Source organism: Dromiciops gliroides, chromosome 2 (assembly GCF_019393635.1).
Source record: "Dromiciops gliroides isolate mDroGli1 chromosome 2, mDroGli1.pri, whole genome shotgun sequence".
Taxonomy (NCBI): domain Eukaryota; kingdom Metazoa; phylum Chordata; class Mammalia; order Microbiotheria; family Microbiotheriidae; genus Dromiciops; species Dromiciops gliroides.
The window spans coordinates 640,165,469-640,237,557 of record NC_057862.1 but is presented as its reverse complement, the minus strand read 5'-3'; the positions used below and the strand labels follow the sequence as shown (position 1 = coordinate 640,237,557).

Sequence of the window (72,089 nt, the reverse complement as noted above, 5' to 3'; positions counted from 1 at the left end):
AAAGAAAGAAAGAAAGAAAGAAAGAAAGAAAGAAAGAAAGAAAGAAAGAAAGAAAGAAAGAAAGAAAGAAAGAAAGAAAGAAAGAAAGAAAGAAAGAAAGAAAGAAAGAAAGAAAGAAAGAAAGAAAGAAAGAAAGAAAGAAAGAAAGAAAGGAAGAAAGAAAGAAAGGAAGAAAGAAAGAAAGGAAGGAAGGAAGGAAGGAAGGAAGAAAAAGGAAGGGAAAGAAAAGGAAGGGAAGGGAAGGGAAGGGAAGGGAAGGGAAGGGAAGGGAAGGGAAGGGAAGGGAAGGGAAGGGAAGGGAAGGGAAGGGAAGGGAAGGGAAGGGAAGGGAAGGGAAGGGAAGGGAAGGGAAGGGAAGGGAAGGGAAGGGAAGGGAAGGGAAGGGAAGGGAAGGGAAGGGAAGGGAAGGGAAGGGAAGGGAAGGGAAGGGAAGGGAAGGGAAGGGAAGGGAAGGGAAGGGAAGGGAAGGGAAGGGAAGGGAAGGGAAGGGAAGGGAAGGGAAGGGAAGGGAAGGGAAGGGAAGGGAAGGGAAGGGAAGGGAAGGGAAGGGAAAAGAAACCACAGACTAGCATCCAGGAATCCTGGCCTCCATGCTGGGTTGAATGCAACATCCAGTCTGGAACCCTAATGCTCCCAGATCTCCATGACTTGAGCTCCACATCTAGAATTGAAAAGGACAAAGGAAGGAGACTAACACTCCAAGCCTGTGTTTCAGGGCCATGTGGACTAAAACGGAAGGGAGTTTTCAGGCCCTCCCCCTTTATAATGTGGTATCACCTACTATGAGGGAATGACCAAGTTCTTCCCCCCAGATGTAACTGCAAGGGGGGAAAACAATAATGTTTAGTCAGATAGATTTAAAGATGCAGGTAGTGGTGGTGGGGGGCGCAGCTAGGAGGTGCAGTGGATAAAGCAACAGCCCTGGAGTCAGGAGGACCTGAGTTCAAGTTCAGCCTCAGATACTTGATACATACTAGCTGTGTGACCCTGAGCAAGTCACTTAACCCTCATTGCTCCGCAAAAAAACCAAAAACAAATAAAGATGCAGGTAGTTCTGGCTATGTAAACAATTTAAAAATCCTGCTCCCAACCCCATGGTAGGCCAAAGCAGAATGTCCATGCATACAAGAGTTCTCTTATCACCCAGGAACAGGTCCCAAGTGTTTTCTGCATAAGTGATGCCATTTCAGGTAATTTGAGCATGCACCAAACCCCCATTACATAGATGAGGAAACTGAGGTCCAGAAAAATTATATAACTAGCCCAGGTTGTAAGTGCTTAATAAATGTTTGCTGAAAGCCTCTTACCTCCTAGTGACTCTTGGATTCCATTCAAACTAATCTCCTCAGTGCAGTATTATTTTCCCAAATAGAAACAATCTTTCCTTTTTTTTTGCAGGGCAATGAGGGTTAAGTGACTTGCCCAGGGTCACACAGCAAGTAAGTGTCAAGTGTGTGAGGTCAGATTTGAACTCAGGTCCTCCTGAATCCAGGGCTGGTGCTTTATCCACTGCGCCACCTAGCTGCCCCCCTAGAAACCATCTTTTTTTTGCTTGGACCTCTCTTCTCTTCACTTGAACTACAGTCGGCATTATGGTTAATGTAGGGAATGCATGAGAGCAAGGATGGTGTCTTAGTTATCTTCCTACGGTATGTCCCCAAGATTTTCATGTTGTACTTTGTACATAATGGGCTCTTTGGGGAAACCAAAAACAACAGCAATAAATACATTCAACACCTGGGGAAAAGATGAATGAACTACACTATATAAGTATGACAGAATATTATTGTGATATATAAAAGAGAGATGCATAGAATACAAATGCAGCCCAAGTTTTCCCCAAATGTGTTGCCCCTGAAAGCTGACCCAAGTGGAAGATATGGTTGGGATAAGTCTCTACTAATGAGAGAAATTATTGTTTTGTATTTAATAACTGGTTATTGAATTAGGAAGAAGGTTTTTCCTCTTTTTTACTTCTTCATCCAGAACTCAACCAGGGCAAAGACTTAGCCAGGCTAAGATCTAATCAAAGACAGCAAAGAAATTCTAAGTTTAGGCAAATGGGTGCGTTCCTGCTCATTGTGTTTCCTCAAACAGGTCTGGGGAAATGTGGATTCTCCCGTTTGTCCCATGGGTGATACAGAAATTGATGTCTCTTTGACTGAGATTTGGGTGCTCAGTGTTGAGTACCTCAAGACCCTGATTGGAATAAGTCCACCTCTCATTTATAATATTCGTTTTCTCATTACTTGGGGGTTTTTTTGTTTTTGTTTTCTTGATGAGGCAATTGGGGTCAAGTGACTTGCCCAGGGTCACATGGCTAGTAAATGTCAAGTGTCTGAGGCCAAATTTGAACTCAAGTCCTCCTGAATCCAGGGCCGGTGCTTTATCCACTGCACCACCTACCTACCCCGCTCTCATTACTTGTTAACCAATCAGAGTTGATTTCCACCCTCAGGTGCACCCCCTTTGCCAACGGTATATAAACTGTGAGCCCACCACCATGAGTTGTATTTGGTTCAAGAGAGACAATCAAATGACCATTTTTAAAAATAAAATGCTATCATTATTAATGAAATGATTAATTACCCAGAAACTGTCTCCTGAACTTTTAAAACATCCCGCTAAAAATAATAGTTCATAAACTTTCACTACCAGACCAACCCCAGGGCACATTAACTTAAAATAAAAGGCATTTAATTAAACAGTACAACTAACATAGACATTCTCTCCCTTTCATATGCACATATTCGCACCAATTTCCATGGTGGGAGAGGGAAAATACATAGGAAAAAAATGTGGCCCAAGAACATATGTGCACCCTTGATTCCATCCTTTCCCACCTTTTCCATTAGATTTCCCCCAATTATCACTCTTATTCTTATTCTCTTTTATTTCTCTCTCATTTTCAATCTCTTCCTATATATTAGCTTCTTGCTTTCTAGCTACAATAACACCTCTGTGTCCACTATCTTTAAAAAAAAAAACCAAACCACACATTTGGATCTACCATCTCTATTGTTTTGTATCTGTCTCTTTCATGACTAAATTCCATGAGAAAATAACATGAGGAGCCTTTGCTTTTCTTCTCCCTCTCTTCTAATTCTAAATCCTTTTTAATCTGGCTTCCAGCCTCATCAATCAATTAGAGCTACATTCTCCAAAGTTGACAATGATCTCTGTCGCCAACTCTAATGACCTTTTCTCAGTCCTCACCCTTGTGGACATCTCTGTGGCACTTGACACTGTTAATCACTTTCCTCTCCTGGATACTCTCCTCTCTGAGAGTTTTGTGACACTGCTCTTTCTTAGTTCTTTTCGTACCTGTCAGATCTCTCCTTTTTGGTCTCCTTTGCCACAACTTCTTCCAGGTCGCACCCTCTAAGTGTGGGTGTCCCTCAGTGGTCTGTCCTGGGGCCTCTTCTCATCAGCTCCCATGACTTTGATTATTATATCTGTGCAAGTGATTCCCAGAATTATACATACAAGTCTAGCCTTCTGGGCATCTTAAACTGGGTAACTCCTATCCATCTCAAACTCAGTACGTCCAAAACTGAACTCATTATCTTTCCAAATCCTCTCACCTTCCCAACTTGGCTATTATTGTCAAGGGCACCACCATCCTCTAGTCAACCAGGCTCACAATCTTGGTGTCATTCTAGACTCTTCTCACTCACCTCAGAATTCCAATCCACTGTCAAATCTTGCTATTCCTACCTTCACAGCATCTCTCACAAATTCCACTTTCCAATCCAATAAACATTTATCGTTTTTGTTTTTGTTTTTGTTTTTGGTGGGGCAATGAGGGTTAAGTGACTTTCCTAGGGTCACACAGCTGGTAAGTGTCAAGTGTCTGAGGTGGGATTTGAACTCAGGTCCTCCTGAATCCGGGGTCAATGCTTTATCCACTGCCACACCTAGCTGCCCCACCAATAAACATTTATTAAGCACTTATTATATGTGGGGATACAATTAATAAAAAGAAAGATGATCCCTGCCTTCAAGGAATTTACAATCTAATGAGAGGGGACACCACAGAAAAGTAGAGAGAGCTAAGAGTCCAGTTTCTACCCTCTATAAAGCATTATAGGCAGACATTGAAAGGAGTTTGGCTTGCAGCCTCCAACCCTCTCATAAGAGGAGAGGGAGGCTGAGGGGAGTAGTATCAATCAAGGCTTGAGTTAGCAGGATGAAGGTAAGAATAGAAGTGATGAGTTTCTCCACATCCTCAGTTAAGACCCTCATCACCTTTGGTCTGGGCTCATATTAGCCTGCTAATGGTCTCTCTATTCCAATCCATTCCCTACTCAGCTGCCAAGGTTAGTTTTCTAAAGTGTAAGTCTGACCATGTCAATTCCCCATTCAGTGAGCTCCAGTGGGTTTCTTCGGAATCAAATACAAATACCTCTGTTTAACATTTAGAGCTTTCCATAACCTGGACCCTTCCTGACCTTTTGGCTATACTCCCCCAAGTACACTCTATCATCCAGCTACACTGTCCTGCTCACTATTCCTCACATAGGATTCTCCATCTCCTCTCTCTCTACCTTGCATTGGCTATCCTCCATGCCTGAAATGTTCTGGTCCCTCATTTCCCCCATCTTAGTTTCCATAGCTTCCTTTAAGACTCAGCTCAAATCTCACTTTCCAAAGGGGGTCTTCCTTGGTTCCCCTAGCTGCTAAGACCTTCTCCTTGTGGATCACATTCCATCGACTTTGTTTGTCAAATGAGATATTTGTAAAGTGCTGGTACACAGTAGATGCTTAATAAGTGCTTGTTCCCTCCCCCCCCCATATATTTCATATGTACATAGTAATCTACACATTGTCTCCATTAGAATGTAAAATCCTTCAGGGCAGGGACTGTCTTTGTCTTTCTTTGTATCCCTAATGTTTACCACAATGCCTGACATATAGTAAACCCTTAATAAATCTTTGTTGATTGACTGATTAACTCATTTTTCTAGAGCAGAGATGTCAAACACCTGTAATCCATTTGCATAGTAGAATCAGATTAAAAGTAATTGGGGTGGGGCAGCTAGATGTGCTGTTGTTTTTCTTTTTTGAGGTTTTTTTGAGGGAGGGAGAAAAATTTGAAATTGGAAAACTTACCTAAACAAATGTCGAAAACTAAAATAAATAAATAAAATTTAAAATAATAATAATAATAAAATTTTAAAAACATAAATGATAATGAAACATTGTTCAAAACATTTAATAAATTCTTATCATATTAATGAATACCTGAAATTTTTCTGAGAGGGCTAGGAAGCACTTAAGAACATGACCACCAAGGGTACAGGGCCACCCCAAGTGGAAAAAGGCCATGGTATGGTGATAGAAAGAGGCACTAGTCAATAATCCATGTCCTTGCTTAGGGATTTTTCAGTATGCATATTAGGTGACGTAAAACAAGGATATTGGGGTGGGGAGTGGGAAAAATAGAGATAAAGAAATAAGGATGCTATGGCAGAAATACACAGGGAAGAGAGCTTTCTTAAAATTATGACTCCTAACTTGGTACAATAGCATGACTAGGGTGCTCATGGAAATAGCTCACTTAGACCTGAAGACTGGAAAGAAACCCAGGTGATCCCTTTGTTGTTGTTGTTGTTTTTAAGAAGCAGTTTATGCCGGGCGTCTAGGTGGCGCAGTGGATAACGCACCAGCCCTGGATTCAGGAGTACCTGAGTTCAAATCCAACACTTGACATTTACTAGCTGTGTGACCCTGGGCAAGTCACTTAATCCCCATTGTCCTGCAAAAAAAAAAAAAAAAAAAAAAGGCAGTTTATGTGCTTTGACATCTATCACTTACCCATACCTAGGAAAAGCTTAGCCACTGAAATTGAGTCCCTTAGATGATCTAGTACCAGTTACCAAAATTGCAGCATCTTAAAGAAATCAGCAAGCTGTCTCAGACTTGCCTTGCAAATTCAATTCTGCTCATTCAAGTAAGTTCACTTAATAGCAGCTATAATGATCACTATCATCTTAATTTACATTTATACTTTACACAATTTGATGTATTATATGACTTGCCCAAGATCATACAGCAAGAAAATGAGCCAGGACATAAATCTGGATAGCATCACACAAGGAAAAGAGTACCACATCTGGCATGGAAAGACCTGGGTTCAAATCCCTGTTATATTTGGTGTTCAGTTGTCTCAGTCATGTCTGACCCTTCTTGATCCCATTTGGGGTTTGCTTGGCAGAGATATTGAAGTAGTTTGCCATTTCCTTCTCCAGCTCATTTTATAGTTGATTAAACTGAGGTAAATAGGGTTAATTGACTTGCTCAAGGTCACACAGCTAGGAAGTAGCTGAAGCCAGATTTGAATTCAGGTCTTCCTAATGCCAGACCCAGCATTCTGTCCACTGTGTCACCTAGTAGTCCTATGACTTGACCTTGGACAAATAATTTTCCATCTTTGGGACTGTTTCCTTATCTATAAAACAAGGAGGAAGGGTTAGAATAAATGATCTTTAATGTCCCTTATAAGAATGAGGCATTAAATAAGTCCTAGGAAGTTGCCTGAGACATATAGAAGTTGTGACTTGCCATGTGTCTGAATCAGGATTTGAATTCAGTTCCAAACCCAGCACCACTATACACCATAACATGCTGCCTCCCAAGGTCCCATCCTACTCTAAAAATCCCATGATCAAGATTCTATCCACTCCAATGTTGATGCCTGCTCTTTTACCCCCCAGAAGTGCATAGCCAGCCCTATGTGAATTTCTGCTCCTATAAGAATGAGGCCCAATTTTTAAGATCAAAACAGAAAGCTTACCCTTCCAAATAAGATTAGCATTGGGATGTGACTGTCCATTGAATCAACTCTTAACAATGCTGCCTTCATCCGACTGATTCCACAATTAATAACCAGCCTCCAACACAGCCACAATTCTAAGCCTTCCATGTACTTCCTGATAGCTTAAATGTTCCCATTGATATCATGGGACTTATTAGTCTCCTGAAACACGATTGTAAATGGCCACATTTCTCACTCTCCAATCAATAAGGCCTCAAGAAGCATCAAGGAGAAGCTGCTGAGTCATGACAATCCTATTTAGAAAGTCTCCGATGAGAATGAGTAAATGCTCAAACCCATTGAATCTTCTATACTTCACAAAACACAGAGAAAGGAATGGTGGCCATTTGGGGAGACTTGGGTGGTTATGGAGATTTTTAGTCAAAGTTTATCTTCTCTCCCCATTCAAATGAATTCCCTTAATTTCTCTTCATGCTTTAATAAATTTCAAATCATTAAATATTCCAGCGAATGCAATGGTAATGGCAGAGAAGGTAATTAAGTCCCCATTGAACGGAACTGTGACCAATGACTATGAGCAATGCATTAACAAGGGAATGGCTGAAGTTATAAAAATGTTAACTGCCTGTCTGGGAAGTGCCTCAGGGTGACTAAGGATTCATTTCAACTCAGAGAGCAAATGTTCACCATTTATATGTGTTAGTTAAAAGCATTAGTACTGAGTGGAATGGCACCATGGGCTGAGATGACTGCCCAAATGAAAAGTACACAGTACAATTCCTACAAACCTATTCTAGCAAAGACCTGAAATCCTCAACAGACTGGATAATGACCAAGAAATCCAGTGAGTAGCTCGGGAAGTGACTTCTTCCACCCTAGAACTGCACTAGTGATCAGTTGGAGGGCAATAGGATAGGGGGCTTCCCAATGCAGGTGGTCTCTTAGCCAGAGAAGAAATGGGGTAGGGATACATGTAACCTGCAAGACTGTGTTTCTAGAGGCAGCAAAAGGGGAGGGCTCCCTGAGAATTCCCCATAAAGCCCCAAGGTGGGCACTTTGGAAGCCCTGGAGAGCAGGACAGAGCTGAAGCATTACGAGGAAGATGGGGCTAGGTCCAGGAGATAGGAGGGCCCTAACACTGTTGTGAGACACCAGAAGAGATCTGGAAGATCAGAGTACCTGGGGAAACTGAAAAACAGGAGGCAGAAGTCAGCACAGGAACCCAAGTGACCCAGGGTGGAACCAAACAGTGCTGAGTACCCCACCAAAGAGTGCAGCTGTGGGCAGAGTATGGCCCTGACACTGGCCCTGATTGATGTATCTTCCCCTCCTCTCCCTCCAATTTCAATCAGTTGAAATCCTATCCAACTCTGTCCATGGAGTTGTCACTGATTCCCTCAACCAGAAGTGGCACCTTCCTCCTATGCATTCTTCTTCTTCTTCTTTATCACTGCCATCATCATCTTCAGGATAGCTAACATTTATATGGTGCCTACTATGCGCCAGTTTACAACCCTAGGAGGTAGGTGCTATTATTATCCCCATCTTACAGATGAGCAAACTGAGGCAAACAGAGATTAAATGACTTGCCCAGGGTTCTGCAGCTAGTTAGTGTCTGAGGTCACATCTGAACTCAGGTCTTCCTGACTCCAGGCTCTGTGCACCACCTGGCTGCCTCTTGTATTTAATGCAAGTAGTATGGTGCCCATTTTACATTCAGACAAAAAGAGAAGGATTAGAGGAGTCCCTGAGCAATCTTATGAATTCCTTAATCAACCAGATGAAATTACAGGGCGCAAGCATTATTCAGAGGGGCCTGAGGGGAACCTCATTATGAAATGTCTGAGCATGCCCACTGGCACCTTGCAAAGAGGTTATGAAACTTTACATTGCCTCCCAGTGACAGGGACTACCTCCAAGTTGATTGGCTCCTTAGAACACAGCATGGCAGACTTCGATAAGAGCCAACAGTTCTCTCCATGGTCTTTAAAACCAAACTGACAGACCAGCTTGCTTTGGGGGGCTTCCTTTCTCCCTTAAACACCTAGACCAGGCAGTGGCCACCTCAAGGCAGAGGCACGTGGACATTGTGAGTGCCTGGAGGAGGCAGCCTTAGTGGAAACATCATTACAATGGACTTTCTCCATCCAAGAGACAGCAGAGTGCTTGGGTCTAAGAAATGTTGGTGGACCTTGAACTCTTCCATGGAGGAAGTGGAGCAGGGATCCTGAAGTCTTAAACAACAGAATCCTGGAATTTAGCCTTGGAGTAGAAGAAAAGTGACATCCTCGGCAGTGCCAGCTTGGGAAATGAGGGTAAGCCTAAGTTCAAGAGTGTGATGATTAAACTTCATAAAAGGAAAGGGGAGACTTCTTCATGAAATGTGATCCCGGCAAAAGGAAATCATCTGTATGGTTCCTGAATGGCATCTTGCTTGGAGAGCAAAAGCCAATGAATTATTTAAATAGGATGGGAATAAGCATTTATTAGGCACCTTCTATGTGCCAGGCATTTGATCCTCATAACAACCCTGGGTGCCATTATGAACCCCGTTTTATGGTTGAGGAAATTGAGGCAGATAGAGGTTCAGTTACTTGCACAGGTCACACAGCTAGTAAATGCCTGCATCTGGATTTGAACTCAGGACTTCCTCAGCCCAGGGCCAGAGTTCTATCCATTGTGTGCCTCTAGTGTTTTTAGTTTTTCCTTCTGTGATAGCCTCTTTGGCATGGATTCTCAGGCTGGAAGGGAGCTTTAAAGGTCATCTGTTCTAGATCAGCCTAATTCAAACAAGTCATCAAGCCACCCCCCTCTCCCAAACACCCACATTCAGCAAACACACCCATCCCTCCTTGGCAGTAACATCAGGTGGGAGGGGGTGGAAGCCTTACGGGCAGCTAGGAATTTTTTTCCTTATATGAATGTTCAGCAAACAGCAAAATAGGTCAAAAAGAAAAACCTGTTTTTTCTTTCAAACAGTGTCTACCCAGCCAAAGCAGAGCCCCACACCTAGATAATTTAAGGAGGAGATGCACTTAGCTTTGGCTGAGGAGACTTAGAAACAATTTCTGCCCTCATAACTCTCCTAGAAGCTGATAGGCCAGGCTTTTATCCTTCAGAAAAACATACATAAAGTTGCCTCATTTTTAAAAATCTTATACACACATAGAAAAATCCTATTTATAATAGAGATTATTACTACTTGGATTCAGAATTGTGAATGTTAAATTCTGATAGCAACCAACTTGTACTAAAGTGTATACCCACTGACTAAGGAACCTTTGATCTATCTGAAACACATGAAGGTAATAAAACATCATACTGTAGTAAGAAATGAGAAGTAGGAGCAATGTAGAGAAACAGGAGAAGATTTGCATGAACAGATGCAGAATGAATTAGGCAAAGCCAGAAGAACAATATACGCACAATGCCTACAACAATGTATATGGAAAGAGCCATAAGAGGAAATCAGAGTCAGTGGAAAACCAATAATGGTTCTAGAAAGCCCAGATAACAGGTCATATTTCCTTGCTTTAGGCAAAGAAGCAGAACTACCAGAAGAGAATGTTGGTACATTGTCAGACATTGTCTAAGGATCTGAAGTTTTCATTTAACTGTTTTCCCTGTCATAAAGGACAATTTAATTGCAGAAGGAGGGGTGTGCTGGAGTCAGCTCCAACCAGCTGGAGATTATTAAATTTTCCCTGTAAGCTCTTGTACCTTGGAAATTAACAAAGGCTACAAATCAGGAATTGATTTATTGTTTTGTTGATGGCTGGACTTAAGAAAGGGGTGTTAATAAGGCAGATTAAACTTGAAAATTTGTTATGTGTATACTCCACCCCAACCCAGTTAAATATTTTTATGAGCACACCCCTGGGGAAGGAGCAAATGAGGCTATGTTGGTAAATGTTTAACAACCAGCTGGGGTTGAAGGATGTAAAGAGGGCACACTTTTAAGTGTGTCCAGAAATGAAAGTGATAATAAAGCAAAAATATTAATTTTTTAAAGTTTTAAGTTAAATTCCATTAAATCATAGGAACATTGGTTAGGAAGGAGCTTTGGCAATCACCAAGAAGAAGAATTTGGCATCCAAAGAAAGGAAATTGCTTGCTGGAATTACTTGCCAACCCACTTTCATTTCCTTCCTCTGCCAGTCTGATTTTCCGGGCTTCAATACCATGCCCCTGCATGGGTATCTTCATCCCTGCCCCCTACCTTTTCAGTTCCTTTTGGTTCTAATGAGGGAAGGAATGTAAGCTCTTTGAGAGCAGATATTGCCTTTTTCTTTCTTTTTGTTTTTTGGTGGGGCAATGAGGGTTAAGTAACTTGCCCAGGGTCACACAGCTAGTAAGTGTCGAGTGTCTGAGGGTAGATTTGAACTCAGGTCCTCCTGAATCCAGTGCTGGTGCTCTATCCACTGCACCACCTAGCTGCCCAGAGATACGGCCTTTCTTTTTGCTTGTATTTGTATCCCTGGTACTTAGAGTACCTGGCACATAATAGGTGCTTAATAAATGCTTATTGTTTGTTGATTCTGTGTATTGGAGGAATTTTTCATTATTTATTTTGCTATGTTGCTTAATTAAGCACCTTTTGTTTTGACCTAGGGATTTCCCTGGTTAGTCTGGTAAAAGGACAACATTGATAGGGGCTCATGAGCTGTGGTTTCTAATAAATGCTTACCCAAAGCAGGCATTTACCAAGGGCAGCTTTCAAGGAGCCTCATTCTAAGGAGGCTAATGCTACATACATATAACATGTGGTTTAACCAGATTTTGCCTTTTTTTGTCTCTTAAGTACAAAAATAGCTTGAATCCCTTGTTCTTCCACTTCTGATGTCACTGTTCCAACTTAAATCACATATTTTGCTCTTCATGCAGATATTGGAATTGCTATGAGAATTTGTGATTTTTAATTTTCTTTTATTAATTTTTATTTGGGGGCATGGTCAGGGCTGTTTCTTCTACTTAGATTATTGAGCTGTCTGAAACCTGTCCAATGGGATGTGAAAATTTACTCATGGCCCCAAACAGTCCTCAGATAAGAAGCCAAAAGAGTGAATCAAGGCTTCCCAAAGTAACTTAACTTACCTTATTTGAAGAAGGAATTCTACTGACACTGACTCTGTTGACAGGTAAATATCCCCTTCCAATCAGTCTGTTGTGAACGTTCTAAATATCACTTAATCTGTAACCTACCTAGTTTACCTATAGAGTCTGTTCAACTGGGTTTGTTTCCTTAGGGGTTGTGTGAGGTTATGATTCTGTTTAACTAAGTTTGTTCAACCTTTTATAACATTGAAGGAAGCAGGAGATTATGAATGTCTTTTTTTAACTTTTATGACCTAAGAGGATGTATGAGATTGCAATATATACAAGAAGTAGTTCTCTGTCTCTCTGACACAATTTTGTCCATAAAAAGCCTCGTTAGAATCCTAATCTTTGCTGAGGGTTATTTTTTAAATCCTGAACCTATGCTTAGGTTTAAAATCCAGGTTTTTAACTTCCATAACTTCTGTGTTGTGGTAGATTAATTTAGGTAGCAGAAGCCTAAACTCAAAGAGTAGAGATTTCCCCCATAACAGAAAGAAGTGAATGGATCTTATATCAATAGTAATGAACCTCAACTGGCCACATCTGATGGGAGTACTTCTTCTTGAGACATAGAGCCTTAGAAGAAATAACCAGACTCTAGGGAACATTCTTCTCAGATTCAACCTATTTCAACAAAAATGGGCAGCACAACCCCATGCAGATCCACATTGGCAGAATGAATCAGAGTAGTGAATTGATCCAAATAATAGAAGCCAAAATTATCCCTCTAGTCACTCAGGCCCACAAACTTCGTGTGGTCCTTGATTTCTTCCCTCTTCCTCCTTTCCATATCTAATCAGTTGCCAAGTGTCAGTGATCTTGCCTCCACAACATGAATTTTGCATCAGTCCCCTTCATCTCCACTCAGACAGTTTCTCCCCTAGGTCAGGTCTTCATCCCCTCTCACCTGGACTGCTACAATGGCCTTCTAAATTGTTTTTCTTCTGCTGGTCTCTTCCTTCTCCAAGCTATTCTCCACTGAGCTATCGAATTTATATTCCTAAAATCCTACAAATGGTCTTTCCTGTTTTTTTCTCCTTCCTCTAGTTTTCAATTTCTCTTGCCCTCTTGAAATTACTTTGTGTTTTGTATTTAGTTATTTGTGTAGACGTTGTCTTCCTCCCCCAACCAGTAAACTAAAGGGTGATTGAGGTCAACAACTGTTTTGGTCTTGTCTTTGTACACACAGCATCTAGCACAGTGCTTTGGGTATAAGCTGGGATTCTAATAGATCAATGTGGGAGAGAAGGAGATCACAACCCATCCATGCCAGCCCATCCTTTGGGACTCCTATCCCTGTTTTCCCATCAGTCCACCACAAAGGGTCTTTCAAGTGTGCTGTCTTATGCTAGAACTTTCCTTAGGGACGGTGGCCTCCTCACCTTGTAACATCCAACTATTCTTGCGAAGCTTTTTCAACTCAGAATATTCCTCAGTAAGTTCCATCTGCTTCTCTCCCATTGGCCAGTTCCTCCTTGAGTCTGTGGAAGGGCCCAGGCTAACCTTAATTTCCTTTCCCAGTCTCTTCCTAGCTTCAGGATTTCAAAACCATGCCCTTGTGACAGGTCTCTCATTTCCTTTCTTTGATTGTCATACATTTCTTTGATGACATTCTTTGCACTACTTCTTCTGCATAATCCCTTGTTTGTCATGTACTGCAGTAAACTCTTAGATACCAGCACCAAGGACCCCTTGCTGTGATCTTCCCAGCTAATTCTTCAAGAGATTGGAAGAATAATGATGTTTAAAAGTCAATGTTTCAGGAAGACACTATGATCATTAAAAGAACTTTGGAATTTGCCAAAGGCAACCTGCTCCCTCACCTCCCCCACCACCACCCCCCAGTTCAATTCTAGGCTCAGCTCATTGTTCATTTGCAGAATCTATCCTTTAAAAAAGAAAAAAAAAAGAAAGAAAAGACAGACTTTCACATAGAAGGGCTTAATAAATGTTTATTGAAGTGAATTCTTCTCAAGCTCTCTGGATAATTGCCTTACTTTTTCATGTTCCACCCTGATCTCAATTTTTAATGGATTGCCTCATCTACCTTTCACTCATATATTAAGCTAGAAAGAGTGGTGAGTGGCGAAGTCAAGTTTATGGCTGTCAGCGAAGCAAAGGCAAACAAAATTATTTCCTTTTGGGGTAGGAAGTGCTTTAATGTTTCAGCAGAGCCCAGAGCCTAGAGCCGACATAGCCTGTTTTTATCAGGTCAATTACTCAATTGCATTTAGTTTGTTCCATCTTGCCTGATTAATTACTTACTTTGGAAGAAGGAAGGTGAGTAGGAGGATAGCACTCCACTTGGTACTCTTCTCTCCCTCACTGGAAACTCACTGACCCAGATTTTCCAAGTCTTCCTATAGATTTGTCTGAGAGAGGTGGGGGGAGTGAGAGGAGAAAGGTGAGACACCTTTTGCACCAGTAAAATTGGACTTGACTACTGATATGTGTACACAACCACACATACTCAAGTGGTTCCACGACCCCTTTTTGCTCAGCCAGGGCTTTTAAAAAAATAAACAGCATTCGTAGAGCACTTTAAGATTTGCAAAGCTCTATATGAATATCTCATTAGATCCTCACAACTCTATGAGGTAGATGCTATTGTTATCCCCACTTTACAGATGAAAAAACTGAGTTAATCAGAGGATAAGTGACTTGCCCAAGGTCACATAGCTAGTAAATGTTTGAGGCTGGATGTGAATTCAGGACTTTCTAACTCCAAGTCCACTATACCACCTAGCTTTCTCAGCACCCACCCTAGCTGGGTTGTCATGATGGAAAAAACCACCTGGCTTTACTCTCTCCCATATACATAAGACTCATATAGGACTGTTAATACTGTTAAAAGTCACATATAAATTAAAGCTAAACTGAGAGGGCAAGATGAAGCATTCAAACCTGCTATGGCTTGAGTAGTCTTATTTTTCCAATTCAGAGGGTTGGGGGGTTAAGAGACTTATCCATGACCATACAACTAGAAAGTGTCAAAAGTAGGATTTGAACCCAAGATTTTCGAATTCCAAATGCAGCCATATATCCACCTTGCCACACTGCCTTTCTGAGCATCTGTTGAAATGGAAAAACACTGTTGTGTCAGTCAGCCAAAACATTTCTTAAAAACCTACTATGTGCCAGGCACTGTGCTAAGGATTGGGGATACAGAGAAAGGTAAAGACAGTCCCTGCTCTCAAGGATTTTACAAATCCATAGGGGTACCCTGGGCAAGTCACTTAATCCCAAATGCCTCACAAAAAAATGAAAATGAAAACAAATCCATAGGGGTAAAAAAAAATTAAGAGTCTTTTGGAAATGTTGGCTCCCATGAGGTGGGATGTTCCTATGTCCCTGAAAGTTTATATCTGGTTGAACATATTTATGCCTGTTCAAACCTGGGAAGTAATAAATTAACAAACTGTTATAGGAAAAATATCTCCCTTTGAGTTCATGTGGTAGGTTACTGCTGCCAAATAAACCTATCACAGTGCAGAAATTATAGAGGTAAAAACCTAGGATTTTTTATGCTTAATCCCAGGTTCAGGATGTAGAAAAAGAACTCTGAAGAAAGATCAGGATTATATAATTTTTGATATACAGTAATCTAGTCTATCCTCTCAAGCAATAAAAACTGAACAAATTTAGTTAAACAAAATCATACTCTTGTATATCCCCTAAGTATACAAACCTAGACTGTATAGGTAAACTAAGTCAGGTTAATTAAACTACATTTGGAAGGTTCACAATGGACTGCTTAGGGGAGGGGAGATTTACATTCCTCAAAGATAACTACAGAGTCAGAACCAGTTGATCAGTTTGGAAATCAGCTTGGGAAGCTTAAAATTCTCCTTTGGCTTCTTAGCTGAGAAATGGAAAAAAGTTTTCCCTTAATATTAACATTTCATAAGTCAAGTTTTGGCCAGGTGAGATTAATATTAACAGAAAACAGTCTTCAGCTAGCCAAAAGGTTGCAAGAGGAATGGCATTTAAAAAGTAATAAAAGGAAATGAAAATTTAACACAACAAAGTATTTTCTTAGTATTTACCAAATACCTTGGATCAGGTGATAGAAAACACTATAAAACATTCCTTACCTTATAGAAGCTTGGAATTTAGTTGTGGAGATGAGGCAGATTGTAAGTCCCATTAAGGCAAGGATCCTGTCTTATCTGAACTTTTTACCTCTCTCAGAAAAGCACCATGCATATAAGTGTACACTTAAGGTCCCATAGCTTAACACAGCACTAAGTCTTTTGGGACACCCTATTATCAGTCAATAAACCTTTATTAAGCTCTTACTTTATTACTTGCTTTATTAAGCACTTACTATGGGCCAGACATTATGCTAAGTGCTAAGGATACAAAAAAAAAGTCAAAAAACAATGCCTTGCCTCAGTGATCTTACAATCTAATGAGGGAGGCAACATGCAAACAAATACATATAAAGCAAGCTACATACAGCATAAATAGGAAATAATTCACAGAGAGAAGACACTAAAATTAAGAGGGGTTGGAGAAGGCTTCCTGTGGAATGTGGAATTTGTATAACTATATAATTACACAAATCATATTTGTATAATTATATAGAATAAACACAAGGTATTGTGTGTGGGGGGTTGATCCTAGTAGTTTGGGAGAACAGGAAAGACTTAATGAGCTAATCTCTGGGGGGAAAAACCCCTAAGGATTCTAAGATGCAGAAATGAGGAGAAGTGCTTTCCAGGTGTGTGTATATACATGTGCAAAGGCACAGGAGAGAATGTCATGCATGAGGAACCTTAAGGAGGCCAGTTTAGCTGGAATGTAGAGGAGGGTATATTAAAGCTAAAAAGACCAACTAAAAGAGTTATGAAGAACTTTAAATGTCTTTGATCCCAGTTGTAATAGAGCTTATTGAGTTTTTTTGGTGGGTGACATCTGTGTTTTGGAAGATCACTTTGGAGCTAAGGGGAGGAGGAGATGAAGCAGGAAGACTAATTGAAAGACTATTACAATATCCCAAAAGACAGGCAATGAGGGCCTGACTTTGGATAGTAGGTAGCCATGTGAATGGAAAAAAGTCGATGGAGATTCAAAGATGTTGTGGAGGCAGAATCAGCAAGACTTAGTAACTGATTGTATATATCCATTAAGAGAGAACCAAGATATGGGGGCAGTTTTCCTTGCTTGATAATTTCTTGAAATATGATGTCCAGGCTCTTTTTTTATCATGGCTTTCAGGTAGTCCAATACTTTTTGTTTGTTGTTTTTTGCAGGGCAATGAGAGTTAAGTGACTTGCCCAGGGTCACACAGCTAGTAAGTGTCAAATGTCTGAGGCCAGATTTGAACTCAGGTCCTCCTGAATCTAGGGCTGGTGCTTTATCCACTGCACCACCTAGCTACCCCCAGTCCAATAATTCCTAAATTCTCTCCTCAATCTATTTTCTAGGTCAGTTGTTTTCCTGATGAGATATTTTACATTTTCTTCTATTTTTAATTCTTTTGATTTCATTTTTTATTTTTTCTTGATGTTTCATGGAGTCATTAGCTTCCACTTGCCCAGTTCTAATTTTTAAGGAATTATTTTCTTCAGTGAGCTTTTGTGCCTCTTTTTCCATTCCATTAGAACTTGTGGCAGTTCTACTTTTTAAGCAAATTTTTTCTTCAGTGAATTTTTGTATCTCTTTTACCATTCAGCCAATTCTGGTTTTTAAGGTGTTATTTTCTTTAGTATTTTTTTTGTTTAAGTGGGGTTAAGTGACTTGCCCAAGGTCACACAGCCAGTAAGTGTTAAGTGTCTGAGGCCGGATTTGAACTCAGGTCCTCCTGACTCCAGGGCCAGTGCTCTATCCTCTGTGGCACCTAGCTGCCCCTTCTTTGGTATTTTTTGTGTCTCTTTTACCATGCTATTACTTCTCTTTTCATAATTTTCTTGAACCACTTTAATTTGTTTTACCAATTTTTCCTCTACCATTCCTATCACTTTCTTTAACACTTCCAGGAATTCTTGTTGGGCTTTTGCCCAATTAGCACTTTTCTTTAAGGCCTTGGTTGTAGGTGTTTTCACATTGTTGTCTTCTGAGATTGTGTCTTGGTCTTCCCTGCCACTGCAGTAGATTTTTATGGTCAAGTTCTTTTTTTGTTGTTTGCTCATTTTTCCCAGCCTGTTTCTTGACTTTTAATTTTATGTTAAAGTTGAGTTCTGCTCACCTGGGGGTAGGGAGGTAGTATACCAAGTTTTAGGCTTTTTTGTGCTGCTGTTTTCAGAGCTAGTTCTGGGTATCTGCTCATTTTTTATGTTTCCAAGGTGGTGTGATCCAGGGAGAGGTGTGGTCACTGCTCTCCTGTTCTATGCTCTAGTCTTTAATTAGGAAAGGCCCTTGCTCCCTGGCAGCCATGAATCTTACTGCTCCCCTCTGCCTTGGAACTGTGGCCAGGACCACTGCTCCCTTGTGACCAACACAAGTGCTCCTCTCCACCTTCAAACTACAACACGGAACTACATTTGTCAACTAGAGTTATCAGTCAACACCAGTTTCCCCTAGTTCCATCAAAGTGTCCCCTATAATCTCTTCCTGACCAGTTGTCAGATCCCCTAACCATCTCTGGGCCAAGAGCTCCCAAAGCTGCTGCTGCTACCCCTGTCATAGCTACCTCTAAGGCCTTCTGCTGGTTGCTTCTATGAGAGATTAGAGCTGGACCCCACCCCAGTGTCACAGACCTCTACTGCCAATCTCCTACATTGTCTTAGGCTGTAAAAATGTCTCCCTGATCTTTTGTTAGTTCTGCCAAATCCTGTTTGAGGTGTTATCTTAAAGTTGTTTGGAGGGAAATGTAGGGAGAGTTTGGCTGGGTTGCTCCTTCTAATCCACCATCTTGACTCTACTCTATTAGCTGAGAATCATACTTTTAAATAATTGAAGGAAATGCTCAATTTCAGTTAGAGTCTAGTGAAAATAAAAATGTAATTTCCCCAAAAAATTCATAGATCCTCTGAAATCTATTCATGGACCCCTCAATCCCATGTTAAGAGTCATTGAGTTAGAAGATTTGGGCTTAAGCTCTTAACATTATTCATCCTAACTGAATAACACTGGACAAGCAGCTTATCCCTTCTTATAGTGGAAGCCTTCTTCAACCCCTTTTAATTTTAGTGCCTTCCCTCTGTTAATTATATTCCCCATTTTTCCTGTATATAATTGGTTTTGTATATATGTGTTTACATGTTGTCTCCCTCACCAGATTATAAGCTCCTTGAGAGTAGGAACTGTCGTTTGCTCTTTTTTGTATCCTCAGCACTTAGCACAGTGCCTAGCACATAGTAGGCACTTAATAAATCTGTGTTGATTGATTGCTGTGGAACTCTGTAGAACTTAGTTCCCTCATTTGTAAAAGGAGGGAGTTGAGCTAGATGACCTCTAACTTCTAGCTACCAATCTATAGTTACATGACTAAACAATCTCTAAAGTCCCTTCTAGATCAAGATCCTATTATCTTAGAATAGAAAATTATTGCCAAGGGAAAGAAATGTTTCTTTCCTCCAGAAGTAAGGTCCGTCAATTGTTTGGGCTTTGAATAAACTTAGGTCATGTCTTTGGCCAGGAGCTTATTTTGTGGACATTTGGCTCCAAGCCCTAACTCTTATCAAGGTTATTCAATATGTTTAATAGTGAGTTGCATTGTTGGTAGGTGAGAGGAGAAAATACTCCAACCCAGGGTTTCTTAATCTATTTGGGATGTCATGAACTCCTTGGGCAGTACAGGGGAGCCTACAGACCCCTTCTTAGAATAAAGTTTTTAAGTGTACAAAATAAAATACATAAAATTATAAAGAAAATCAATCCTATTAAAATGTACTTATCAAAATATTTATTTTTTTTAAAAGCTCACAGAAGCAAGGATGAGAACTGCTGTTTATCCTAGCATACATTAAATCATAGAATCATAGATTTAAAATTAGGGTAGGCTCCAGTACCACCCAACCTCCCATTCTACAGATAAAGAAACTGAGGCTCAGGGAAGGGGAAGAGTTGTCTAAGATCACCCAGCTTACTGGCAAAGCCAAAATTCATACCCAGGTTTTCTAACTTCAAAGCTAGTGTTCTTCCCACCACATTACACTGAATCACAGAATCATTTATTTAGAATATTTGGATTAGAAAGAGCCTTAGAAGCCCCATCACCTAATTCATTCATTTGTTCTTTCAGTTAACCAACATTTATTAAGCACCTGATGTTTGCAGAACATGATGCTAAGGGAGGCAAAAACTTTAGTAGAGACTTAGTGTCCCATATCTGTCACTCACAGCCAGGCATGTCCTGTGCCCTACATTGCTCTGAGTGTCCCCGGGTACTCTCCTCCAAAAATAACCTAGGAAGAGCTCAGAAAATACCTGCTCCACATAAGTGATACAAGACTGAATCTTATCAACAGTCACTCTTGCCTGCTCTTGCTGGCTGATACATACACTATCTAGGCAGGGGACACTAAGACCTCTGGATCCTACCCACAGTCCCTCTCAGATCAGAGATGTGTCCTGGGTCTCCCCAGTTCTACACCTGCCTTAGCCCTCACCATCTCATGAGCTCACGAGTCTCCCTCACTGCTCGCTCTCTCCAAGTCCCCATAACCACCCCGTTACTCCATCCCATGTGGTAACTAAATCCTCATGTCAAACTGAATCCAACCGAGCTCTCTCCCTATGTTCCAATGTAGTTATTCTTATTGGAGTGCTCATTCTTAGTCTGCCCGCCTCCTTTCACCCATCTCAGGCCAATTTCAAATCTTCAAGGGGACTAACACCAGCCTAAAGCTTCATACAGCAGAGAATATGGCCAGAAGTGGAGGAGAAATAACTGTAGGGACATGCAGCCACCTGGTATTCCCCAGGCCTCCTTCAAGATGGCCGTTGTTGCTCCTTTCTTGGTTCCCACAGCTTCTGGCTCATATCTCTGCCCTCATGGAGACTTAAGTCTAGTAAGAGACTAAGGCACAAGCATAGATCTCTATAACCCTTGTAGAAGAAGCTCTCTCCTGACTTGGACTGTCTGGGTACCATTTGGGAACTTCTTCTCTGGTTCACCTTGGAATTTTTCATTTCTACATCCCCTTCCTTGGAAATGTAGGCATCACAAGATTTCCTGAGAGGTTCATGGAAAGCGGCTGAACTCTTATAAGATCCCATAAAACTGGGGTTGTACCATAGACCCCTTTGGAAGTCTGGACCTTGGACCCCTTCTCAGGATAATGTTTAAATGCATTGTTTGAAATACATAGGCTATGGGCAGCTAGGTGGCAGAGTAGATAAAGCACCGGCCCTGGATTCAGGAGGACCTGAGTTCAAATCCAGCCTCAGACAGTTGACACTTACTAGCTATGTGACCCTGGGCAAGTCACTTAATCCCAATTGCCTCACCAAAAAAAAAAAAATACAATTATCCAATTTTTTTTAAGCCCATGGACCCCAGATTAAGAACCCCTGCCATATAAAGTAGCAATACCCACAGGTGAGCAATCTCTCACCAAAGAATGAATATAGAATGAATTTTTTAATAGTACTAGCCTGGGAAAGGATCCAGCTGGGGACCCTGGGCATTGGTGGAATAGGGTTGCTCCTTCACATTGGTTCCCCCTTCCACGGCTCCTCCGGTTGCTCTGGTAGAGGTCACCATTCAGGTCCCCCATTGTAACTCGCTTTGATGTTCCCCATTGGTCCACAGCTCTTCTTCGTTCTTAGCAGATAGCTATTGGTTGTCACAGGCCCCTTTCTGGGTCTTCTATTGTTCTGCAGTTCTTTATTCCATTTCTAATCCTGTGGTTCTCAGCCTCCTGTAGATGGCGCTTGTGCCTATTCCCAGAGGATCAGCTCTCCTATATATCAAATAGGGAAAAAAACAACCTGTAGTCTCCGTCTTGGCCAAATGTGTTTACAGTTTGAAATGAAAATCTAGGCCAAAGTGCTTTAATTTTTTTGAAGTCTTTTTTATGAATGTCAATTCCAGGTCTCACATATAATAAGCCTCCCAGGGGCCAGAGGATTATATGTCCTTCTACCTTATAAATTAATCATTCTCTCTCCTCAGTTCTTGTGGGCTCAGAATGAATTACTATATTTCATGTAATCCCCCTCTAGTTTCTGGTTGCTTTATCTTCTGCCTATGTCAACAGTCATCCTAAGTCTAGAAGTATATGGGAAATAACTCATTTTTTACCCCCACTACCTTCTCAGTTCATTTTATTTCCTTCTGAGCAGCTGGCAAGAGTTATTCAAATTACCAAGCACTATTTCCTAAAACATCCAGGAGAAACACACACTGCCTTCATGCTTGGTAGAAAAAGATTTATAATCCCTATTGCATATTTTTGACATAGAATATTACACAAAAATGCATTATAGAGTTATGGAAGAAAGTGTCATGTGAAGACTGTCTCTTGCCTCTTTTTGAATACCCAGCACTTAGCACCCTACTGGGCACATAGTAGGCACTTAATAAATGTTTATCTCATTGAATTATTTATTGAAGTATGAAAGGGAAGGCCATTACTGAGAATTGTAAACAGGAAAGACTTCAAGGAGCTGTTGGTACCTCCTCTGAACATCCTGTCCCAGATGCCCATTTTTCTTTTATATATCTTGCATGAGTTCTAGGCAATTTTCTAAGATATATGTTTCAAAGAAAATGCCAACTTGCATGGGTAGAGGGAGTTTTGTCATCATGAAATCTCAAATCCATTCCTAGGTGGCATAGTAGAGAGAGAACCAACTGGAATTGGAGTTAGGAATACTTGAGTTTGAATTCTACTTCAGTCACTAGCATTTATTAAGCACTTACTACTATATGCCAGGCTATGTGAAATGTTTTACAAATATTATTTCATTTGACCTTCATAACAACCCTGGGAGGTAGGTGCTATTATTAACCCCATTTTTCAGTTCTGGAAACAGAGATAGACAGAGGATAATTACTTGCCCAGGATCATACAGCTAGCAAGTGTCTGAGGCTGGATTTGAACTCATATCTTCCTGACTCTTGGCCCACCTACCTGCCTCTAGAATGCTTCAGATGTTTTAGTAGGAAGTGGAGCAAAGAATAGTTAAACTTGACTGAAGCATGGCCAAGTTCTGCTTGGTTTCAACTCCACAGAACAAAATATCCCCTTGTGTCCCCCTCCCCACTTTCCAACTTCTTTTTGTGGATTGTCTTCTCCCATTATGTTATAAGTTCCCTGAGGACAAGGACTGTCCTTTTTTCTTATTTGTATTGTTGTTCAGTTGTTAAGTCTTGTCTGAGTCTTCTTGACCCTGTGGGACCATACTAGATACTGGAGTGGTTTGCCATTTTCCTCTCCAGTGGAGTAAGGCAAACAGAGGTTAAGTGACTTGCCCAGGCTCACATAGTTAGTAAGTGTCTTGGGCCAGATTTGTACTAAGATTATTCTGATAGCAGGCCCAGAATTCGATCCACTGAGCCACCTAGCTGCTTATTCTTATTTTTATACTCAGCACTTAGCACTGGCTAAGTGTCTGGCACATAGTAGCTACTTAATAAATGTTTATTGCATTATGTTATGTTGTGTTGTGTTGTAATTTTTGTATTGTGTTGAGACAAGACTGAAAATGTACAGTGATACAGATTGCAGATGGCCTTGAATGCCAAGCAAATGAGTTTGTACTTTAAGCAGGCTCTATAGAGCCATCAGACTTTTTTTTAATCAGATCTATGCATAATTCAAATTATTCTGGCAATGGTATAAAAAGTAGGATGCAGGAGAGGAGCATGGAAACAGGAAGGTCAATTAGGATATTATTGCAATAGTAATGAGGGCCGATCCTAGAGCAGTAGAAATAGAGGGGAAGGAATAGATTCCAGAGATGTCATAGAGGACTAAGTAATAAGAACATCTTCATAGAAGTGGTAGGTAGTTGAAATTATGAGAGTGACTGTGTTTAAATATAAAGAGAAAGAAATGGAGGAGGCTGGGAAGGAAGCTAAGAAAAATGTCCTCATTAAGGGATTAAGAAAAGGAGAAGGAGTCAGTGAAGGATAAGAAAGCATAGTCAGAGAAGTAGAAGATGATCCAGGAGAAGGAAATTGTTAACAATGTCAAAGGTTGGAAAGGCCCCAAAAGATAAATGAACAAAGAATATGAATCAACTGGTCTCAAAAGGAAAACGTCAAACTATGTATAACCATATAACATGTTTCAAATCACTGATAATAAGAGAAATACAAATCAAAACAACTCTTAGCAGGTAAATTATCCCAAAATGACCAAAAAGGAGAATAGTCAATGTTGAATGGGTTGTGAGATGATGGAAACACTGATGCATTGTGGGTAGAACTGTGAATTGGCAAAACCATACTTGAAAGCTATTTGGAATTTTGTGTAAAGAAAGTGACTAAAATGTATATATTTCAACCCTACTACTAGGCATATATCTCTAGAAGGTTAACACTTTGGGGGGGGTTGTTTGTTTTGGGGTTTTTGTGGGGCATTGGTGGTTAGGTGACTTGCCCAGGGTCACACAGCTAGTAAGTGTCAAATGTCTGAGGCTGGATTTGAACTCAGGTCTTCCTGAATCCAGGGCAGGTGCTTTATCCACTGCACCACCTAGCTGTCCTCAACACTTTTTTTTTTAAAGCCCCATATATACCACAATATTTATAGCAGCATTTTTTGTTGTAGTAAAGAACCAAAAATAAAGATGCTCAGCTATCACTTGGGGAATGGATAAACAAATTGTTGGACATGAATGAAATGTAATATTATTGTGCCATAAGAAATAATGAGCAAAATTAATACAGAAAAGCATAGACTTTTTTTTTTTAAGTGAGGCAATTGGGGTTAAGTGACTTGCCTAGGGTCACACAGCTAGGAAGTGTTAAGTGTCTGAGGCCGGATTTGAACTCAGGTACTCCTGACTCCAGGGCCAGTGCTCTATCCACTGCGCCACCTAGCTGCCCCAAAGCATAGACTTTTTAACATGAACTGATACAAAGCAAAAGTTTGTGAGCTCCTCAAAGGCAGGGACTGTCTTTTGCTTGCTTTATTTCCCTAGAACTTAGCCCTGTGCCTGGCACATGGTAGTCACTTAACAAATGTTTATTGACTGACTTGTTGTTTGTCCTTAATTCTCAAAGAGAACCTTGACACTGGGATGATGTCATGGCTTGCACTGAATTGGATTCAAGTAAGGAAAGTCTGTGCAAGGTTACCAATCTCACTCTCTCCTCCACAGCCAACTGGGTCCAGTGACAAGATATACATCAGGATGACTGGAGATATCGAAGAGGACAAGGGTTGAAAAAAAGGCTACTGAATTTGATGGTTAAGAGATTTCAGTACAATGGGGGTGGGTGTAAGAGACAATAAGGAAGTGGTAGCATTGGGTATTGGCATCCTTTTCAGGACATTTAGCAGGGAAAGGGATGAGGATTAAATGGAATTTAGCCAACTTCAGCTTTCTCAATGGAGCAAGAGGCTCAGTCATCTTCTGTAAAGTGGGTGGTGGAGTAGAGCTAGTGAAGACAGGCTTGAAATAGACACTATGGGAAATGTGATCGTTACTTAATGTAGTATTTGGAAAAGCATAGGTGCTTAATAAATGCTAATTATGTTTAGAACACTTCAAGAGACAGCCTCTTACCCTGCTGATGTTTCTCCTACACAGTCCATGTCTTGAAAGCATCAAAGAGTTGGTCAGTGTGTGGCGAAATAGTCTCAGGTGATGAACATGAACTGATTGTTTTGATGTTAGGCTAGGAAAGGGAACTTTGAAAAGAGTATCCTCATGCTTTAAGGAAAGATGCCCAAGATGAGCTAGAGGAGGGACCCTGGAGCAGTGAGGACCTTTTGGTATTTGTACTTTCTGAGTAGGATTCCAGGGTGGGTGGGATTGCCTGCCATGGTGACCCCTGGGAGAAGACCCATCTTGGAATCTCTGGGATTCTAGGAGTGAGATGGGGCTATCATCATTGTATGAGAAATTTTCCTCAGTTTACCTAAATAATTCGAGGAGACCACCGAGTCAAGCAGAGACAGATTAATTTCATTCTCATGAGAATAGGTGACCCCATGCAAGGAATGAGGAGCACTCCGATGAGATCAGGAGTTGGGTTTTTATAGATATTTGAGGGGGCAGTTCCCTCGTGCACCAGGTGGGCTCACAATCTAACATCTAATCCTGTCTCACCTGGTACTCATGTTGAGCTCCTGATCAGGGTCTGGAGGCATGCTCAGCTAGGTCCAAGAGAGGGGGAAAGGGCAGGTGGTTACCAAACTTCTGATGATTGTGAAACCACCAAACCACCGAAGAGGGAGGGGTGATACCAGGAGCTAGGGGGGCTTTGAAATGCAAGAAGGGAGGGGTGGTACCAGTGTGGGGTTACACTAATAGCAAGGAGGAGGGGCTTGGGGTAAGGCAAAATATGTGTTTCTCAGGGAGATTGCTACAACACCCTTCTTGGCCAAAGAACAAGGTGGGGGAGAGTGCTTTAGCAGCAGGATGGAATATGGACAGAATGGTCTGGCAATAACGGGGACTGGGGTGCTGGGCACTTTCCAGACCCCAGCCTCAGAATCTGACCTGACTCAAGTCCACTATATCCCACTCAGTCATTGATCATACAGCAAGATGGGCTGAAAAACACACTGCAAAGAAGACTACCTTCTCTCTACCCAATGCCTGTGGCATCAGGGACCATTTGGTATGAAGATCTTGGGGGTCTACTTATTTCAGTAACAAGATCGAGCTGAAGCAAGGGATAAGCATCATCCTACGATGATCTGTAGCAGGTTCCATTGAAATAACCTGCGTAAAGAGCTTTGCATACTTAAAGCATTCTAGAAATACCAACTTATTACTCTGAGAACTCAGGGTCCAACTTTGATTCAGGTTAATATCATACCAGGGGCTCTGTTTGCTCATGGAGAGAATACATTTTTCTCCACTCCTGGGGAGAAATGCTTACCCTAGAGACAGGGTTGGGGTTGTTTTGTTTTGTTTTGTTTCTCTTTTTTTAGCCTATGGAAATCTCTCTCTTCTCAGGAATAAATTTATCATGGAGTTATCATCAATTGTTGAGAACACAGAGAGACTTTTGAATGCTGCATGTTAGAACTGGAAAAGACCTTAGAACACAGACTGTCAAATGTGGAAGGAGCCTTTGAAATCAGCTCTAAAATCAACCTCATTAATAAAATGAGGAAACTGAGATCAGAGAAAGGAAATGACTTATTTCTCACTTAGATCTCCCTCCCCTCCTGTTTCCTTTCTTTCAAGTCAGGACTTGGCCCATCCCCTCAACTGTCTAATACCAATTGTCGAGATGTCACAGGACTTCACTTTAAAATACAATTTCAAAAATATATCGAGTTTAAAAGTGGAAACTGTCTGTGCTTACCATCTCTCAAATTAATCACTGGTATCAACCCATTACTCATCCATCTTTCCCTGGTCTCCTGGAAAAAATCCAGGAAATATGTTGTTTGGGAGAAGAGAACTGAATAATAGTAGTAGTAGTAAAATAATTAATAATGATGATGATTCGTTTATGTAGCACTTTAAGGTTTACAAAGTGCTTTACAAAACATTATATTTTAACCTCACAACAACCCTTGGAGGTAGCTGCTATTATTATACCCACTTTGGTGATGAGGAAACTGAGTCAGGCTGAGGTTAAGGAATTTGCCCAGAGTCATACAGCTAGTAAGTGTGTGAGGCTGGATTTGAACTTGAGCATTCCTGATGCCAAATCCCACACAGCTGCCTGAGAACAGAGATAAAGTGGAGTCCAGCTTACTAAACCAAGGTCATAAGCTAGAGAGAGCATGGCAATAATGGACTGAGGTGTGGATCAGAAGTCAGGAGATGTGGATGTGAACACCAGCTCTGCTGTTAATGAGTCTGAGTGTCTTTGGGGTGGTCACTTCCTTCTCTCTACTGTCAGTGTATGGCAGACCAAAGCATCCTCTTATGGGAGGGAGATTCACCTGTGCTGGCTCTCTTCCTTTTGACTTCTTAGATGAGGAACTGAGGCAAATAGAGTTAAGTGACTTGCCCAGGGTCACACAGCTAGTTAGTGTCTGAGGCTAGATTTGAACTCATAAAGATGAGTCTTCCTGAATCCAAGCCCACTGCTTTATCAACTGTGCCATCTAGCTGTCTTGGAGTCAGGAAGACATGAGTTCAAATCTAACACTCACATACTTCTTAGCTGTGTAATCCTGGAAAAGTTGCTTAACCCTGTTTGCCTCATTTTCCTCATCTGTAAAATGAGCCGGAGAAGGAAATAGTAAACTATTCTAGTATCTTTGCCAAGAAAATCCCAAATGGGGTCACAAAGAGTTGGAAACAACTGAACAACAAGAGACCTTTGATTTCATTGATATAGTGAGATCCCTAATGAAAGAGCTCCCTCTACCAAGGCCAATGAGCAACTGTACTGAAAATTTGCACGACTAGTGAAGACATGCCCAGTACACTGAGAGGCTAATTGATATGCCCAGAGTCACACAGCCAGTACACATCAGAGGTGGGAGTTAAACCAAGGTCCTCCTGCACCTAACATCAGCTCTCTGTCTATTCTTCCACATTGCCTTTCAATAAATTCAATCCAAATACAATTGCGCAGTGTCTCCTAAGCACAAAGCACTATGCTGTCTATAACATAGCTTCTCAAACTGTGGGTCATGTAACTGAATGTGGGAGTCATGAAAAAATTGGCAACAGCAAAAGGTTATGTATACCTGTTTTATATGCCTATATACCCAGGTTACATAAAAATTTCTCCTGCATAATGGGGTCTCCGATGGAAAAGGTTTAAGAAGCCCTGTTCTATGAGACTGTAGGCAGGCCATTGCTTGGAGCACAGAGTTGTCAAGATGGTGGTAAGAGTGGATCAGAATAGAGAGACTGGCAATCAGTTACCATATCTTGATACCATGCCCCTGATGGGAGCTATGCTCCCGAAGTCACCAGCTACCTTTGCACCTGCTCTCGAAGAAAACCTAACCTTATCCCCAGCCCAGACCACAACTTGGGCAGGCTAATCACCCTGGATTTCCTAGTCAATGTCGTGGTGCTATGGAAAGGGAACCATTCTCAACTTTTCTTTGACCTTAGGCAAGTCACTATACTTTTTGTTTGTTTGGTTTTTGTTTGGGGGGGGTGAGGCAATTGGGGTTAAGTGACTTGCCCAGGGTCACACAGCTAATACATGTCAAGTGTTTGAGGCCAGATTTGAACTCAGGTCTTCCTGACTCCAGGGCTGGTGCTCTATCCACTGTGCCACCTAGCTACCCCAGTCACTATACTTCTTACTGCCTCAGGTTTGTCATCTGTAAACTTAGTAAGACAACAAGGGTGTGCTGATGAATGTTTAACAACATTCTGAAGGGAAAAATGGAAGCAAGAACACACTTTGAAGTTTAATCTGCATTTTCTCCATCAGTTTCTTAAATGTGGACAATCAATAAAACAATAAGTCAAGTCTCAACTTGTAACATTTGCCAATTTTTGAGATAAAAATAATCATGTTGAACATTTACCGGTTGAGCTTGTGAGAACGGCTTCCAACACACTATGTGCTATGGCATGGTGCTAAATTCTGGGGATATAGAGAAAGAAGAGACAGAGATAGAGACAGAGAGACAGAGACAGAGAGATGGGGGGAACAAAGAAAGGAAGGAAGGAAGGGAGAGAGAGAGAAAGAAAGAAAGAAAGAAAGAAAGAAAGAAAGAAAGAAAGAAAGAAAGAAAGAAAGAAAGAAAGAAAGAAAGAAAGAAAGAAAGAAAGAAAGAAAAGAGTTCATATTCTAATGGGGGAGACAACACATTTAATCTCCCTGTACCTTGGTTTCCTCATCTGTAAAATAAGGGAGATGGACAAGATGCTCTGTAAGGTCCCTTCCAGATCTGAGTCAAGGGTCTCATGACCATAGCTGAAGACACTGTGAGACATAAAAGCAAAACTATACCTTCGTGTCAGTCAGAAGGTGAGGGGAGCTAGGGGAAGGATTAGCCTGGCATCATGGGAATGAGCTGAAGTGGGGGGCAGAAAGAAAAAGGCAAATGATTCCAGGTACCCTATTGCAACATCCTGCCTCTCTCACTAGGACACAGTGTTGGGAATCCAGAACAACAGATTTAACGAGAGCAGGTGAGATATAATAGAAAAGGCATTGGAATTGGAATCGCAAAACCTGAATTCAGAACATGGCTCTGTCTCTTAGTACCTGTGTAACTGTGAATGAATGGCTTGACCTCTCTGGGCCTGTTTCCTTATCTGTAAAATGCAGGGTGGGTCTCTAAGGTTGTTTTCAACTCTAAGTCCTATGGTCCCTGAGCCTATGATCTGACACATGGGATCCAGTAGTCCTGGGTCCCACTCACGGCTGGTTAGTTCTGTCAGCAGCTAACTGATCCTGTGACCTTGAACAAGCTTCATCCCTAAAACAGAGCCAATGATCATAAATCATGGGTCTGACAGCTGGGGACTGGACCAGATCATCTCTCCAGGGCCTTTCTAGCACTAAGATCTGTGCGTTTTGCTCACCCATCGGCCATAAGTCAGCCAAAGCTGAAGGAGAAGGAAAGTTATTTCTGTAGCTTCTCAAACGCACGCAGTCATGCTACAATTAGTCAAAGTTACCAGAAAGAACTCTGGGTATGAAAAGTGACAGCTGGCTGTCTGCTAGCATTGCTGCATCACAGAATGTTAAAGCTGGAAGGGACTAGAGAGGTCACCTAGTCTCAGCTTCCCCCTTGCCTCCCCTGACCTGCCACCCTCCATCAGGGCAGAACCAACTTTGAGAGGTGGATGAGATCTTGGACATTGGCCGCTCCATCCCTCACCTGAACAGCAATCCTTCCTACTTCGAGATGAGAGGTCAGTCACACCCAGACTCTGTTTGAAGACCTCCCATGAGGCGGAATCCACTCGCTATCTCCACAGGCAACCTATGCATTTCATTGTCAGAGAACTTTGCTGATATCAAGCCTGAATCTGCCTCTGCAATTTCCACCCAGGACTCCTAGTTCTGCTCTCTGGTACCAAGCAAAACTAGCTGACTCCTCTCTCTCTCCCTCTGTCTCCCTCTCCCTCTCCCTCTCCCCCCCCCCCCATGCCTGGAATGCTCCAATCTCACCTTCCACAGGAGGCTTTTCCCAGTTCCACCAGCTGCTACTGCTTTCCTCTCTGAGATTACCTTCTATTAACTCTGTATACATCTTCTATGGACATAGTTACTTGCATTTTGTCTCCCCTGTTAGAATGTGAGCTCTTTACAGAGACGTTTTGGTTTTGCGTTTGTGTGTGTGTGTGTATATCTCCAGTATTTAGCATAGTGCCTGGCACATGGGAGTAAATAATAAATGCTTGTTCCTTAACTAGTCCCGGCTCTTTTGACTGATCCTAGTATGGTGTGGTCACTCACAAGCAGGAGGGAAGTGAGGCCAAGAGAGCAGAAGTGACTTCCCCAAGGTCATAGATCAAGTTAATGGCAAAACTGGGATTAGAACCCTGGGAATCCTGACCCAACCCCCCCTTTTCCCAGCACCTTGCTGTGTCTAATGCTTGCAAATTATTATTGTTACTTGTAAGTTCCTCTCTTTTTGGCCAAGGAGGGGAGGGCATTTCTCTGCTCTCCTGCCTGGCAGTTGGCATCACTGCTGCTGCTGCTGCTTGCTGGATGGTTGGATGGCTGATGGAGAGATTATTCCTAAGCCCTTCCCATTCTCTCCCCCCTCGCCTGCCAGGACCACACTGACTGTCCCTCCGGGAGTCAGAGCGGAGTGAGAAAGCAGGGCAGGTTCTGCTAGCTCACTGAGCTGGGAAGCCAAGGCAGCCTGTCCCCTTCCAGAGGGGCACTTGCAGGTACCTTTTCGAGCCCAGGGCTTTCTGAGGCAAAGAATGAATGGACTTCTCCTCCCTGGAAGAGCAAAGGCAAAGCAGAGAGACTGAAATTTAACTACCCCAAACCAGCTCTTCTCCCCCACCCCTTCCCTCTTCACTATATCCCTACATGTCTATTCCCTGGGAAATGAGGAATATGCTGTCTTCTCAGGAAGGTGGCTGAGCACCTGGAAATATATCCCCCCCACCTCAGGATGGTGAGTCAAACTTTGGGGGAAGTTACTGTTTGCCCTTAAGGATGGCATGATGGGGTTGACTTAGTCAAAAAAGTATTTAAAAAATCAATGGCGTGGGAATAACGCTCCCAATGGGCACCTTTCTCAGATGCTCACAAGGTAACAACAGCTGGCTTTGCTTGCCAGATTGGGGGGTTGGGGGGAGGGAACAAAGAAGGGTGTCAATAAATGGAGACTGAATTTCCAAGTGGGATTTCTGCAGGGAAAGCATGGTGGCAGGAGCCCTAGTTGATGAGTCAGGGGCCAGGGGGCTCTGCTGCTAATTTACTGCATGGCCTCCGGCAAGCCTCTTTGGACTTTAATTCCCTCCTTTGTACAGTGAAGGGGATAGATTAGCTCTGGGTCCCGGAGGTTCTTTGTAGCTCTCCTACTCTGCATGAGAACACACTTCTCCCGTAGGAGTGTGGCTCACCTGCATTTAGTTATTGCCCATAAAATATGGATGTGGTGATAAAAGCGGGGTATCAGGAGAAAATGTATGACGTGGAAGCATGGAATACAAGGGCCAGGATCAAACTGCTCTCTGTCAACTAGAAATCTAGCTGATGCTGGAAAGGAGAGGAACTTTTCTCTGTCTTAGGCTACGGAGTTTCTTTCTCTATTGAGGCGCATTTTGAATCCTGAGGTTGTGGGCAGTTTTACAAATGATGCCAGCTTGGAAGGACTATCCCATAACGTGGTCACAGGGCTCCTGAGATTGTGTATAAAACTGGAAACAAAGCTGCATGCTGAATAATAATGTAATACACTCAGACTGAGTCAACAAGGTAAAATCATAGGTTGTCAGAGCTGGAAGGGACCCGAGAGATCATCAAAGCCAGTCCATCAAATAGTCAAAAAGCATTTATTCAGATGCCTGTTATATGCCGGGAACTGGGCTAAGCCTTTCACTTTCATTTTATAAAGGAAGAAACTGAGGCCCAGAGAAACAAAGTGACCTGTCCAAGGTCACACAGCTAGGGGTTAGCCGGATGGGGTAGCATTTAAAGGAAGATTAAATGGAGGTAATGAATGTGCCCACCCCACTGGCAACGTTAATGAATGAGTGTTCAAGTTTAAGTTCTCTTACTGCTTTTAAGTGCTGCTGGTGATATTGGGATGGTCAGAGACCTAGGACTGGGGGACTGAGAGCTAGAAGGAACCTTAGAGATCAAGTCCAGTCCCTTCATTGACAGATGAGGAGACTGAGGTGTTCAGGGATTTGCCCATGTTCCTCCAGGCAGAAACCGGCAGAGATGGGTTTCAAGCTCAGGTCTTCTGATGCCAAACCCATTACTCTCTCCCACTCTGTATTCCACCCACCTACAATGTCCTCCCCCATTCTCTTTGCTGTTCTTGGTCCTTCCCGTCCCTTAAGACCTCCAGCTCAAGTGCTCATTCTTCCAAAAAGTCCTCCCTAATGACCCCCAGCCCACAGCAGTCCCTCTCTTCTCTAGAGCATCATTAGCAAGCACACTCTTAAGAGTGTTGAAGATGGAAAGGGCCTTGAAGCTTAGAACATCAGCAAGCTGGAAGGGACTTTGGAACAGAAGATACCAAACCTAGAAAGTCCCCAAGCTACAAAGGAGGAAAGGGAGGTCCATAGAGGTTAAGAGACTTACTCAAGGTCACACAGGATTTGAGGTGGCTACAAAGACTCCAAATGCAGGGCTTTTTCCAAAGAGATCTTAGAGAACATGGTGTCCAACACTGCCCTTCTGCCCCCAATATTACAGAAGGGGAAATTTAGAACTAGAGAAGGTGTGGAGAAGGATGGAAGGCAAGAATAGACCCAAAGTATATGTTGTTTCAGAGCCATTAAAGTCAGGGTAAGCGTGGTTTTACAGATGAGAAAGTGATGCCCAAAGAGAATGAATGATTTATTCAAGGTCACACAGCTAAAGAGCAGCAGAGCCAGGATTTGGGGAGGCTATGAATTTCAGAAGATAGCAAATAGTGCAGCAGGAAAGATGCTGATTTTGTCAGAGAACCTGTTCAAATTCTGGTTCAGCACTTACTATCCATGTGGCCTTGGCTAAGTCACTTAACCATCTCTAAGCTTCCTCATCTATAAAATGAAGGGGGTTGGACTAGATGACTTCTAAGGTCCCTTCCAGCTCTAGACCGTGATCCTGGGAAGTCAGCCTTCCTGGACCATCCTTTCCTCAGGTCTCTTTCAACCCCAAATCGAAATCTATGGTTTTAATGTTGTCCAAACACACAACTCATTCTTTCTCTGTCTCTATCTATCTATCTATCTATCTATCTATCTATCTATCTATCTATCTATCTATCTATCTATCTATCTATCTATCTATCATCTCTCCCCCCTCTTTCACTCACCCTCCTCTCCTCTTTCTTTTCTTTCTCCTTTTCCCTTCCCCTCCCTGTTTCTTCTCCTTCTCTCTTCTCTTTCACTCTCTTCTCCCTTTTTCTTTCTACCCCCTCTTTTTGTGTCTCTGCCCTTCTCTTTCCTCCCTCCCTCTTTCTCTCCCCCTTCACTTTCTCCCCCTCTCCTTTCTCTTCTCTTTCCTCATCTTTCTCTTTTATTCTCCCTCTCTGTTCTCTCCTTTCCTTCCTCCTCCCCTTCTCTCTTTCTTTTCCACTCTCCCTCTCCTCTGTCTTTTTTTTTTCTTTAGGCAATGGGGGTTAAGTGACTTGCCCATGGTCACACAGCTAGTAAGTGTCAAGTGTCTGAGGTCGGATTTGAACTCAGGTACTCCTGAATCCAGGGCCGGTGCTTTAACCACTGCGCCACCTAGCTGCCCCCCTCTCCTCTCTTTTTTCTACCCCCTCTTTGTGTGCCTATCTCTGCCCTTCTCTTTCCTCCATCTCCCTGTCTCCCTCTTTCACTCTCTCCCTCTCTCCTCTTTCTCTTTCCTCATCTTCCTCTTCTTCTTTCTCCCTCTCCCTTCTCTCTTTCCCTTCTTCTTCCCCTTCTCTCTCTCTCTTTCACTCTACTTTCTCTTTCACTCTCTACCCCCTTGCTCTCTCACTCTTTCTATACCCCCCTCTACTCTCTTTCACTCTGTCCCCCACTTTCTTTTTTCCTTTGGACCACAGACAAAGCCATTCTGATCCAGCCGCGGCGGCTCCCGGTAGACTCCCTCAGAGATGCCTATGCTTTCCAGAGGTGGGGGCGGCGAAGGTCAGCACTGCTACGCTTCCTGTAGCACTCTGGGCCCGGCCTCGCCCAGTCCAGTCCGGGCTTCTTCCGTCAAGGGACTTTATTACCAAAGAGCCCGGAGAGTGGCCCATCCAGACCAGTTCCTGACGGTGGATCTTAAGAGGGAGATCATCGTCAACGTGGGTGGGAACAAGTACCTTCTGCCGTGGAGCACGCTGGACGAGTTCCCCCTGACGCGCCTGAGCAGGCTGAAATTCTGCAGGAACCACGAGGAGATCGCCCAGCTCTGCGACGACTACGATGAAGACAGCCGGGAGTTTTTCTTCGACCGGAGCCCCAGCGCTTTCGGCATGATCGTCAGCTTCCTGGCAGCCGGCAAGCTCGTGCTCCTGCGGGACATGTGCGCCTTGTCCTTTAACGAGGAGCTGAGGTACTGGGGGGTTGAGGAGTCCAACCTCGAGAAGTGCTGCCTGCGAAAGCTCCGGCAGAAGCTGGAGGAGCTGGCCGAGGTGCAGAAGGAAGAGGAGCTGCACCGACAGAAGGAGGCCGCGGCCGTCTGCCCGGAGGAGACTCGCTGGGGGCTCTTTATGAGCCGCCTCAGGGACATGGTGGAAAACCCGCAATCCGGCCTGCCCGGGAAGGTGTTCGCCTGCCTCTCCGTGCTCTTCGTGGCGACGACGGCCATAAGCCTCTGCGTCAGCACCATGCCCGACCTGAGGGCGGAGGAGGACAGGGTGAGTGAGTCCCCTTCACACCGCACACGGGGGTGGGTGGTCAGAGCAGACGCGCTTAGGTCTGAGCCAAAGCAGCAGTCCCAAGTAATCCAACCCAGCTTCTCAGCGTATACTTTCCCTGGGCATCTGACATACGGGTTACTTAGAGGTTAGCTCTCAGGATGTAGAACCAGCTAATGAGTCATAGACTAGAATATATGTATATGTATATGTATATGTATATGTATATGTATATGTATATGTATATGTATATGTGTATGTGTATGTGTATGTGTATGTGTATGTGTATGTGTATGTGTATGTGTATGTGTATGTGTATGTGTATGTGTATGTGTATGTGTATGTGTATGTATATGGAGAGAGAGAGAGAGAGAGAGAGAGAATATGTGCATATATAATCATTAAATGATAGACTGTCAGAGCTGGAAGGGACATTAGAACCCAGGATGTCAGACCTTAAGGGGACCTTAGAACGGAGAATGTCAGAGCTGAGAGAGAACTTGGAGGTCATGTATTCTAACCATCCTCATTTTGTAAATGAAGAAATTAAGTCCCAAAGAAGGAAGTGATTTGCCCTAAGGTCACATATCTAGTAAGTGGCTTTGGTGGGACTAGAACCCAGGTATCCTTTCAGGCCAGGGCTATTTTACTATACCATAAGCTATCTTCTAGTAGATATTGTTTCATTCTTTGGGGGGGGGGGGAGCAGGGGGGCAGGGCAGTGAGGGTTAAATGACTTGCCCTGGGTCACACAGCTGATAAGTGTCAAGTATCTGAGGCCAGATTTGAACTCAGGTCCTTCTGAATCCAGGGCTGGTGTTTTATCCACTGCACCACCTAGCTGCCCCTATTGTTTCATTCTTTATGGTTTTTCTCCCCAAGAGCATCTAACACAGTGTCTGGCACACTGTAGGCTCTCAGTCACTATTTGCTAATTGATTGATTGGTTTCTATCTATAAACAAGCTTTCACTCCTCTCCATATCATGTGATCCAAGATACTGAGGCATTCTCATTTGGATTCAGTAAAAAGGATATTTACAAACAACAATAGAAAAGCCACACAATTTATCATCCTATCCCTCAAACCAAAGAGCTTTCTTCAGGAGAAGTAACTATGTCACTGATACAGTTTATTTGGTGTAGAATGACAGATTGCTTCTCAATTTTTAAAAAGCTACCTTCATTAAAGACTGTTAGGGAGGAGGAATGCGGTAAAGGAAAAGAAGATGGATAAATTGCAGATCAGGTTCTGGTATAGTAAATGACTTGTGTAAGGTCATACAGCTCATTAGCAGCAAAGCCAGGACTAGGACTCAGGTCTCCTGGCACCCAGTTCCAGGGTGCATTGCACCACTCTACAGTTAGATGCCTCTGCCTAGGCCACCAAAATAGTGTTCCTTTTTAAAACAAATCTTTGTGACTCTTAAAAAGTATATGAACAGGGGCAGCTATGTGGCACAGTGGATAGAGCACTGGCCCTGGAGTCAGGAGTACCTGAGTTCAAATCCGGCCTCAGACACTTAACACTTACTAGCTGTGTGACCCTGGGCAAGTCACTTAACCCCAATTGCCTCACTAAAAAAAAAAAAAAGTATATGAACAAAATGGGCTAAGTTCTGCAGTTCAGAGAGTCTCCAGTACTAGAAACCAAACATGTATAAGTCAATCAATAGATCATTGGAATTGGGGAAACTAAAATTCGAATTCTTAAGTGCTGTGAGATTTGGGGCAAGTCCCTGCCCCTCACTGGGCATCTGTCCCCTATTCCATAAAATGAGGAGGCTGGACAAGAGACTCTTCTAAAGTCCTTCCCAGCTCTGATGTGCTGTATTCTCACATTCTATGTCCTATGTTGCTTTTTCTTTGCTGTTGGTTTTTTTTTTTTTTAACACTTGTGTCCATGGAGTCCATAAGATCCTGGGATACTAAAACTAGAGCTGGGAAGGACCTCAAAGGTCAGCCAGTCCCAGCTCTTTATTTTACAGATGAGGACACTGAGACGGAAGCCGGTTAAGTGACTTGCCCAAGGTGCTGCAGTTTCAGAGGTGGTATTCAAATCCAGCTCCTCTGACTCTAAAGGCAGTTTCTGGATGACAGCATCGATGTACAGCCCATCTGATGAAACCATTTTTATATGTACTGCAGAAATTGACAGAAGGAGACGGAGAGACAGAGACTGGGAGAGGGGGAGAGACAGAGAGACAGAAGGGAGAGGGAGAGTTACAGAGACAGACACAGAGGAAAAAGGGAGGCAGAGACAGAGAGCAAAGGAAAGGAGAGAGAGAGAGAGAGAGAGAGAGAGAGAGAGAGAGAGAGAGAGAGAGAGAGAGAGAGAGAGAGAGAAAGAGAGAGAGAGGAAGAGGAGGAGGAGAAGGAGGAGGAGGAGGAGAGACAGACAGACAGACTGCCCAGAACCATGTCTGTGTTATTGTTCAGGTAGGAATTCAGAGCCAGAGAATGTAATTTATGACTTGAAATAAAACTAAACAGGGTGCAACGGTCTGAGAGTTCATGAATATCTACTTAAATGGTACATAGAAAAATCAGATACCCTCCTGGCATTCCATATTCTCTTTCCAGTGATGTCAGGTTTTTTCCTCATAAAAGTATTTTATTATTTTCCAGTTACATGTAGAGATAGTTTTCAACATTTGTTTTTATAAGATTTCTAGTTTCAAATTTTTCTCCCTTCCTCCCTTCCCTCCCCCCTCTCCAAGACAGCAAGTCAGTGATGTCAGTTTTAAAGAAAACCTCGTGAGATTGCTTGCTGAATCCACTGAAAACCAACTTTAAGTGCTGGGTACACTTGGATTCATTGCATATTGAGCCTTCTGATTATTTACAGTTTCTATAGCATAACAGCAAATGGATATGACAGATAAAGCACTGGGCTTGGGGCAAGGAAGACTCTCACCTCTGATACTTGGGCAAGTCCCTTAATTTCTCTGGGCCTTAAGTTCAACTCCTGAGGAATTATCTACAAAGTCATAAATAGGTTATGCTCTCTATTGGTGGAGAGAGCACTCACACCAGGAGTTCCCCTATGCATTTCCTTCATGTATTTGTATATGGTACTTGGCCATTAGGATCATAGACTCTAGAGACCAAGTAGTTGAAACTCTTCACAGAGAGGCACAGAGAGGAAAAGGAACTTGTCCAAGGAGTAGGTAGCTGGTGGTGGTGCAGTGGATAGAGTACTGGCCCTGGAGTCAGGAAGGGTCATCTTCTTGAATTCAAATCTAGCCTCAGAAACTATCTGTGTGACCCTGGGCAAGTCACTTAACCTTGTTTGCCTCAGTTTCCTCATCTGTAAAATGAACGAGAGAAGGAAATGGCAAACCACTCCAGTACCTTTGCCAAGAAAACCCCCAAATAAGGTCACAGAGAGTCAGACATGACTAGACAACAACACAAGTAATAAGAAAACCAGGGTTCAAGTACAGGTCATAAATCCATGGACTTTCAGAGCTGAAAAAGACCTTAGAGATAATCTTGTCCAACAGAGTAAAGTGATTATTTCTCTGACTCCAAATCCAATCTTCTTATCACTACAAGCAAGCACTTTTCTACCTTTTAAATGCATTAATTAGTAGGTTATTTATTATTGGTGTAGTCTACTTGGGAAAATTAGGAGTCAGGAGGTCAGAGTTTGAGACCCAACGCTGCCACTTATTATCCACGTGACCTTGGGTAAGTCACTTATCCTTCTTGGGCCTCCGTTTCTTCGCCTACAAAATAAAGGTGTTCAAGTATGATAACTAGTATTTATTCAGCACCTGAAGTTTTGCAGAGAACTTTATACATGTTATCTCATCTGATCCTCATGACAACCTTGAGAGGCTGCTATTATTCCCATTTTACAGGGGAGGAAACTGAGGATGAGAGATTGAGACTGAGAATTGCCCAGGGTCACATGGCTAGTGGATGCCCATGGGAAGACTTGAACCTCAGGTTGTCCCCACCCAAAGGACAATATCATCTCCTGAACCACTCAGATGGACCTCTTGCTGCCCCAAATCCATGAACCCATTAGAAGGTCAGAGTATAAAATCTAAAACAATGGTCCCTTGCAGATCTAAAATTCCTGATGCCCCAGCAACTTTTTTTTACAAACAGAGAAACTGCAGCACGGAGCAGTCAGATGATTCTCACAAGGTCGCAGAGCAAAGTCATGAAGTGGTGGTGCTCAGATTCTTCCAGGCCCCAGTACCCGGAGCCCTGCTCCCCCATCTGCAAAATCCAAAGAAACCTCTCTTGGGAAGAGGCCCTGCACTGACCATTTTCAAGGCAGCCGGATGACTTGTCTCGAAAACAAATTAATTCTTTTGCAGATCTTGCCTTTGGAACCTGAAACCAACAGATTTACATTCATGCCCATACAGCCTAGGAAGCTCCTTCTTTCTTACAGAAGGCCAGGGATTCTTCCTGAGGATCAGAGACTACAGAATTCCCTGATTTGAGTGGAACAAAACAGCATCCTAGCAGGCAGTCTACCTCTGACCCTTAGTACCTGGATGGGCCTGGGCAAGTCCCACCACCTCCCTCAGCCTGGTTTCTTCATCTGACAAATGAGGGGGGCTGGACCAGATAGTCCCTGAGGCCCCTTCTGGCTCCACGACTAAGGGACTATGGTCCTGGGTCACTGAGAGAGCAGCAAAATGGGAAGGAAATTAAGCATTCTAGTTAAAAGCATGTCACTCTGCAATTCAAAAGTCCTCACTGGCTCCCCATGGCTATAGAATGAAATTCCTTAGAATGCCTTTCAAGGTTCCCCTCAATCTGGTCCCATCTTGGCTTTCCAGGGATGTATCTGTCCATGTACACATGTATATTATATATACATATTTACATTTATATATATTTCATTCCACTATGTTTCTATACATATCTTCTTCCCTAACTAGTGACTCACTCAAAGAAGACTCCTAGCTCTTTACTTTAAGAAAGTTCTTCCCCCAGACTCAGTCTCCCCTCCCCCTCCGTCTTCTTCATCCAAATACAATTCATACTCAGGGTAAAAGCCAGCCGGGAGTTACAGTGAATAGCAGACTGGGCTTAGAGTCAAGGAGACCTGAATTCAGTACCTTCCTCAGATATTTTCAAGCTGTGTGACCCTGAGGAAGTCACTTGACTATTCTTTGCCTCAGCTTCCTCTTCTGTAAATAAGATAGTAATAGTACCCAACTTCCCAGGGTTGCTGAGTGGATCAAATGAGACAATATTTGTAAAGCACTTAGCCCAGTGCCTGACTCACAGTAGGTATGGGCTTAATAAATGTTTCTCCTCTTCTTCCCTCCTTCCTTATCTCTTTCCTTTCGTCTCTCATTTCTTCTTTTCCTTCTATTTTCCTTCCCTCTTTTCCTCTCTCCTTCCTTTTCTCTTTCCTTTCTTCTCTCCTTTCTTTCTTTCCTTCTATCCTTCCTTCCCTCCTTTCCTCCTTCCTTCTATTCTTCCTTCCCTCCTTCCCTCTTTGTTTCCTTCCTTTCCTCTTCCCTCCTTCCTTCCTCTTATCCATCCTTCTTCCCTCCCTTCTGCCTTCTTTCCTTTCTTCCATCCTATGTGAAGTCTTCCCCGACCATCTCAGTCCATAATGATCTCTCCCTCCTCTAAACTCCAAAAACTGAATATCCATCATTCAAATTCCTAGACTCATAGAGAACTGGAAACCATTCAATTCAATCTCCTTATTTTACTGATAGGAAAACTGAGACCCACAGAGGTACCATTAGCTATTTTTTCCCCTGGAGGTCTGTGTGATCTCCATAATTAGGCTTCAAGCTCTTTGAACATAGGGTTCATAGCCAGGTATATTGGTGCACAGCTGGGGCTAGAGAGTCTCCTGAGCTCAGGGGGCTTGAGATGCAGATCCTATGCCTGCTGGGTATCCAAACTAAGTTCGACATTAAGATGGTGAGCCCCCAGGTAGACTAAGAAGGGCAAACCAGCCCAACTGGGAAATGAGCAGCTCTAGGCTGACCCTGCACACCTAGTCTCAGTAAGATAAGGAGACTCCCTCTTCGACACAAATGAATGCATGAATTAAAATTAAAACAGGAACCCTTTCAAAGTTCTTTTCCCATGTCCCCCAACACCAAACACAGGGCTCTTTGCCCATGGCATAAAATCAATAAATATTTATTGAAGCAACTATGACATGGCTGGAATCATTTAAAAATGAAAACCCTTGGGGGCAGCTAGGTGGTGCAGTGGATAGAGCACCGGCCCTGGACTCAGGAGGACCTGAGTTCAAATCCGGCCTCAGACACTTGACACCAGCTGTGTGACCCTGGGCAAGTCACTTAACCCCCATCGCCCCACCAAAAAAAAAAAAATAATGAAAACACTTATTCTTAGGAGTGGCCTGAGGGGAGATGGGAATTATTAGGGCATAATGGGAGACAGGATGGCAATCTAGTATAGGGCTCAAGTCTCGATTTTGTCATTAACCGCACTGTGTGCCTTCACCCTGAAGACCTTCTTCATCTTTGTTTTAACTCTACTTTTCTCTTCAAAAACCCCCTTTTCACTCTTTTTATTTTCTGCTATCTCTTCATTTCACAGGAGTGCTCTCCTCACAATAAACCAGATGGAATTTACCCATGGCAGATGGAATTTTAAGCTTATTCCCCAATTCTCGGTTCCTCCCTCTTTATTACCACTGAACCATTAAAAAGTTGAACTACAGAATGACCTTGTGTGTGGAAAACTATATCTAGTGCAGGGCAAATGGGGCTTTTGCCCAGGGTGCCAATATCAGCAGCGAATAGGGATATTTCTTCCCCAGGGGAATAGACTTCCTCTCCAAGATGCCTTCCATCCTTTTGACTCACCCCCGAGTTCTTTAGTGGCAGCTCAAATGTCCCTGAGCTGCCATTCTCAGGCATCCATCATTGTGGTAGCCCTTTTCTGGGACCCAGCTTCCCCTACAACTTCCATATGAGCTAAATGAGACTCTCTGGAACTTAGACCAACTCCAATCCCAGATGCATCCATGATTCAACTGTCCCTTGAAGGTACCTACCACAGCTACGCAACTGGATTTATCCCAGGCACATTCTCTGCATGTACATTGGAGAGCTACTTGGCACAGTGTGCCTCAGACCAACTGTGTGACCTCGGACACATTTCTTAGCCTCGGTTTCTTCTAGCCTCTGTCTGAGGTGGGATTTGAACTCAGGTCCTCCTGACTCCAGGGCTGTACCACCTAGCTGCCCCAGGCCCTCATTTTCCCTTAACCTTTTCAGCCTCACTTATCTCACCTGTAAAAGGAGAAGCTTGGACTCAGCTATCTCTAAGGACCCTCCCAAGCTCTAAAGCTACGATCTTATGATAAGTTTTAAGGAATGAAGGAAGAAGACACATATCCCTCATCTCTCCTTTGACTGTCATTTCCCCCTTTCCCATATCTCATTAAACTCTCCTGCACAAAAGTGTGCCCGAGTTTCCCACAATATCCCAGTCTCACATATTCTCTTGAATAGCTAGAAAATGGTCATCTTTGTGCTTTCTCCTTTCTCCTTAGAATTAAGCAGTCCTGGAGCAGCTGGGTGATGAAGTAGATAAAGCACCAGCCCTGGATTCAGGAGGACCTGAGTTCAAATCCAGCCTCAGACACTTGACACTTTTTAGTTGTGTGACCCTGGGCAAGTCACTTAACCCTCATTGCCCCACCCAAAAAAAAAAAAAAAGAATTAAGCAGGCCTTAATTAAGCAGGGCACTTGGGGGAAGCTAGATGGAGCAGTAGACAGAGTACTAGGCCTAGAATCAGGAAGACTCATCTTCCCGAGTTCAAATTTGTCCTCACACTTACTAGCTTTGTGACCTTAGACAAGTCATTTAACCCTGTTTGCCTCGGTTTCTTCATCTGTAAAATGAGCTGGAGAAGAAAATGGCAAACTACTTCAGTATCTCTGCCAAGAAAACCTTAGTAATGTCTCTTATATGAACACACTTCATCTTTCCACACTGTGACTGCCCTGGTGCAGGCCCTCATCACTCAAGCTGGGGAGGGTGGGTCTCTGCCCCAAGTATCCCCTTTCTAGTCCACCCTCAACTCTAGTCCATCCTCAGCTCAGCTATCAAATTGATCTTCCTAAAACACAAGTTGGGGCAGCTAGATGGCCCAGTGGGTAGAGCATTGGACCTGGAGTCAGGAAGACCTGAGTTCAAATTTCGCCTCAGATACTTTCTAGCTGTGTGACCCTGAGCAAGTCACTTCACCCTATTTGCCTCAGTTTCCTTATCCGTAAAAATGAGCTGGAGAAGGAAATGTCAAACCAGTTTGGTATCTCTGTCAATAAAACCCGGAATGGGGTCATGAAGAGTCAGACATAATTGAAAAATGACTGAGCAGCAACAATTCAGGGCCCTTTGACTTCTCCCTCCTTCTGCTTTTCCTTAGCCTCTGAAATAATCCCACAAAGAGCTCCTCCATTATTTGCAACTTTGCCTTTGGCTCTCTGAGTGTTGATAGTTTCTCCAGAGGCCCCCTTTTATTTTTTCTGTTTTTACTGTCTACAAAACTTGCCCCTCCTCTTTTTGCACAATTTAAGATGTTCTTTGTGGTTGGCTTTACTCAAACCTCCTTCCCTCATCACCTCGACCTTAATCTGTCTCCACAAATCTCCCTCAACTGTTCTTGGAGAATCACTGGGAACCCAGAGTGTAAAATCTGGAAAGGACCTTAGAGGTCACTTAGTCAAAGCAATCTCCATGAGGAAATGGAATTTCAGAGAGAGGAAATAACTTGTACAAGGTCACACAGCTTGGGAGCAGCAGAGAGCTAGGACTTAAATCCAATCCTCTGATCCACCAATCCAGATCCTTTTTCACTCATTTTGATTCCACTCGTTCTTCTTACTGATGAGTGCCTTTCACCAAGAATATATATTCTGCTCTTAGAATGCTCCTTTCCTTTGGAATTTTTTTGTCAGAATCAAAGATTTTGAGCTAGAAGGGATCTTGGGGACCATAAAATCCAACCCCCTCATTTTACAGATGAGGAAATTGGAGAGGTTATGGGACTTGCTCAAGATCACACAACCAGTAGGTGTCTGTGGAGGAATTTGAAACCAGGTCTTTCTGACTCCAAGTAGATAGATGGCCTCTCTTAGGTTTCTGGCCACAGCAATTTAATTCCACCACGAACCATTCCTACCTGTATGTTTGACATTCATGTATGTGTATAAATACAGTGGAAAGAGCACTTGAGTGAGGGCAAGGAGGCCTGGGTTCTAGTCCTGGCTTTGCCTCTAACTAGCTATGTGTCCTTGGCCGTGTCCTTTTTCTTCTTTAGCCCTTCGTTTCCTCATCTGTATAATGAGGGAGTTGGACTCAAGATTTAGCTCTTGAATTCCAAAAATTTGTTTGGTTTTGTTTTGAGGAGGGATATGGTTGTGGCCAGAAGTCCTCTGAATTCTGCTTCTCTCAGTTGGCATTCATTATTTCACATAGGTTGTTCCATAGTCTTTGGCTCCATTTTATCAATGGACCTCAGTCTAGTCAGTCATTCCTCATTATTGGGAATTTATATTGTTTTTTTCTAGTATTAAATATAACACCATTATAAATTTTTAATAGAAATATTTTTTAAACTTTTAAATTATTTCCTTGGGATAGAGTCCCAGTGGTATGATTAAATCGGGGGTTATGGCCAGTTTTATGACTCTTGTAGCCTACTTCCAGATTGCACAATTTGCAATACTACTCATAGTGTATGAGTAGTTTCCCTGCAACCCCACCAATGCTTGGCTTGATCACTTACACTCACTTCTGAAAGAAGTAGTGTGGTGTAGTAGAAAAGTGGGCCAGCCTTGAAGTGAAAAAGATCTGGGTTCAAGACCTGCTTATCATTTAGACTTTAAGTCAGTCAATAATCATTTACTAAGTACCTACTGTGTACTGGACACTATGGATACAAAGAGAGACCCCAGTTACAGAGGAGTTGCCAATCTGCATGAATGAATAGAGTCTCCCCACCAGGGAGTTCCTCACACCAATGAAATCACAGATCTAGGTGGGGGCAAAACCTTTTTTTGTACATTTCATTGCTTTCAATGACACAGCATGCATTAATTGTTTTAAATGAATGCTTTTAATTATTAATGAAGTTAGGGATTTTAAAAGCATTTTAAAAACAGTATAGCTAGAGCTCTAGGCTTGAAGCCAGGAAGACCTGAGTTTGAATGTGATCTCAGAGATATACTAGTTGTGTGACCCTGAGCAAGTCATGTAACCCCTGTCAGCTTCAGTTTCTCCATCATAAAATGGAAGTAATAATAGCACCTACTTCCCAGGGTGGTTGTGGGAATCAAATGAGATAATATTTGTAAAGTGCTTAGCACAGTGTCTGGCACATAGGTGCTATATAAATGTTAATTATTATTATTTAGCATAGTGGCTGGCACATAGTAGGTGCTATATAAATGCTAACAACAACAACAACTACTACTACTACTACTACTACTACTACTACTACTACTACTACTACTACTACTACAACCACCACCACCACCATTACTATTATAGTGCTTAGCACAGTGCCTGACACTATATAAATGCTAGCTAGACTGACTGGTGCCTGTCTTGTAGCTAGTTTGACTCTCAAGAGCCTGGATTTGGTTAGGGTTGAGAGTAGCAAATTATGGGGAAGCTAGATGGTGCAGTGGATTAAGCACCTGCCCTGGATTCAGGAGGAGCTGAATTCAAATCCAACCTCAGACACTTGACACTTACTAGCTGTGTGACCCTGGGCAAGTCACTTAACCCCAATTGCCTCCCCCACCCCCCAAAAAAGTAGCAAATTATATTAGCTAAGGGGGAACTTCATCCTGGAAAATAGGGCAATTCAAGAAAACAAGTTGAGAGGGGTTATCATCGTCGTCGGCATCATCATCATCATGCTTAGTGCTGTGCCTGGCATATTGTAGGTACCATATCAATGCTAGTTATCATAATTATAATTATTGTCATTATCACCACTGAAATCCTTTATTTGCTCTTTTGTGAATTGTTTGCTCACATCCTTGGTCTATTAGAGATAAAACAGCTGAGCAAATGCATTTGGGATACAGCCACGGTTCGTTTATGAGGCTTGATTTCTGTCCTTTGCATGTGGAAGCATTGGTGTTTGACACGTTCAAAGTTAAAGAAACAAGAACAAGACATTGATGCTCCTCGGACAAGTGCTCTCTACCAGACTGAGCCTTTGCTGTGATACATGTGACATCACTCATGAATCAAATACCAAACGCCTCTATGCCGTGCAGAGCAGAATTTTCTGGCATTAAAATATTTATTAAAGGGGGCAGCTAGATGGCACAGTGGATAGAGCACCGGCCCTGGAGTCAGGAGTACCTGAGTTCAAATCCAGCCTCAGACACTTAACACTTACTAGCTGTGTGACCCTGGGCAAGTCACTTAACCCCAATTGCCTCACTAAAAAAATATATATATTTATTAAATATTATTTTAAGTATCTATGACCAAATATTTATTTAATTTATTTGAATGTTATTCAATATTTATTTAAAATCCTATGTAATAATAATATCTAGCATTTATAAAGCACCTTCAAGGTTTACAAAGCATTTTACAAATATTATCTCATTTTATTCTCGCAACTACCCTGGAAAGTAGGTGCTATTATTGCGCCCATTTTAGAGTTGAGGAAACTGAATCAGAGGGTAAGTGCTTTGCTCTAAGAAGTACCTGAAAAGCCCTAGGAGATGGGTGCTATTATTATCCCCATTTTACAGTTGAGGAAACTGAGGCAGATAGAAATTAAGTGACTGGGCCAGGGTAACACAGCAAGTAAATTTCTGAGGCAGGATTTGTACAGTCGTCTTCTTGACTCTAGGCCCAGCATTTTCCCCATTTCCCCATCAACTATCTCTATTTATAGTGTGGCAGGTCTTAGAGTGAGAGGCTCGCGATTGAGGTACACACACACACACACACACACACACACACACACGCATGCACTCCACTAAAATTCTCTTCCATTCATCTAAACTCTGATTGGACAGCTAGGTGGCACAGTGGATTAAAGCACTGGCCCTGGAGTCAGGAGGACCTGAGTTCAAATCTGGCCTTAGACACTGACTAGCTGTATGACCCTGGGCAAGCTACATAACCCTGTTTACCTCAATTTCCTCATTTGTAAAATAAACTAGACAAGGAAATGGCAAACCACTCCAGGATCTTTGCGAAGAAAACCCCAAGGACATTGAAAAGACTGAATAGCAACAACAAAACTCTGATTGATGAGTTTTCACCTTATCCTATTTGGAACCAGCCCCGCCCCCTCTTTTTCATCCTCCTACCTTCAGCTCAGTAAGGGCAAGTATTTTCTTGCTTGCTTACAATTGTACCTACAGAACTTAGCTCAGTCCCTAACATATAGTAAGTACTTAATTAATTCCTTTTCATTCATTCATTCATTCATTCTTTCTTTCACTCATGACCCTATTTTCTCCAAGGTTAAGTCAACAAAGCACAAGTTCCATCAGGACCTCCCACACTGGAAAGGCTCCAAGGATGGTCTACAGGGAGAAAAAGCTCTGGCTTTGAGTCTGGGGAGCCATGTTCAAAACTAATGAGATAAGGGCAGCTGGGTGGCAAAGTGGATAGGACACTGGCCCTGGATTCATGGGGATCTGGATTCAGATCTGACCTCAGACACTTGACACTTACTAGCTGCGTGACCCTGGGCAAGTCACTTAACCTTCAATGCCTCACCCCCCAAAAAACAAAACAAAACAAAACGAGTGAGATGTTTGTACAGCACTTAGCACAGTGTCTGGCATACAGTAAGTGCTTAATAAATGCCCGTTCCCCTCCACCCTCTTCCTCCTCTCCTCCCTGACTCTTACTATCTGTGTGACCTTGGCCAAGTCAATTAATTTCCCTGGGCCTGAGTTTCCTTGAATATAAAATAATGTTCAAGAGTGGCTGAGATTGTTTGCTGTCTTTACCCCTCCCTCCCAGGGCTATTGTAAGGATCAAAGGAGATTACTTTTGTAAAAGCAATTAGCACAATGCCTGGCACATAGTAAGTGCTTCTTAGATGCCGTTTTCCCCACCCACCCGCCACCTCTGCTTGCCACACAAAATCCTGGGCAGGCGGGAGAGCAGCAGAGAAAGTTTTACAAAGAGAACGATGTCTGGGTTACAACAGGAGGTGGGAAGCTTCTTATCTCCCCATAATCCTGATAATCTTCTTTTTTTTTTTTTTTTAGTGAGGCAATTGGGGTTAAGTGACTTGCCCAGGGTCACACAGCTAGTAAGTGTTAAGTGTCTGAGGCCAGATTTGAACCCAGGTACTCCTGACTCCAGGGCCAGTACTCTATCCACTGCGCCACCTAGCTGCCCCCTGATAATCTTCTTTTAAAGGATTGGGAGGAAAAATCCAAACCACCTTCCATCAGCCCTAGCGAAATTGTAACTGTCCTCTAACTGTACCCTGGATAGGACTGAACAGCCCTGGACGGCGGTGGGAAGGAAGCATGGTGAGGAACAATAGCATGAGAAGGACAGTTGGAGGATCTGAGGATGCCTGGTCTCCAGCAGAGGAGAGGGCAGGCAGGTTGATCTGCTCAGTGCCTCAGTTTCTCCTGGATCTAGGGGCCTCTGAGGTCATCTAGTCCAACCTTCTCATTTTACAGATGAAAAAACTGTGACCCAAGCAGGCATAGAGTTAATAATAATTATGGTCCTGGGGGCGGCTAGGTGGCACAGTGGATAAAGCACCGGCCCTGGGTTCAAGAGGACCTGAGTTCAAATCCGGCCTCAGACACTTGACATGTATTAGCTGTGTGACTCTGGGCAAGTCACTTAACCCCCATTGTCTCGCAAAAATAATAATAATAATAATAATAATAATAATAATAACAATAACAATAACAATAATAATAATAATAGTCCCTACCTCATAGGATCGTTGTGTCGGAAGCACTTTGTAGACCTTAAAGTGAGGTAGAAATAAAAGGTATTATTATTCATCTGAAGAATGACAGAGAGAGCCTGTGATCAGAAAATAAGCCTGGGGGGAAGCTAGGTGGTGCAGTGGATAGAGCACAGGCCCTGGATTCAGGAGGACCCAAGTTCAAATCCTGTGTCTGACACTTGACATTTACTAGCCTTGTGACCCTGGGCAAGTCACTTAACCCTCATTGCTCTGCCCAAAAAAAAAAAAAAAGATGTAGCAGAAAATAAGCCTAGGGCTAAATGGTGGAAATTATAGAAAAGTTCAGTAAAAAGAACTGTCCAAACATGGAAAGGAATATCTCTTGAGGAAGGTAGTGAGGTCCCTGTCACTGGAGGTCTTCAAATAGGTTTAGATGACCAACATGAGTCAGGAAATGGGATTAAATGACCCCTAAAATCTCTTCTAAGATTCCATTAAATATGTCTTTCCAAGTTGGTCTCTCTTTTGGGGTCATATTTTCTGAAGTTAGCAAGTTTGGAAGCCAAGTTCCATTTATGTTCCATGGGGAATTAATTGTTTATGGCTGAAGGAAGTATTTAAGAGAAAGCCAGGTGTCTGTCGGCAGTGATTCAGGCAATCACTGAAGACTCATACAAAGCAGTGATCAAGGAAAGCCCCCACTCTGGCTTATCTTACCGACCAGCAAGAATTTTACTGAAACAAAACTAGGAATTTGGGGCTCTGCAGAAAGTAACACAACCATCCCCCAAGGCAAGTCGTAGGAAGGACTGGAGGGATTGGGAAGAATACAGAACACAGAGAACCTCAGGTTCTTGTCCAGTTATATAGGGAACTAGGCTAGATGGAAGAATAGCCCAGTCCAACCCACCATTCCATTTGAGTGAATTATCCTTGCTAACTAAGCTGGTGATAAAGGTGGGGTCATGAATCTCAAAATCCAGCACCCTGAGCCAAAGGTCCAGTCATTCCCCCTGGTTTCAGTTCTGTTCACGGATATAGCTTTTGGGACTAGATATGGTCTTTAGGTTCCCTGCCCTTTGACTTATACCCAGTCCTGCCTGCTTCTTGTACAATCTTACAAACTGTGCTTCTCTGTCTTGCTAGGGCCTCTTGCCATTTACTTTACCAATATAAAATTTGCCAAGGGTTTTGACTCAGCATTCTTCAATTCAATTAATTCAAACAGTATTTAGGGGTGCCTACTCTGTCCAAGAACCTGGAGATACAAAGAAATGACAAAGTCTAACTTCTTGAGGAATATCTAAGTTGGCATTCTTAGTCCTTCAGGGCTTAACTATTTCTCATCCTTTGCCTTTCAGTAGCTCAGGTCTTTACTTTACCCTTCACCTCATGTTCTACCTAGAATCGTATTATCATCAACCCTAAAGCCAGGGCTTTAGAAGACAGAACATTGTGTCTGTTTGGGGTCATAGAACACAGAAGACAAAACCTTAGGGTAATAAGGAAAATTAGAACATAGAATGTTAGATTAGGTAATATATTAGACCTGAAAGTAACTTTGGAACATAGAACGTTGAGGATTTTAGAACAAAGAACAAAGTAGATGGTTAGTTTTGTATGAGACCTTACAGTATATAATATTGAAAAGTCCTGGAAGCACCCTTGGAATATACAATGTCTGAATTTAAAAGAAAAAATATTAGAGCTGGAAAAAATTGATTCTTCTAAATCTCTAGAAGGGCTGGGGATTCCTGGTAGAGGAACCTGGCAGAGGGTGAGCTGGCATAACATGCCCTTATACCATGCAAGAGTGAGAGGAGATAAGGAGATGACACAGAGGCAGAATCGTCCATGGTGGATTGCTCTCTTCTTCCAGAGGCAATGTAGAAATGGAGACGCAGCCAGTGGCTGTGACAGGCTACCCATCAAGGGTACCCACAGGGGCTTCCAGCCTTGTTGACCCTTCCCATCTGGGAAGGCAATAGGCAAAAAGAAAACAGCCATCGAACTGTAGTAGACCATCATCTCAGCATTTTTAGAGTTGTGGCACATTAAAATCTGGAGGGAGCCTAAAAGACCCATCAATTCTAACCCCACAATTTTACAGATAAGGAAACTGACTAGAGTAGTCAAGGGTTCTTAACCCTTTTTGTATTGTATCTTGACCCCATTTGGCAGTCTGGTAATGCTTTTAAGCGATACTTTTATTTATTGGTTGGTTTGTTTGTTTATTGCGGGGCAATGAGGTTAAGTGACTTGCCCAGGGTCACACAGCTAGTAAATGTTGTGTCTGCAGCTGGATTTGAACTCAGATCCTCCTGAATCCAGGGCCGGTGCTTTATCCATTGCACCACCTAGCTTCCCCCCATCACCTACCTGCTCCCAAATGATGTTTTTAAATGCACAAAATAAATAAGCTTCAAAAGGAAATCAATTATGTTGAAAAACAGCAGAATATTTTTTTAAAGTTCAGAGACCCCAGGTTAAAAACCCCTGGATTAGGCAATCCAATTTCAATTGAAAGTTCCCTTTCAAGGGGCAGCTAGGTGGTGCAGTGGATAAAGCACCCGCCCTGGATTCAGGAGGACCTGGGTTCAAATCCAGCCTCAGACACTTGACAATCACTAGCTGTGTGACTCTGGGCAAGTCACTTAATCCTCATTTCATTGCCTCACCAAAAAAATTAAAAAGTTTACTGTTTGGGGCAGTGTGACCCTGGGCAAGTCACTTAACCCTCATTGCCCTGGGGGGAAAAAAAAAGAAAAAAGAAAAGAAAGTTCCCTTTCAGTTCTAAATCTGTGGACCTGTGAACATGGGTCCCGCTTCACATTCTTTTCCTTTATAAACAAGCTATTTCCAAGGATGGCTAATCTGTACTCGCAAAAAGCCAAGTGCTATGGCATCCCAAGATTGCCCTTAGATGCCAGTGACTGTCATCTGAAAATGTCAGTGATCAATCAGTCAGGGAGTTGTCTGTACTTCACTTTTCTAAGAGGAACTTTCTCTTTCAAGTTGAATAATTGAAAAAGGCAAAGCCTATTTCAGGCCCCATACTTCCCCTGGAAGCTAGTAGGGACAAATCCACTGAGGAGTCAGTAAAACTGGTGAACCCAGCAGATCTGCCGAGAGGAGGACAAAAGACAGAGCCTGAGATACTAGGAAAGTCCAGAATGTTAGTGGTTTTCAGGATCAAAGGATTTAAAACCTAGGAAGGAGCTTAGATACCAGGTTCTTAATCTGAAGTCTGTGATTTTAAAAAATTTTCTTTTATTTTATTATTTTCTTTAAAAAATTTTTTAATCATAAAAGTATTTTATTATTTTCTAGTTACATGTAAAGAGAGTTTTCAATATTTGTTTATATAAGATTCTGAGTTCCAAATTCTTCTCCCTCCCTCCCTCCCTCCCTTCTCTCTCCCCTACCCAAGACAGAAAGCAATCTGATATGGGTTATATAGGTACAATCACATTAAACATATTTCTGCATTAGTCATGTCAGAACAAAAGGGAAAAACCTCAAAAAAAGGAAAACGAGAAAACAAAAAAAAAGTAGAAACAGTATGGTTCAATCTGCATTCAGATTACACAGTTCTTTTTTCTGCATGTGGAGAACATTTTCCATCATGGGTCCTTTGGAATTGTCTTGGATCATTGTAGCACTGAAAAGAGCAAAGTCTATCACAGTCTATCATCACTGTGAACAATTCTTTAAAAGATATTTTGGGGGCATCTAGGTGGCGCAGTGGATAAAGCAGTGTCCCTGGATTCAGGAGGACCTGAGTTCAAATCCGGCCGCAGACACTTGACACATACTAGCTGTGTGACCCTGGGCAAGTCACTTAACCCCCATTGCCCAGCCCCCCCAAAAAAAAGATATTTGGTAACTATTTCAATATCATTGGTTTCCCTTGTAATCCTAAGTAATTTATTTTGTGCATTTAAAAACTCGACTCTACTATTGTGCTGTAAGAAATGATGAGCAGGAGGAGTTCAGAGAAACCTGGAGGGTCTTACGTGAGCTGATGATGAGTGAGATGAGCAGAACCAGAAGAACATTGTACACAGTATCATCAACATTGAGTGTTGACCTACTGTGATGGACTATATTCTTCTCACCAATGCAATGGTGCAGAAGAGTTCCAGGGAACTCATGATAGAAGAGGATCTCCAAATCCAAGGGAAAAAAAAAAAGAACTGCGGAGTATAGATGCTAAATGAACCATACTATTTCTTTTGTTTTTGGTGCTGGTGTTTTGTTTTTTTCTATTTTGAGGTTTTTCATCATTGCTCTGATTTTTTCTCTTATAACAGGACTAATGCAGAAATAGGATTAATGTTATTATGTGTATAGATATATTTGTGTATATATATATATCTATATAGATATATAGATATAACCTATATCAGATTACCTGCTGTCTAGGGGAGGGGGGAGGGAGGGAGAAAAATATGAAATTGTAAAGCTTGTATAAACAAAAGTTGAGAACTATCTTTACATGTAACGGAAAAAATAAAATACCTTATATGTAAAAAACAAACAAACAAAAAAAAACAACCCTCGATTCTGAGGAGGCTTTACCAGTCCACCAAAGGGGCCCATGATACAAAGAGAGTTCAGAACCCCTGCTGTAGTCCAACCCCTTCATTTTATAGAGGCCCGGGGGCCAAGGTCACACACAATGCCCAAGGCAGACTCAAAAGTACACAGTCAGGTTTCTCAGCAGCTGTTGTTCCCCCCACGCCCCCAGTGCAGCTGGTAAGCAAAGACACAGGATATCATTAGGTGAACTCCTCATTAATTCAGCCCAGTCTACCATCTGCTAGTGAGTTTGGGTGGAGAGGCCCACAGCCCTTTCTATGACATCAGCAGGATTCCAGGATATGAGTTAGCCAAATGACCACAGGTAGGAGCCAGGCAGTTGTTACTCAGTTTCAGCCAGAAGTTTTCAGAAGCACTTTTGCCCACATGAGCATTTTCTATTTTATTACAGAAGGGGAGAGGGGAGGGAAGGAGGAGGAAGAAGGAAGGAAGAGTCCAGCATCGTCAGGACCTCCTAAAGAACCCAGGGCACCTGCTCCCCCACCATCTGCAGCACCAAGTCACAAAATCTCAGCATATTAGAGTTCATAGGGACCCTTGTCAAGGTTCCCCTGGACTGATATGTGGCTGCAGAGTGGTGAGTGTCCTGTATGGTGTTCCTCCTGTGTATCATCTAGCCATTGACTGCAGACTTCCAAGGAAGGGAAGCCTATTCCTTTCCTCCCAGGCAGTCCGTTCCACTTTGGGTGAGTTCTAACGAACAAATTTTCCCTTTTGTTTGGCTGAAATCTCTTCTCTGAAATTTCCATTTATCGATTCCAGTTCAGCTCTCTGGGGCCAAGCTGAACAAATCTTATCCTTCTTCCAGAGAGTCCTTGAAGACCGCTCTTGTGCTTTTGGGTTGTTGTTCATTCACTGCAGTTGTGTCCCGTTCTCAGTGACCCCATTTGGCGGTTTCTTGGCGGAGATACTAGAGTGGTTTGTCATTTTCTTCTCCGGCTTATTTGACAGATGAGGAAACTGAGGCAAACAGGGTAAAGTCGCTTGCCCAAGGTCACACAGCTAGTAAGTGTCTGAGGCCAGATTTGAACTCAGGTCCTCCTGACTTTAGAACCAGTGCTCTAGCTACTGTGCCATCCAGCTGCCCTTGTGCGTGTCTATCCCTAAATCTTTTCATTTGTCTGGCCTTAAAGGTCCCCACTTCCTTCAGCCAATCCTCTTATGGCATGGTCTTCCTTAACATCTCTTAATGCCCTGCATCCCATCCTCCCATCTGTGGTCTGACCAAGGTTGGGTACAGAGGACCAATCACCTCTCTCATTAGCTAGAGGTGCTTAAACTTGTATGTGTCTATGGATCCCTTCTCAGACTAATGTTCTTAAATGCATAAAATAAGTCCCATATACAATTATAAAGGAAACCAATCATATTGAAATATAGTTATACAAGTTTGTTTGTTTTTTAAATCAAGTTTGGGAGCAGCTAGGTGATGCAGTGGATAAAGCACTGGCCCTGGATTAAGGAGGACCTGAGTTCAAATCCAGCCTCAGACACTTGACACTAGCTGTGTGACCCTGGGCAAGTCACTTAACCCTCATTGCCCTGCAAAAAAAAACCCCAACAACAACAACAAAAAACAAAATAAAATTCAAGTAAAGGACTTTATACCTATCTCTATTAAACACCATGTCCCATTATTCTAGCCTGTTGAGATCTTTGGGGATCTCAGTTCTTCCATCCTAAGTGGCAGCCACCTTTTCCAGCTTTACCTCATTTGCTAATGTGACAGACATGGCATCTAAGCTTCCATCCAAGGAATTAATGAAGATGTTGAACAGCACAGGGCAAAGCAGAGACCCCTGGATCCCCATCATTGTAATATTCGTTCTTTTAAGGGAGACACAAGAATACTGTTTCTGCAGAGGTGTCATTAATCTACCTTACAAGCCTGGTTTCCTTGTGTACTTGTGAATTGTTATTGAAATATACTCCTAAAAAGGAGTTCCAAGTGTTTGGCAACCAGGAAGCCCCACTGGAATATGTGACTATCGTCTCCCCCAGTGGACTATTGTGAAAGAGCAGCATTCCCTGTCACTGGAAATCATAAAATCATAGACTTTCAGAGTGGTGGGGGAGTGAGGAATGGAGTCCAGCCTCCACATTTTACAGATGGGGAAACCAAGGCTCAGAGCAGTCAAAGCATTTTCCTGAGGTCACACAGGGAAGTGGGAGGGCTGGGCTAGCTAGTTAAGAAAGAGAGATGGTGAGAGAGACAGAGACACTGATACAGAGACAAAGAGACAGACACAGAGTGGAGTAAATGAGTATGGCTAGGGCTGCTCATGAGATGGTAGGAAGGATACTCATAAGAAGGGGGAGAAATCTATTATATGACTCAAAGCAGGAATAAGATTAACTTGACCCTTGACAACAAGGACTAGAACCCGGTTGTCCTAACTCCCAGTCTAGCCCTTTTGCCTCACCAAACTCCTTCCTATTTCAGATGATAAATCACAGGAGCACAGGATTTAGAGCCAGATGGACCCTTAAGAAACATTTAGTTCAATTTACCCATTTAGCAGATGGAGAGACTGAGGCCCATGGGGCACAAAGGGATTTGCCTAAATTCATATGTGTATTAAACAGCAAAACTGGGATTCAAACCCAGGTAGTCATTATACAATGCCAAGACCAAAGTAAAATTTGATTTGAATTTGAATTCAAAATGTTAACAGGTTTCCAAAATTCAATTTATTCAGTGTAGATATCTGCACAAAGCAGTCTGAAATATGCCATTCTCACTACCTAAAAGGGTGGTAGAAAAAGTCCTAGCTTTGGAATCTGAGGTTCTGGGTTCAAATCTCAGCTCTGCTACTTCTTAGCCCTGTGAATTTGGACTGTTCCTTTCAGTTTCTTCATCTGTCAATTGAGGACGTTGGACTGGATGACCTCAAACATCCCTTTCAGTTTAACATTCCGTGAGCCTATGAGACTTGATAATCACATTTGGAACTTCCTCTGGCAAATAAAACAATTTTTAAATTTGGCAAGCCCTGGCTCTTCCTGGCTCTCATTGTCTGTCTCTCTGTCTTTCTCTGTCACTCTCTGTGTCTGTCTCTCTGTCTCTGTTTCTCTGTCTCTCCCTCCCTCTTTTTTCCCTTTCTCTCTCCCTCCCCCTCTGTCTGATTCTCTCCCCCTTTTTCTCCCCCCATCTCTCCCCACTCTCTGTCTCTTTCCCCCCTCTTTCATTCTCTCCCCTCTTTCTTTCCCCTCCTCTGACCCCCTCCCCTCTTTCTCTCTTTCTTTGGTCATCTTTTTCTCCCCCATGCCCACTCCCACTCCTGATCCCTTTCTCCCTCCCTCCCTCTCTTTCTATCTTCCTCTCCCTCTCTCATCTCAGGACCCATAAATTGAGGTGGCAACCTCAGTGATGTGTCATTACTCAGCTCTCCCATTCTTTGAGGGTCGGGCTGGACTGGAGAGGGTGACTTAATGATTCCAATAAGAGCAGCAATGCAGTCAGAATGAGTCAGCATGCTCTTGCTGCAGTGCAGTGTGATTGGAGCCCTGGGCAAGGAGAGGCCTGGAGAGGGGAGGGCTGCTGCATGCCTGGAATATTCAAATGGAAAGGCTCTAGACCTAGCATTCATGCAGCTCAAAGGAGGCACTGTCCTGACTTATTATTCCACCAGAACTTCAGGAAGTTATCCCTAGATTGTAAGCCAGGGAGAAAGTCTTGAGAATGTGCAAACATTCTCAGAACGGGACTAAAGAGATAAGCCCATAGAGGGGAAGTGACTGGACCAAGGTCATAGTGAGTTAATGATAAAGCCAAAACTGAAACCAAAGCCTCCTGATTCCCAGTCAAGTATTGCTTCTAATAGAAGTTCCTAACCAGAAGTTCATCAAGATTTAGTAACACCTCCCACATGCAAAGTTCTATGCTGGGCATTGGAGGATAAACAAAGATGACTGCAGGATTTCAAGTCACAGGATTTGTTTTTGAATTCTGTCTCTGTTACTTATGCCCTGTTTGACCTTGGGGAAGTCACACAGCTCTCAAGCTCCCTAGGCTCCAGTTTCCTCATCTGTAAAATGAGGTGTGTGGGAGGCAGCTAGGTGGCGCAGTGGATAAAGCACCAGCCCTGGATTCAGAAGGACCTGAGTTCAAATCCAGCCTCTGACACTTGACATTTACTAGCTGTGTGACCCTGGGCAAGTCACTTAACCCTCATTGCCCTGCAAAAATAAATAAAAATAAATTTTAAAAAAATGAGGTGTGTGGACTATATGACTTCCAAGATCCCTTCCAACTCTAAAGGTATGATTCTATGAACTCCCTGCCCTAAGAGAGTTTATGATCTCCACACTACCTCTCCTGAACCCAGGTCACTTGACTTTTTTTTTTTGATTAGGACAATGAGGGATTAAGTGACTTGCCCAGGGTCACACAGCTAGTAAGTGTCAAGTGTCTGAGGCTAGATTTGAACTCAGGTCCTTCTGAATCCAGGGATGGTGCTTTATCTACTGCACCACCTGGCTGCTGCTAACTTGATTCTTAATCCAGTATCTAAGAAACTCCCTTTTACCTGCAGACCTCCAGAAGAGCTACCCCAGATTGAAAGCACATTGTGGATTAGTACTCACTGAAAACCTTAGCTCACAAGCCCCCACCAATGTGTTTATTTTTATCAGCTAGTGAAAGGATGTATTAGTTCAGACCAAAAGACATTTACTCAAAGAGAATAGAAAATAAAGTAACAATAAAAAATATTTCCATGTACACATGAGGTAAACCTTCCCACAGATTGCCACATCACCAGTGTAAAACATACATAAAATATGCATGACCAGGGAATACTCATGGAGAGCAAATTCATAAGGAACACATATAACCAAGGAACAAATACGAAACACAGGAACCTGTGTCAATCAGTCAATCAATAAGCATTTACTAAGAACCTACTACATGTCAAACATTGTGCTAAGCTCTAGGGATACAAAGAAAAGGCAAAATACAGTTCCTGCCTTCCAGGAGCTTATAATTTTGTGTGATTAGGACATACATAGAAGGGATGAGTGTGTCCAGAACAATTCAAAACACCAATACTGTAGGGCTACCAATGTTCTCAAGTAATGTCATCATGCTACCCTCTGTTGCTTTTTAATGAGTAAGTTGCTTCTGATAGGTACTTTGTCTCTGCTAAGTCCTGTCTCTGCTGGATGCATGTCTTAGCTGTGTGTTCCCATTGAACCCATGGTTATTTAAGTTTCTCTCTGTCACCATCTTTTGTGCTTTGGCTCTTCAGGGTCATCTACTAGGGTCTTGGCTCTAGTTTGTTATGGTGTAATGACATTCTTATGGTGTAGAGGCTTTCTAGCCTCTTCTTGGAAAAGGCAAGCTAACAACTTTTCAGCCTGAAAGTGAGGATATGAGCCACCAAACATAATGAAGCGCTGCTGAAAGAAAGGCAACTAAAGTGTCCCAGGCTACACTAAGTGTTCTTTTCACTATCTGTATTTGGTTCTTATGAAAAGTTTGAGGTCTCAAACAACTATTTGGCTTAGAGTAACGAATTCTTTGCAACTACTATTTAATCTTAATGGATATAACACGCCTACAAAACCTAAATTGGGAACTCTGACCAAAAACACAGCGATGTGGTGCCAAAAGCTATGAAATCCACTTTATGCCCAAGATTCTCTCCAATGAAAAAGCAAGTTAAGTTGAACAAAAGTAAGCAAATAGGGAGAATCCATTGCTTCCTACCCTCCTCACCTATTCCTTTACCATGCAACAAAGCTCTTGACCTTTGTGCTCTATCATATCCAGTGTAAAACCTTGTTACTTTCACTTACACAGTTTCTGAAAGTAGTTCTAGATCAAATTGGGACTCCGAAGGAAAATGTATAGAGGATTCCATACTAGCAAGCAAGTTTCAGACAAAACAAATCCATTATTCCTCTGTCTTTGCTCAGAGAAAAAGTCCAATTTACTTGCAAAGCTTCAGTTATTATATATTTTTTCTTCCCGGAGGAATTCATTAGTTGTTTCTATTCAGCCTTCTTAACTAGTATTCTATTCCTCATCACCATTACCATCTCTCAACATCCCCATTTTTTCCAAGACAAGATATTTAACCCTGACATTTACTTAGTCAATGATCCCTCGTAATCATCAGTACAAGAATTGCCATATTGATTTTCCTTGATACTCCACTTTTTTCTCATGTCACACTTGTATTCAATAACTTTTCATCATTCTTTTTTGCCTCCAGAATAGTTGAAACTCCTTAGCCTAGCATTCCAGACCATCAACAATTTGGTTCCAACCTACTTTTCTATCCTTATCTTCCATTACTTTTCCACCCACGCCTTCTGATGGAGCTAAATGGGGCTGTTTGCCCACCCCTCAACAGACCTTATGAAGTTTCATCTCTCTAGCATTGCTAACGCCACCCCCACCCCAAATCTCTTTATCTCTGGTTATTTGGATCTTGCTCATGCCTTAAAAAAAAAAGAAAAAGCTTCCCCCAGGAAGTCTTCCATGACCATTCCAGCCCACAATGACTTCATTTTCCTTCCTCTAATCTCCTATAGCACTCTTTATGCCCCTCATGTATTATTGAACATTTTAGGCTACAAGGGTATATAGAGGAAGACGGGACTTTAGAGGTCATCTGATCTAATACCATCTTTCAGATGAGGAAATTGAGAGACAGAGAAGTGAAATAGCATTCCCAAGATCACATAGGTAAGAAATAACAACATTAAAATTTGAGTCTTATATCATGTTTATCGGTTTTTTCTGGACATATCTTGTCTTTTCATCTAGATTTTAAGGTTTTCAAGGGCTCTGACAGTTACATATAATTTTGTATCCTTCACAGAATGCTGCATGTACTAGGTAGGTGTTCAATAAATGTTTGGTGATTGATTGAAAGTTGTTATTATTTATTATACAATTTTTTCTATGATCTCAATCAATCAACAAACATTTATTAAGCCCTAACTATGTGCCAAGTAGTCTAAGGTCTGGGAAACTCAAAGGTCAAAATGAGAGTCCCTGCCCTCAAGAATCCTACATTCTAAAGGGAAAGATGCCAAGGTCCAGATAATTCTAGGATGCTGCTCCTTGGGTCTTCAAACTCAGGACAGAATGGTAAGATATAGATTGGAAGTCATTTAGTCCAAGACTTCTTAAACTTTTTCAACTCATGACCCCTTTTCGCCCAAGAAATTTTTATGCTACCCAGGACATATATATATATATATATGTATATATATATATATATATATATGTATATATACCCTTTTACTGTTGCCAAATTTTTGTGACTCCCACATTTAAGCAGGAGGCAGCTAGGTGGCACAGTGGATAATGCACCAACCCTGGATTCAGGAGGACCTGAGTTCAAATCCAGCCTCAGACATCCAATTGACCCTTACTAGCTGTGTGACCCTGGGCAAGTCACTTAACCCTCATTGCCCTGCAAAAAAAAATAGTATTTAGTCTAACCTCTCCATTTTTACAGCTAAGGAAACAAGGACTGGCATGGTTACATGCCTAAAGTTATACCGCTACCAAGTATCAGAGCCAGGATTTGAAATAAAGCATCTGACTCCAAAATCAGTATTCATTCTACTATACTGTGTTGTGGCCATAACTAGAGTATGGAGCTGACTCCAAAGTTGGGGATTAGAGAATCATTCTACTTCTATATTTGATTGTTCATCCAAAATATTGAGATCAAATATGGTTTCATTTTCTCTTTGAATTCCTACTACCCTTCACATAAAAGTGGTTGAATTGAACTGAAATGCCAAGTGCTGACTCTGTGCTAGGAATGGTGGGCTGTCTCTACTTTTAAGTCACTTTTACTCTAAAGACAGAACCAAACTAATGAAATAGAGGGTTAGAAACCAGGTTGCAAAGGAGGTGGGTCTGGCTGTGCCTGTGAAGTCCTTGAGAGGAAGAAGAATTCAACTGGGCTTGTCAAACTAAGAGGTGATCATTGGCAGGGTTAACGTATATACATCCACCAATTGTTCAAAGGAAAAAGGCTGACAATTTCAACCATTATGGAGAAAAGAGGAAATTGAGTGGTGATTTCTATGGAGTGTGTGGTGTTTGTATTTCTGCCAATCACAGCCCAGGAACTACTAGCATTTATATAGGGCTTTAAGGTTTACAAAATATCTCATTTGATCCTCACAACAACCCTGGGACCTAGGTATTATCCTCATTATGCAGATAAAGAAACTAAGGCAAGCAAAAGTGACTTGCCCAGGGTGACACAACTAGTAAATACATGAGGCCAAATTTGAACTCAGGTCTTCCCAACTTCAGGTCTGTCACTTTACTCACTGTGCCACTTCACCTATGTTCTAAGTCAACCCAAATCAACCCAGAATGACAGTCAAAAGCCATGTGCTTAAAGGTCTCCAAGAACACATCTCTGTGTTCCAGGTTGCAAGGGACAACGATGTATTCTTAAGGGGAACAGAAACAAGGTTTCATTAGACAAAAAAGAAAGCTGAGGTGGAAGAGGGGAGGCTTGACCCTTGTCAGGATGATGGAGATTGGGAAAATATAACACAGAGGAGAAAGAGAAGGAAAGGGACAGCTTCCTAATTAGAACTTAAAATCTGATTTGAGGCTCTTGCCTCAAAGGAGAGAGCTGAATGCCCAGAGGAAAAAGAACCTGCCTATCCCCCCACGAATGATATTGTAGAGGCAGAGAAGCCACTGGGAACAGATTGTCCAGTAAGAAGCAGAGGAAGAAGAGAATCAGAATCATAGTTGGTCATTCCCTGCTCCTTGGGGGGGGGGGGGGGGCGGGGAGAGGGGAGGCAAAGGCACCTGTTTCTTGACCTGATAACAAAAAGAGAAAGCTCCATTGGCTTCCCAGGGCATATCACAGAGAACCTCCCAAGACTTATCCAAATGGATCATCACCACCTGCTTCTATGATTTAAGTAGGCATATATGTTGCTTACAAAAGGAAGCTAAAAATGCTGCCAACAATTATGAAGTATTGGGCAAGAAACCGAAGACAACAAGGGCAGAGGTTATGTTTCCCTCACCATTTGCCCATTGAAGGAAAGGAATGCAAAAGAGAAAATTTAATCTGGAAAGTGAACAGCTGGAAAAGAAGGTGGCTTCTGAAAATGGGTTTTGGGCCGGAGCTCATACCATAGGGTTGAGAGATTCCTGGCCAGAGAGGGCACACACCTAACAAAGAATGGTGACAATATATTTGCCAGGTGTCTGACAAATCGAATCAAAGGGACTTTAGACTGAAAAGGATGGGGGAAGTATATCCCTCAGATTAGAGAGCAGCAAAGGAGAAAGGAGTTGAGGAATACCAGCTAAAAAGAAAATTTGTAAAAGAAAAACAAAATGAAACAAAAAATAATTTGAAAATAGACAAACAAAAAAGAATAGCAGCTGAAGTATCCAGAAAATCACAGGAGACAAAATCTAAGAAAATAACCCAAAGTAAAGTAAAATCCATAGCCTTAAATGTCTCTGTGCAAATGCACAGGTTTAGGCAACCAGAAAAAGGAACTGAAATTTTCTATGGGAAGAGGCAGATTAGATCTGAGAATAAGCTGAGGCTGCCAAGGGAAGCTAAGGACAATCCAAAGAGAGGGAAGAAGGTTGTTTATGCTATATCAGGAGAAAAAAAAGATGATCAAAGAAGGAACAGGACTTTGGAATGATGTAAATGTGATGATGATAAGGGACAAGGCAGGGCTGCTCATTCCTTATTCCATTTCTCTGTCCTAAGCAAAGGAAAATGAGCTTTATGTTAGAAATGACTGCCAGGAAATTGGTTACCCAGGATAAGTAAGGAGATAGCAAGAGAATACATCACTGCCCTCTATAAATTCAAATCACCTAGATTGGATGAACTCCATCTTTGGCTTTGGAAAGAACTGGCAGATATGATTGCTAAGCCACTGCTCATGATATTTGAAAGATCATGGCAACCAAGAGAGGTGTAAGATTGGAAAAGGGCAAATCCCATCCTGATTTTCACAAAAGAGAAGAGAATAGAGTCCTCAAATCATAGGCCTGTGATCTTGACTTTGATTCCTGGGAAAACTCTAGAAAATATCATTAGTGAAGAGCTAGACAGGGAAGTAGTGATGGCAAAGACCTACCTGGTTTAACCAAGCACAGGTTGTGCCAGACTAACCTCATTGCCTTTTTGGACAGGATTACTAAACTAGCAGATGAAAGGAATTCTGTAGATATAGTTTACCCAACCTTTAGAAAAGTTTTTCATAAAGTACCTCATACTGTAACAGACGATACAATCAGATGAATCTGGTTGGCTAGCCGGACTCAAAGAGTACATGTTAATGGTCCATGTCTACATGGCAGAAGGTTTCCAGCTAAGTGCATCAGGGATCTGTGCTTCATGACATTTTTATCAACGACATGGATGAAGGCAGAGATATCATGGTAGATTCATTTTATTTGCAGATGACACAAAGCTAGGAGGGACAGTTATCACATACTGGGTGATAAAGCCAGGATATAAAAAGATCTTGACTGGTTAGAACATGGGTCTGAATTCAATAAGATGAAATTGAATAGGGATAAATTCAGGGGTATGCTAGAGTTGGCTCTTACTGACTCCTGAGAGTTGATTGTTGAATTTTCACTGTGACCATTTATACCTCAGAAATCCATAAATGCTACAAACCAGGGCTTGATTTATTATTTTGTAGATTGCTTAGACTTAACAAAAGGGATGGAGAAAATATTAATAATGCCTATTAAACTTAAAAGTGTGTTGTACATACATTTTTGAGAGCTAGTTACTAAACATTTACCAGCACATTTATCTAGATAAATGTAAAGTCTTACACTTGAGCAAAAAAAAAAATCAGCTTCATAAATACAAGATGAAGTGTACTTGGTTAAAGAGCAGTTATTCTGATCTTGAGGGGTAGACTTCAAGCTCAGTATAAGTAAGCAGTGTGGTATAGCAACCATGGGAAGCTAGGTGGCACAGTGGATAGATCTCTGGCCCTGGAGTCAAGAGGACCTAAGTTCAAATCTTACTTCAGACACTTACTAGCTGTGTGAACCTAGGCAAGTCACTTCACCCTGTTTCCTCATCTGTAGAATGAGCTAGAGAAGGAAATGGCAAACCACTCCAGTATCTTTGCCAAGAAAACCCTAAATGGGGTCACAAATAGTCTGAAACAACTGGACACAACCACAAAAGCTTTTGGGACCTTGGGCTGCATTAAAAGGGCTGTCACTTCCAAGAATAAGTAGGTGATAGTACCATTATATTCTACCCTATCAGACTTCATCTGGAGTATTATGTCAAAGCCCAGATCAAGTTCAATGATCATTGGGCTCATAGAGGCCAGCTCAAGATCATTGAGAAGTTGTAGAGTGTTCAGAGGAGGGCCCCCAGGATGGTGAAGGTCATGAGTCAATGTCATCCAAGCAACAGTCGAAGGAATCTTTCACCTGGAGAAGAGAAGGCTCAGGGATGACATGATGGGTGCTTTCAAGGATCTGAAGTATCATCATGTGAAGGAGGAATCAGATTGGTTCTGTTTGACCTCAGAAGGCAGAACCAGGAGCAAAGGATAGAATCTGCAAAAGCCATTGTAGGGGCAGCTAGGTGGCACAGTGGATAGAGCACCAGCCCTGGAGTCAGGAGTACCTGAATTCAAATCTGGCCTCAGACACTTAACACTTACTAGCTGTGTGATCCTGAACAAGTCACTTAACCCCAATTGCCTCACTAAAAAAAAAAAAAAAAAGCCATTGTAAGCATGGTACCCTACTAGTTGGAGCTGTCCAAAAGTGGATACCTCAAGAGGTGTTGGACTCCCCTGACCTAGATGTCAGTAGGCAGAGGCTAGTGACCACTTTCTGATTTGTCACAGTGAGGATTTCTTTCATGGATGGGTTTGGCTACATAGCCATGGAAACCCCTTCTAACTCAAAAATTATGTGATTCTGTGAACTGCTTTTCTATGTATGCAAAGAAAGTTAAGAGTATAAGAATTTAATTAAAATACTATATGCTTTTCTCTTAAAATACACTGTGACAAAAGGCCAATTTTCATATCCATTTATCTCCAACATATTAGCTAAAACATAATTTCTCCACTTAGATCATAGCTGTTACCCTACTGCTCAGGGATGACTTATTCTTAGTTAAACCTTCTATTTCCTCCAGCACTAAGTACAGTGGGGTGCACAAGTCAGTTCACCTCCTTGGGCCTCAGTTTCCTCTTCTACAAAAGAAATGAGCTGGACCAGGTAGCCTTTCAAGTCCCTTCTGACTCTAGAACTATGAGTCTATGGTTCGAAGTCCTTTCTAGTGCTGATATTTTATGTTCTGTGATAGAAGTATCTGGATGGCACCATGGATTAAGCATTTCTCTTGAAGTTGGAAAGACCTGAGTTCAAATCCAGCCTTGGACACTTAATAGTTACCTGTATGACCCTGGGCAAATCAACCTCTATCGGCTCAGTTGTCTCATCTATAAAATGGAAATTATTCCCTCCCAGGGCTTTGGGAGGATGAAATAAGGCAATATTTATACAGTGTTTTGCAAGCCTTAAAATGCTGCAGAAATGCTAGTTGTTATTATTTTGTACTAAGGGCCCTCCCGGGCAGTTAGGTGGTATAGTGGACAAAACAGCATGCCTAGAGTCAGGAAGACTTAAGTTCAAATCTAACCTCGGATACTAACTAGCTGTGTGACTCTGGGCAAGTCACTTAACCCTGTTTGCCTCAGTTTCCTCATTTATAAAGTGAGTTGGAGAAGGAAATGGCAAACCACTCTAGTATCTCTGCCAAGAAAATCCTAAATGGGGTCACAGAGAGTCAGAACCAACTGAAACGGTTCAACAACAAGAGATCTCCCAGCTCTGATATTCTCTGTGCTAAGGATTCTTCCAGTTCACATGACCATGATCCCTGTTTTCCTTTCCTTGGAGAGTAATTTGCTCCTCACTACCATTTTGGGAGAGCTCCTACACCATCCTTCACCCTCCCCACGCAATAACCCTTCCCAGGGATATCACAGAGCAACCTAGGTTAAGAAGGCAAACAGGGACAGTGAATTACTTAGACGCCAGAAGCAGGAAGTCCTTAAGAACCTTCCTCCTCTTTTGTCCTCATTTGTCATTTGTCAGAGACTTGCTTGAACCCAGGTCTTCCCAGATTTGAGTCCAACTTTATCTATAGAATGAGGTCCAAATGCTTATTTTTTAGCCAGCATAAATGATACCCAAGCAGACCCTGTTGTTGTTTTCATGGAATCTAGCAGACAGGTAGTAAAGAAGAATAATAGAATAAAATAAAATAACATGTGGGTCTTCTGTGGGGACCTCAGGACCTGCCCTGCCTAAACCTCTTAGGGCCTCAAAAAACCCCATCTGAGTTAGTTTTGTCCTCTAGAGTGGCAGGAAACTTATGGTGCTCCAACCAGCCTAAAGGGGTCTGCTAAGGTCTCTCATCCCAGTACCGGTGGACTTTTTGGGGGGATTAAAAGATATGATAATGATGATGTGTGTGTGTGTGTGTGTGTGTGTGTGCATGAATATACCTTTTGGCAAATATGATGCTGTATTTCTTCAGTCCCTAGAGAGTTGTATAAGCTATTTTAATCTCATCCTTTCCAGGGAGAGCTTACCTCTACTCCCATTGGCTGAGGTGGGACTTGGTAACTCCCACTGATCCCATTGAATAGGATTCTTCACCCCCTTTAGCTGGGGTGAGGGAGGAAGTGGGGGAAGGTCTTCAGGAGTCCCAGATGGCCAGGCATACTTTCTTAGTATGTCACATGTCAGCAGCCAATGTTTTAAAAAAATTCAGATAAGGGGAAAGACCTCATGCTCATGCAAAGACAACTCTTTTTAAAGCCTAGTCACAAGCCGCTTACCCTCTCCCCTGGCATTATTATTTATAAGTCACATCACAGATTTTTAGGACTGGGACAAGACCTTGGATACCATCTAGTCCAGTCTTCTCTCTCTGCATCTAAGGAAACTGAACTCAGAAAAGGGGAAGTGATTCACCCAAAGTCATATACCAAGTGAACAGCAGAGGCAGAATTTGAATCTATGCCTCCTGACTCCAAATTCATCTGTTTCTGAGTCTTATTAGTGTGAGCTTCTTGAGTACAGAGGCTGGTTCCAACTGACCATCATTTGGAGTTTTACATTTAGTAAGAGTTTAAGAAATGCTGGATTGGGACAGCTAGGTGGCACAGTGGATAAGGCACCAGTCCTGGATTCAGGAGAACCCAAGTTCAAATCTGACCTCAGACACTTGTCACTTACTAGCTGTGTGACCCTGGGCAAGTCAGTTAACCCTCACTGCCCTGCAAAAATAAAGAAAATGCTAGATCAATGAATATTTGGGGGTGGGGGCGTTCTTTGGCCTTTCATCTAATCCTGGAGTATCTTACTCCCTCATGCCATCACTTGAAGGTAGAAATAGGGACAATTATATTTTTATAATGTATTTAATTCACAATACCCATACAACGTTAATAGAGTATGTACTATTATCCTCATTTTGCAAGTAAGGAAACTGAGGCTGAGAGAGGTAAGATAAGCTAGGAATGGCTAGAACTAAAATTCAGGTCCAGGTGTCCTGTCACCAGGCTCCCTCTACAGCTCTGCTACTGTGAGTTTGGAGAAGTTAGTTATTCCGTTGGCCACAACATCAAGTCTTTCTGGGGTTTAAGAGAAAAAGCTCAGGGAGGCAGTTGTCAGTCAGTCAAAAATATTTATCATAGCAGAAATGCCTTCCAGCCACAAAGAGTTGTGTTTTTGGATAGAAGGGTATCAGATGATTTATCTGACTGAAGTAATCAGAACTCCTCTTTCTGAAGGCAGCATAAGGAATATAGTTGACTTCCTTTGATTTTCTTTGCTCTAGAATTAAAGATTCATAAAATGTTATGGTTTGGAAAGATCCTTGCACATAGGATGTCAGAGCTGGGAGGGACTTTAGAACACAGAATATCAGATCTGGGAGGGACCTTAGAACATAAAATGTCAAAGCTGGGAGGGGGCCTTAGAACACAGAATGTCAGAGTTGGATGGGACTTTAGAACACAGAATGTCAAAAATGGGAGGGACCTTAGAACACAAAATATCAGAGTCAGAAAGGACCTTAGAACACATAATATCAGAGCTCAGAGGGACTTTAGAACACAGAATGTCAGGGTTGGAAGGGACCTTAGAACACAGAATGTCAGAAATGGGAGGGACATTAGAACACAAAATATCAGAGCCAGGAAGAACCTCAGAACACAGAATATCAGAGCTGGGAGGGACCTTAGAACACAGAATGTCAGGGCTGGGAGGGACCTTAGAGATGCTCATTTTACATAAGAGAAAACCGAGACCTCAAGAAGGAGGTGACTTGTGAAGGCCAAGCAGGTCATTCATCACAGAACCAGCAGTAGAACTCAGTAAGGTTGCCTGACTCCCCATGGGGGTGGGCCCTGGACCTTCATCACCCAGCCCACTGATCTCCTTTCTTTGCTGTGTCTGTTCTTCTCTTTCCCTCCCCCTCCCCTCACAGGGTGAATGTTCTCAGAAGTGCTATTACATTTTCATCATAGAGAGTATCTGCGTTGCTTGGTTTTCCCTGGAGTTCTGCCTGCGGTTTATCCAGGCCAAGAACAAATGCCAGTTCTTCCAGGGCCCCCTGAACATCATTGACATCATGGCTATTTTCCCCTACTACTTGTCACTCTTTGTGTCCGATGATCCCCAAGGAGAGAGGGAGAAGTCCAGCAGTAACAACTACTTAGAGAAGGTGGGCCTGGTGTTACGGATCCTGCGGGCCTTGCGGATCTTGTACGTGATGCGGCTTGCCAGGCACTCCCTGGGCCTGCAGACTCTTGGTCTCACTGTGCGCCGATGCACCCGGGAATTTGGCCTTCTCTTGCTCTTCCTCTGCGTTGCCGTCACCCTCTTCTCCCCCTTAGTCTACGTGGCCGAGAACGAATCGGGGAGGGTCCTCGAGTTTACCAGCATCCCGGCATCCTACTGGTGGGCTATCATTTCCATGACTACTGTGGGATATGGGGACATGGTGCCCCGGAGCGTCCCAGGACAAGTAGTTGCCCTGAGCAGCATCCTGAGTGGGATATTGATCATGGCGTTCCCAGCTACGTCCATCTTTCACACTTTCTCTCATTCTTATCTAGAACTGAAAAAGGAACAGGAGAGGCTTCAGGCCCGGCTCAGCCGCATACAAAACACCAATCCATCCAGTGAGCAGGAGATCCTTCAAGAAACGAACAACCTGCTCTGAGAAGAAATGTTCTCGCCCATCAAATACCTCTGACTGTGAAAGATGGGAAGGAAACCCCCATGGATGGAAGTGGGGAAGTGTTCCGGGTAGAAAAGGCCGTGGAGATTAACTAGTCCAACAAATTCCATTTTACAGGTAGAAGTACACCTCAGAAAAGAAATTTGCTCTGCCTGTGATCACCCAGAATGCTAGTGAGAGGTCCCCAGCAGGAGAACCTAGCTCTCTTGACTCTGAGCTCACTGCTGTTACATGCAAATTGCTGTTAGCTGAAGCTTACTTACTGTAGCTCTCTAGGATTCTAGAGACCCCATCCAAAGCTCAATACCAGAGGCTCAGCTCTGATCTGTGACCTTCTCAAAACTCCATGGCTACAAAGATGGGCTTGTCCTGCTCCAGACATCTACCTGAAGCCCCTGCTGCCCCCCCCCCCGCCTCCATGTGACAAACAGGTCATGCTTTGATGTATTAAATTGTGCCCATTTTATTTCCCTTTCTTGGGGCTTTCTTACCTTTCTGAGCCTCCTTTTGCTCACCTATAAAATGAGCATAATAATACTATGCTACCTGCCTTAGAGGGTTTTTTGTGGGCGGGAATGCTTTGTAGACCTTAAGTGCTATAAAAATATGAGTTATTATTTCCAAACCAGTCATGGAGTTCCTATGGGGTTGGGTGTCCTTGGTCCCTAAAAAAGGAGACCCATGGAAATCTATGCTTACCTTAACCCTCCCTCTTAAGCCATACCCCGAGTAAGAATCTACAAGCAAGGTAACTCCCCAATGGCTTTGGCTCACACTCTCACCCAGAGTTCTAGAGGTTCTATCACATCAAATCATATGACAGGTATTAGATGCTTCTGCACCCAATGGCATCCTCCTAAAGCCTCTCTCTCCCTTTGTCGTTTAGTTGTTTCAGTTATATCTGTCTCTCTGTGACCCCACTTGGGTTTTCTTGGCAGAGATACTGGAGTAGTTTGCTATTTCCTTCTCCAGCTCATTTTACAGATTGAGGAACTGAGGCAAATGGGGTTAAGTGACTTGCCCAGGGTCACACAGTCAGCATCTGGGGCCAGATTTGACCTTGGGGCCTAGCACTCTACCGTGCCACCTCACCACCACCCTATAGTAAGGGCCTAAGCCACCTCTCTGGGATAATTTGTAAACTAGATGCTGGTGATTTCAAGTTTCAAAGGGTCTCCAGGCCTGGGACCTTTTCTGTGACTCTGAGCATCCTGTTAGCTACTCCTGGGATGGTCCACCAGGATCTTGATGTCTCTTAGTTTCTCACACTGACTCTTGACATGAATCAATTCTCTGCTGATGCACTGTAGCTATTTAAGGGCTCAGAATTCCTCCTCAAGGTTTCTGAGCAGGCACTTGGCCTCTGCAGGGTACCTGAGGAACAGGTGTCTCCATCTGTACCATCCAGCAAGGCCATCCTACAGTAGCCATTACCCACTATTAGC

At 42.6% G+C, this 72,089-nt stretch overlaps 1 protein-coding gene across 2 annotated transcripts; it reads left to right on the top strand.

Moving 5' to 3' along the window:
- Positions 1–31,556: 31,556 nt before the first annotated feature.
- On the top strand, positions 31,557–71,513 carry KCNG4 (potassium voltage-gated channel modifier subfamily G member 4). Of its 2 annotated transcripts, XM_043987309.1 has the most exons (4): positions 31,557–31,968; positions 35,050–35,847; positions 69,889–70,361; positions 70,520–70,583. In XM_043987309.1, coding segments are annotated over exons 2-4 (1,221 nt in total). In that variant the 5' UTR covers positions 31,557–31,968; positions 35,050–35,100; the 3' UTR covers positions 70,521–70,583. The 2 variants fall into 2 exon arrangements, with proteins under 2 accessions (XP_043843244.1, XP_043843243.1); XM_043987308.1 differs by having other exon boundaries at positions 69,889–71,513.
- Positions 71,514–72,089: the final 576 nt, after the last annotated feature.

Excerpts from the sequence above, each read along its gene's own strand:
- KCNG4 (XM_043987308.1), top strand. The coding sequence starts at position 35,101 with ATGCCTATGCTTTCCAGAGGTGGGGGCGGCGAAGGTCAGCACTGCTAC. Across the intron at positions 35,848-69,888 it reads TGAGGGCGGAGGAGGACAGG|GGTGAATGTTCTCAGAAGTG; the intron begins GTGAGTGAGTCC and ends CTCCCCTCACAG.